The sequence below is a fragment of the Pan paniscus genome, chromosome 1 (genome assembly GCF_029289425.2).
Source record: "Pan paniscus chromosome 1, NHGRI_mPanPan1-v2.0_pri, whole genome shotgun sequence".
NCBI classification, from domain to species: Eukaryota; Metazoa; Chordata; class Mammalia; order Primates; family Hominidae; genus Pan; species Pan paniscus.
In genome coordinates, this window is record NC_073249.2 from 31,216,593 (window position 1) to 31,288,681 (window position 72,089).

General features: G+C 36.5%; 1 long non-coding RNA gene and 1 other non-coding gene across 2 annotated transcripts; both read right to left on the reverse strand.

Moving 5' to 3' along the window:
* Positions 1-10,069: 10,069 nt before the first annotated feature.
* Positions 10,070-23,292, reverse strand: LOC103785342 (uncharacterized). The gene is made up of 3 exons (XR_008624387.2): positions 23,038-23,292; positions 21,545-21,652; positions 10,070-19,942 (listed from the first exon to the last, which is right to left on the reverse strand). It is a non-coding gene; the product is annotated as an uncharacterized LOC103785342 (long non-coding RNA).
* Positions 23,293-58,291: 34,999 nt separating this feature from the next.
* Positions 58,292-58,449, reverse strand: LOC112438754 (U1 spliceosomal RNA). The gene has a single exon (XR_003027115.2). It is a non-coding gene; the product is annotated as a U1 spliceosomal RNA (small nuclear RNA).
* Between the last annotated feature and the right edge of the window lie 13,640 nt (positions 58,450-72,089).

The following is a 72,089-nucleotide window of genomic DNA, read 5'->3' on the forward strand; positions in this document are numbered from 1 at the left end:
CAACCACATAGATATCTTAATAACTATAAAATCACAGAATTCTGCCAATATTTAATTTCATTTTAGAATACTGTATATTAATTCTTATATAAAAGAATAATGTTCCATAGTATCAACTTGTCTAAATCTGTGTACAAAAGAAAACATTCAATAAGAACTATGGTTTTTGCATAAAAAGTATTGCAAGGGTTAAATCAATAGCACAGAAGCTTCAAATCCTTGCTTAAAATATGCCCCTTCATAGAAAAAAAAGAAAAATGATGGATATTCACATGATTGACAACCTTTCCAAATAGAAGTGTTGCTGTAATTAAGCAATAATGTATGAGTGAGTGTACATTATGACAAATTGGAAGCTTAGTTGATTAGATTGAGCATATAAGCTGTCAGTATAATTATCATATTTTAATCATTTTTCTCCATTTTTTACAACAGCATTGTCTTCAGCCTCATTTGGTGCTTATTAGATTGATATTCTAAGAGGAATTGTACAACATAAAACATGTCCTTAAACAGGATGAACTTTAGATAAGGCTTTAGTTATGTCTATAAACATTTATAATGATTGCTGTTATGTTTCTACTTTCTTCTATCTACTGTTTCACTTTATGTAATAATGAAAATTTCTTTTTCAAGACAAAATGAATAACCTTCAGCATATACATCCCCACAAAACACTATTTTTAATAGAAACAAGTAAAATATTTACTATAAATGCCTTCAAATATACAGTATTTCCCCTCCATTGCCTGCTCTATCAGTAGACAGATAATTCAGATAGATAGTTCAATCCTTCAAGCTGAATGCTTTGGTTCTATTCCTTGGTTTGGCTCTCTTCAATCACAAATGTTGAATCTTCTAGCCACACAGGAAGGGAATTTGAGGGGAGTGGGTGTTGGGGGCAGTGGTAATGGTCCAGCTTCTACTTAATAAGGGCCACTCAAGTAACCAATGAAGAGACAGTACTAAGAAAAAGGCAAGATGCTACTTAATATTCAAGTTATAAATACAAAGCCTGTACACAGATTATTCTGATTTTATGATGTAGAAATTTAGGAAAGACTTTAAGAGACTTGAATGTTAATGTTCATCTCTGCCGTAAATCAGAATGCTAGCCAGCAGCCTCAGTAATCCATCCTCCTACCATGGAAAGAAAATTCTAACGAGGCTCTCAGGTCTACATTTTGTCTTAGTGAGCTGCAACACAGTAGTATGAACCATAGGGTTTACAGTGATTCAGAACGTGCATACCTAGAACCTAGCAAAGTTTCCATTTCCTTCAGTTTTCAGTGTACTGAGATAGATGCCAGAGCTTTCAGTATGTCCTTCTAACTCGGATGCCCTTAACTCAAAGGCTTGTAAGCTACAACATTTTCCCATTTATTCATTAAGTTTTGCTGAGGGCCAAAAAAAAGGAACTGTGTTAAAGTCATCTGTTGTATGGCAGTAAATTATATGATGGTAAATACCAACACTACCTTGTATTAAGAGCAGTTCAAGCCATTAAGCCATCATTCAGCACACTCATGAATTCAGCAGGCTCAAGCAATAATTGGAGAAAAGATCATTCTTCAAGATGCCCAAATAGCTGTACTCCCAAGCTGTCTTTCTGTTCTACACAAACCCATTTTAAAAAATATTTAGAAACTGTACTGAAAGATTTTATATATGTTGATCACAGCCTAAAGCTCTGGTATAGTCTTGGGTAAGTAAACAACTATGGTATGTTATCTAGCTTGTACAGATTACACTAATGATTAGCTATATCCAGGTGGGAATTCCACAGGATACATGGGTTACTATGTGGAATTGGTAATATTTTTACAATGGCATGGGTAAATTTAAAATCATGACCACTCGACTGCTAAGGAGAGAACAGAAGTTTAACTCAGAAGAAGGACGTACAAAGGACAGAGGATGGACACTCGGAATTATTATTATTATTATTTTTGAGACAGGGTCTGGCTCTGTAGCCCAGGCCGGAGTGCAGTGATACGATCTTGGCTCACTGCAACCTCCGCCTCCTGATTTCAAGCCATCCTCCCCCCTTAGCCTCCCATGTAGCTGGGACTCATGCCACCACACACAGCTAATTTTTGTATTTTTTATAGAGGTGAGGTTTCACCATATTGTCTAGGCTGATCTTGAACTCCTGAGCTCAAGGAATCCACCCACCTCAGCCAAAAGTGCTGGGATTACAGGTGTGAGCCACTGTGCACGGCCAGAATTATCATCATGAAGACTTCATGTTTGATTAGTGCTTAAGGGAGCACTAAAGGTTAAGGAGGGGCTGGGGTCAGAGGAACATGGATGTGGCTTTTCAAGGGATAATATTAGGGATTCATGTGGTGATGAAGTGTTCTGTGTCTTGACTGTATCAATGTCAGCACACTTATGATATTGTACTATAGTTTTGTAAAATATTACCACTGAAGAACACTGGAAAGAGAAAGTGTTCATGAGATCCTCGTATATTGATTCTTACAACAGCATGTGAATCTAAAATTATCTCAAAATTAAAAGTTTAATTTGAAAAAGAGACTTGAGGCCAGGTGCAGTGGCTCGTGCCTATAATCCTAGCACTTTGAGAGACCAAGGCAGGAGGATCACTTGAGCCAGGAGCTAGAAACCAGCCTGGGCAATATAGCGAGACCTCATGTTTACCAAAAAAAAAAAAAAAAAAAAAAAAAGCTTTAAAATATTAACTCCCAATACGATGGTTTTGATTTGAATACGAAAATCATCCTGCATTTTCTCTAGATTTATGAAACAAATTAAATTCAGAAGCAACTTCTGATTTACTTTTTTTAAAAAAACTATCTGAATAAGTTTGATTTCTTTAGCAAAAAATTTTCAATTGTCATTTTTATTTTTTCAGATCTAAGCCCAGGATCTTAAAATATCAACATGTCTAGAAATCATGTAACTCCTCTTTTAATATAAGACTAGCTTTTATCATCTCTAAAATGGGGATACCCTTATCTATCTCATAGTTATTCTGAGTATTAGATTAATGATTACCTATATCCAGGTGGGAATTCCACATGATACATGGGATACTCCTCTTTTAATATAAGACTAATTTTTATCATCTCTAAAATGGGGATACCCTTATCTATCTCATAGTTATTCTGAGTATTAAACTATAATTTATGTAAAGTATCTAACACAGTGCATAAGCATTCAAGAAATATTAGTAGCTCTCCCTGTCATGTTGCATATAAGCCCCCAGTAAATATTGAGCTTTGTGACAATCTGCTAAGTGCCTGGCTCTATGATAGTCACTGAAGACACAGAAATAAGTCATCATTTCTGCTCTCCAGCAGCCAATCATGTTAACTCCTGGAGAGTAACCAAAACAACATGTACAATGCACTGCAGAGAGTGTGATAACAGAGGACGGGGTGCCCAGGAGGACCACACAAAGTGGCTTGGGACTCAGGCCAGACAATCAGGGAAAGCCTCTGAGAAATAGCAATAACTGTGCTGAGTCTCGAGGGACCAAGACACTTGAGTAGAGAGAAAGCAGAATAGATAAGGACAGGAGGCCTGGGAGAACAGGAGAAGGTGGATGGTTTGCTAAGACCCTAGCTGAGATTCCAAGAGGCTAGATGTGAAAAATGTCACTGAATTATGTTGTCCTGGTATTTCAGGTCAAGGAGGTATTTTTTATTTTTTATTTTATTTTTTATTTTTATTTTTTATTTTACCTTGGGAGCAACAGCTTTGAAGGGTGTTAAGCAGGATCATTGATTAGATTTCAGTTTTAGGGAAATTATTCTGGTGGCAGACTGAAGAAGGTTTGCAGAGGGATGAAACTGAAGGCAGAAAATCACCAGAGGTAAATTAACATTGCAGATTTATAAGGCTGTCTTTTAGACGGTGTCTCACTCTGTTGACCAGGCTGGATCGCCCAGTGGCACGATCTCGGCCCACTGCGACATCCGCCTCGTGGGTTCAAATGATACTCCTGCCTCAGCCTACCAAGTAGCTGGGATTACAGGCATGTGCCATCAGGCCTGACTAATTCTTGTATTTTTAGTAGAGACAGGGTTTTGCCATGTTGGCCAGGCTGGTCTCAAACTCCTGACCTCAAGGGATCTGACCACCTTGGCCTCCCAAAGTGTTGGTATTACATGCATGAGCCACCATGTCTCGCTTATGAGGCCTCTTTTAAAGTACTAATACATATATGAGTTTGATTATAAGATTAAGATTCATTTTGCTAAATGCTTAATAATAAATGAATTAATTCATTAGGTCATATAATGAACATATAGTATGTGTTAAGCATGCTAGATGTTTGGGCTACAAAGAGAAATAAGTCCCTGCCCTCAACAATCTCTCTATTTATTTACCTAGGGAGGCAGACTTGCAAGACAAATGACTTCTCTACTAAACAAACAAATTAATCTACACATCCAGTTAACACAAATGCCAAGAAGGTTATTTGAGTCTGAAATAATTTAGTTTTGCAATCTGAAAGGTGTTAGTCACCTACCTATATCTTCTTTCCTATGTATTTAGGCTTGAGTGGTTTAATGTCTAATAGTCCTTTTTCATCTTTACCCAATGTATGTTTATGGTAGAAACAATCTGGTTATGTTATATACATCCTGCTGGACCTGCCTAAGATGTGGACTAGGTAGATGTTAAAATGGATTGGATAAACTAAAGAAGACCACTAAATCCTTGAATACTTAGACAAAGATCAAACTGAAACATTTAGAAAGCTCATCTGTTGATATTAAACAAAGCTTGGTCTCACAATCATATTAGCTTTAAATAGGAGCCCAAATTACAGGAAAGAAAATTAATGATTTTTCTGTTAGCAGTTTGTGCTTTCCCGGTAACATCTTCCAAATCCGTAGGTGTTGCATCTACCAGCGTTAGGGCAGACAAGGCTGACTTTAAACCACAGTCAAAAGGGTTGCTTAAACATTCTTTCTCCATGACATGGTTGTATCTGTGTCCCTGCCTGAATCTCACGTCAAATTGTAATCCTTAGTGCTGAAGGTGGGGTCTAGTGGGGGGTGATTGGATCATGAGGGCAGTTTCTCATGAATGGTTATCACTATCCCCTTTGGTGCTGTTCTCATGAGAGTGAGTGAGTTCTCAAGAGATCTGGTTGTTTATAAGTATGTGGCACCTCCCCTATCTCTCTCTTCCTCCTGCTCCAGCCATGTGAGATGTGCCTGCTCCCGTTTTGCTTTCCTCCATGAGCAAAAGCTCCCTGAGGCCTCTCCAGAAGCAGATGCTGCCATACTTCCTGTACAGCCTGCAGACCGTGAACCAATCAAACCTTTTCTCTTTATGAATCACCCAGTATCAGGTATTTCTTTATAGAGTGTGAGAACAGACTAGTGCACTCCATTTTCTACATTACAGAAAGAATTATAAACACATTTGTATATTAAAAAAAAAAAGATTTTGTGCACATTCTAGTATTCCATAAGCTTTCTCTGTGGTTGTGACAACTAGTGTGACACTCCTCTAGTACTATTTTTTTCACATTCTAGTGTATTTGAAGCTTCTGGGGAACTTCTTACAAATACTGGTTGCTGGATCCTAGCAAGTGGAATTGATTCAATTGGCCTACATAGAAGTCCAGAAATCTGTGTTTTTAAAAGGTCCCAAATGAATCTGATTCCAAGTTTGGTAACCACTGCTATATTTTACATACAAAAATACCTCTGTAAAGTACCTTGTCAAATGACAAATACAGTTATAATGAGTCAGACCATGCCCTCAGAGCTCATGTTAATGTAAGTTGGGCCTTTGTCAGTCTAACAAAAAAGGATTGTAACGGTTTCCTTGGCCCCTGACAATAGCATTGTTGGTACAGTTGATCAGTTGGTAGTAAATTACTAGCCTAGTGCATGCTAAGGGAGAAGAGAAGGGAACATTATCATGAAATGAAATGGTTCATTATTAGAGCTCTGAAATATTTTTCTTTCTTTAAAGAGTTCAAACAATTACACGATTAAATTTTAAATTGAATAACTTCCCAATAGTAAGCATTTCAAACCTCGCAGTAACCATGAGGTAGAAAAACAGAATTTATTACTGAACATCTACTATGTGCTGTATGCAGCTCTAGATGCTTGACATTCAGCTCCAATCCTCACAACACTGTAGGAGAGGCCTCATAATCCATGTTTTGAATATATAGAAACAAGGCATGTTTAAGTGGCTGGCCCTAGGCCACACAACTGGTAATTGAGAGAAATAACTAGTATTCAAACCAGGTCTACCTGATGCTCAAGTCCATACGATCTTTTCCATTCATAAGCAGGTGGGAATGAAATGAAGTTTTGCTGGGAAAGAAAGTTAATAGTCATTTCATCTGCCTAATCATCACTCCCTAATAATAATAATAACAGTTATTATTATGAAAATAATAGAAATGGAAAGTAATTGATTATAACATCTCAAAACAATATGCAAACTGAAAATGATGGATATATTCATTAACTTGATTGGGGTGATGATTCAGGAAGTATATATATGTATATGCTTATTCATATGCATATATATGTGTGTTTGTGTCAAAACCTATCAAATTATACACTTTAAATATGCACAACTTATTGTAGTCAATTATACCTCAGTACATCTGTTAAAAACAACCTATAGCTACATACCAGTTAAGTCGGCTGGTTAGATAGTAAGGTCACAGTTATGATCTAATTCCTGAATAGTCCAGTGGACTTCTGAGTTTTCTATTCCTTGCGTTTGGACAAATCTGCCTTCTCTTTAATGAAGGTCATGGGTCCAAGGAGGAACAGGTGAGCATATGAACATACAAGTAGATCAGAAAATAATTCAGGGGCTTACCTGTGCCTGGTTGCACATCGCTCAGCCCACCTGACTTCACAGTGGCTGAAGTGATCATTCCCCACACATGACCCCCGTCTCTGCTGCAGGCTCCCTCCTCTTTTCTGCTCTAGAGTTTTCTTCTTCAAAATCTGCTGAAAGTATGTGCAAGCACAGCTTAGAAGTGCAGAAGAGTTATCACTTCCCAGGAAACCTTGCAACTTTGGGTGGACAAGAGGCTCTGGACAAATGCCCCAGATTTCCATCTTTGGGAGGCAAAATTGTGGGGCACAATTCTGAGGCATATTTTGCGTGGTTCCTTAGAGGGTCCTCCGTGGGATGGAGTGAGCCCCAGTTGCCCACAGGGATTGCTAATGATGGTGCTTGATTGGCTTTTCCACTTCTCCTGACCTGCTCTCCTTGCTCCCTCGCTCATGCTTCCTAGGATCACTTCCTGCCTAAACTACCTACAACCAAGTCCTTGCCTCAGGAAAACCAAAGGCAGCACACAACTCTGATTTTTCATAACTATAAAAGTACCTATCAATTTTGTCAAACAATAGCTTATGTTTATTTACACAGTGTAATGGCCAATGGCCAAAAATGGCCAATACCAACGGCTTTTTATATAGGAAGCATGTATCCTGTATTGTATGCGATTACCAACAGTACTCGATTGACATTGGTTTATGATCATATAGATAATTGTGCATGTAGTTGGTCTGTTGGCTTGCAAGCTCCTTAAGAGAAGAATTGTACCACCAACTCCCTTTACATGTTATTTCTTATGGTGTCCCCTGTTCTGTCTTTGTTGAATTCACTATTTCTTAATTTTCTATTTACATTTAAAATTTTACTTCTAGTTTTATAAACCAGTAGTATTATGCTAAAATAGGAAGGTTTACATTATTTAATTTTATGGTACTAAGGTGTGGAATCAGTATTTCTAATTTGATGAACAACTTCAGATGTTCACAGAAAGATGGAGATTGCAACTAACTCCTGACAGTTCTTCACATTAAGTGACCAGAATCTAGCCTCTTTTTGCTATTAAAATGGCACCCCAATTTTCTTGACTGAAGATACCACATGGTAAGGAGTCCAGTTTTGTGCTTATACACTTGAAAAAGTCATCTCTTTCCTACCTAGGTTCCCCACTCCGATTTTCCAGAATTTGGATACAGGTTCTCTTTTTGAGTAATTTCCTGTGTCCTCCTATAACATTATTCCACGGATTTGCTAGTGAAATGAAATACTGCAGTGACCTTTTTAACTCCCCTGACTTTTTACAGTCTTGGAAATTTAGCACAACAGCGGGAGTTTAATCATATTCAGTGGTGTAAAAGACAAAATAAGGCACCTTTAAATTCAGAAGGAGATGTGACCTCCAAGGTGTCGGAGCCTTCAGAGACTCCCCTGCTGTCCCTATGGACTGCTGAAACTATGTTACTCGTGTTTCTCAGGCCACGTCACTACATCTCTGGCTGACACATCCATCCCTCCCCCCTGCTTACATTTTATTTTGAACCAATAGGCTACAAACTCCTGCATCTGTACCACATTAGAAAACTTACTTGCCATGCTGTTTACATTCTGTATTCACTTCTTTTTTAAGAATGTAATTTTTGGTTTATTCACCATAGTATTTATTTAAAGGTTTCAAAGACTTTCATTTCATTGTTAAAACCTATCCTGTGACACTGGATATTTGAAGTCTCTTTAATATCAAACTGTAATTCCATGATGCACGATGCCAAATACCCATTTGTTTACATGAGTATCTAACCACTGGTGGGCTGATTCTTTAAAACAAATTGAATGGTTAGTCCGATTCCTTGTGGATTTAGCAGTGCCCAATAATTTAACCAAGTGTCATTATATGTGTTTTTTAGTTTTAGGTCTCAATTGTTGTGTAGTTTGGTTGATGGATGAGATGGCCTAAAGAAAAGAAAGAAAAAAAGAACAATGTTCTTCACATAGCCCAAAGTGACAGAGTAGATCAGCTCTCTTAAATCCCCTGTCCATATAGCCATTGTGATCAAGGTGATTGATGAAGAATCCTATCAGCTCTGAGCTGCTGAGGTGTCAAACTGATAGGAAAAAGCAGTACTCACAGTATGCCTGCAAACAGTTTGAGAGGCCAACAGCTAACACATCTCTACAATTGGATATGGCTTCCCCTGCCCTTTAGATGCACACAAGTGATTATCAATTAACATTTGCCATGAGATTTTCCTCTCTGCAGCTTTGTAGGTATTCACCCTTAAAAAGCAAATCACTTGAATGTTTCTTCTTCCGTAACTACTTTTTCAAAGTCTTAAATTGAGCCCAGCTAATGAGTATAGGTGTGTTAGTGCAGCTGGAAAAGTATGCTATGTGTTTTGTTTAGGCTTTTTTTTCTTTAAAGCATTTTTACCCTTCCCACTGAGTGTACTTTGTGGATTATCTTGATTACAGTGGTAGACAGTAGGCTTTCTGCTTTTCAGCTTCATAGTTTTTCTTCCCAAAAGAACATCTGTCTCCCAATGACCTGTATGGTCACAATTAGCCCCTCAAACACAAGTCCCCATGAAAACTGAAACCAAAGAGTAATGAGAAAGAGAGACAAACTATATACCACTTATTTTCAGGCCTGAACTTACTAGGCTCCAGGCATATCAAAATATTGATGCTGGGACTATTCTCTATATACCATAAAACAGATTTTCTGGTAAATTATAATTAATTCAAAGATAAGAGAGTTTGGTTAATGCTTACATTAACCAAAATCAAATATAGCTGTAAGAATATATCTAGTAAATTTATCATCATCATAATGTTTGATACATATTTGAACTATAAAATATCATATATTCCTGATCATTGATCTAAAGATTCTTGGCAACGGGGTTCTTCTTTATTTAAAATTGCTTGTCTCTTGATTGAGCTGGAAGTGCTAAAAAAAAAAAAAACATAAAGATGTCATTGCTCTGATCTGAGACTGGGGAACTTCAGGCTCCATAAATTTGTTTTATTTGATTTGAATTAGGCAGTAGATAATGTATCTGGACACAGTTGACAAGAACTTATTTTTTATTTAAAGAATTGTTTAAGAAAAGCAAGCTCATTAAAGAAAATTTAGGGGGAAAGGAGAAAAATAGAACATGCAAATACACAAATGGTACTATTACCTAAATTATAAGCAATACATTGCTGGCATTTTGGTATTGCTGTTTTGTATTTTTGAATATGAAAAGATTTTTTAAAATATAGTTTTGATCATTTTACATAAATTTATTTTAAAATCCTGGTTATTTAACCTAGCATTATGTACCAAGACACTACTACATTATTATTAATACATACTTTTCACAAATTAAATCTTATAAGTTCTATTTGCAGACAGTGTTGATTGCCTATTGAATACCTTTCCCCATTGAATCCTTGCTAGAAAAGCCCTAGTTTGTTCAAGGGACTATCCCTCCTCTACATAACTTAGCGGGGGATTTTTAATTTTTTTAATTTTTTTTAAGATCTTGGATTGGGTGTCAGTCAATCATAGTGGTCCCAGTCCTATTTCCACTGGTTGGCTATAGGGTGCCGTGTGACCCATTTATTCGAGTGAGTTGTAACAGGGAGGTCTGTCATTTTGCTCATAGCTGCATTTCAAGCTTTAGATTACTGCCTTACACTTATCAGGTGCTCAATAAATAACTGTTGAATGAGTGAATTCTAAATGCTAAAGAGTTTTCCATTCAAAGTAAGAATTTATTACAAAAGACAGTTCTTTCTGGATATTGCTGTGCCTGTATGTAATGGCTGGAAATGCTACAGTCATCTTGCTATCAGTATAAGGATGAAGCTAACCCAAAAATGAGGTGGACCCAGAGACTAAAGGAAGCAAAGCCCAAACCGTCCCTGCAGATCCATTTTAGATTTTTTTTTTTTTTCCAGAGGGAGTCTCGCTTTGTCACCCAGGCTGGATGGAGTGCAGTGGCACCATCTAGGCTCACTGCAACCTCTGCCCCCGGGTTCAAGAGATTCTCCTGCCTCAGCCTCCCAAGTAGCTGGGATTACAGGCACCTGCCACCATGCCTGGCTAATTTTTTTTTTTTTTTTGAGATGGAGTCTCACTCTTGTCGCCCAGGCTGGAGTGCAATGGTGGGATCTTGGCTCACTGACACCTCCGCCTCCCAGGTTCAAGCAATTCTCCTGCCACAGCCTCTTGAGTAGCTGGGATTACAGGCGCCCACCACCACGCCCAGCTAATTTTGCCATGTTGGCCAAGCTGGTCTCGAACTCCTGACCTCGGGTGATCTGCCCACCTTGGCCTCACAAAGTGCTGGGATCATAGGCATGAGCCACCATGCCCAGCCTCCCTTTTAGATTTTTTGAGATGATGTTTTCTTGTTTAAACCGATTTGACTTACGGGTTTCTGTCACTTGCTACTGAAGTAATCTTAACTGATGCACACTGTTTTATATCCAGAGTTTACAAATCCTCCATTTGATGATCTACTATTACAAGACATACTAATACAATCTCTTGCTAAATTTAATGAAAAGATGGATGTTGATTTTTAAGAGATTTTATGAATGTGATATATATTGTATAAAATTCAGCAATACTTAACAAAACATGGTAAATGTACATACAGATACTGCCATAATACAAATATCAACACCTGGTGGACCTTTGGAGAAGACTAGATAATTCTGTAACTCAGCCTACACTGCTTTTAAAGCTGGGATGATCCTTCACTGCTTTCACTTCAGCACCAAATTTCTGAAAGTCATTGTTCTGGTCATCTATTGCTGCATAACAAATGTCTGCAAAATTTAGTGATTTAAAATAATATTCATTGTATTATTTCCCGTGGCTTCTCTGGGTCAGGAATTGGGGAAGGGCTCAGCTACGTGGTTCTGCCTATGGAACTCTGACTGCAGTCAAATGGGGGCTGGAGCATGATCGAGGTTGGAGCCGCAATCAGCTGGAGACTGAGTGGGCATCTCACTCACGTCATGCGGTCTCAGGACTTTCCACGTGTTCTCTGCTCATGGGCTAGTTTAGATTTCCTCAATACATGGTGGTCTCAGCATAGTTTAGACATAGGTTGTTCACAGGGCAGCTGGAGGCTTCTAGAGGGATGCAAGCCAGATAGAAGCTACAGTGACTTTTGTGACCTAGCCCAGAAAACATGCAGCATCACTACTGCTTCATTTTATTGGTTGCCAGTGAGCCACAGGCCTTCCCAGAATCAAGGGGAAGGGAATTATATTCTGCTTCTTGATGAAGGAGGAGCAAGGTTGTAGAAGAGCTTATGGGTAAAGGGATATCGTGGTGGCCATCTTTGGAAAATACAATCCACCACAAATAACGAAGACCTATATGTGTGGTTTGTCACTCCATGTCTCTTTCTTTTATGTTAATTTGGCTGTTTTCCCTCTATGTCTAAAATCTGTGGAATGACCAAAGCTTTCAGTTACTCAGGATTAAAGAAGTCATTATTTCTTTCCATGCAATTCCAGAACCACTCAGATCCCATAAAGAGAATCAAATTAAGTTCAGAAAGTGAAAGAACTAAAGACAATAATGATGTGTGAGAGCATGAGTTTGTGTTGAGAGAATATAAAGAGAATGATGTGTTTTAGTATAAGTGACAAGTAGTGGTGGGCATGTCTTTAAAAAATAGTAATATTGAAGCTAAGTAACAAATTTGGGGGAAAAATGTGTTCAGAAAGTGAATGCCTATAACCATAGTTAATTTTCACCCTGCAAACTGATTGTCCAGTCAGAAGTAGATATATAGCATCTAAGCATCTCCATTAAAAATTTTATGATCAATGACTTTGTGTGATATGGCTAATGACATGCATTATTTAGTACAAGAACGTACCCATTTGGTTAATAATCTAAATATATATAAGGGAAAACTTTTGCAATGGAAAATGAAATGTACATTTTAGACATAAGCAGCTTCCAAAAACACACAGGTTTCCTTGTAAGAATCACACATTATTTTATAAGGAAAAGTAGAAAACCAGATTTAGAAAGTCAATCCAATCTTTCAAGAGACCACACAAAAATTAGAACAAAATGAAATTCTAGCAGCTGATGGTAACATCCAATCTTTTATATAAAAGTAAACAAAACGTAAAGTGCTCTTTTTGCTTAAACTCTCTTCTTGCCTTGTGATTCTGTTGAGGCCAGACTTACTATGTTATTACATCTAGAAAAAAAAAAACCCACAAATCCAATTTCAGAAGTGTTTTTCAGAAATGTACATCATGGAGCAGGGTAGTGGTGTGGAGGGATGCAGAAGGATGTTACATTGTACATCTGTTTTCCAGTCAGCACAACTTGGAGCTGTCTCCCTTTCTGGACCAAATTTTACTTTGGTTCTTTTTGATCTTGTACTTCTTATTCATGCATTGTGCTTAACATGTGTTACAAACATAATGTGTTTAATTATCTGTCTCTCCCATTTGACTGTGTGGACATGAAAGTGGGGATTGTTTCTGTCTGGCACACCTAGCAGAATGAACGAACAATGTCAGTAATGTTTTATTCAAAGAGGAAAATGTGTGTGTGTGTGTGTGTGTGTAAACATATTGGAAGAGTACACAGAAATTCACTTGTTTCTATAGTTCCATAGGGTAAAACTAAGGCTTGCAGTAAATGAATCAGCAAGATAGGTTTCAAATCCTTACAAAAAAAGGAAACATAAGCTGTACATGATAAAAAACACACAACATTGTCTGCTAACTTTTCAACAAAAGACCTTTCCAATCACAACAGCTTTCCGACAATGGCTCAGGTTGCCTCAATATGCGATGAACCTACCGACATGAGAATATAAGCAGAGGCCACAGGAGTGTCTCTCCAAGATACTACAGTAGATTCTTGTTCTGGGTGGACAGTGAGATTAAATGAACTCTCAATGCCCTTCTAACACTATGAAGCTAATCTTAATACAATACCAACTCTAAACGGAGTGGATAAGGGAAAATTGGCATTTTCAAAGCACCTCCTATAGACAGACATAGTTCTAGTCATTGGGGATACAGCCATGAATAATGCAGAAAAGTCCCTGTCCTCACGGAGCTTAGATTCTAGTGAAGGAGATAGGTGATAATCAAGTTAAATAATAAATAATTTTAAATAACAATTAGCACTATGAAAAAATAATGCACTGACAGTGACTAGTGTCGGGACCAGACAACATTAGATAAACTGGCAAGAAGAAAACATTTTATGTTCCATATAATCTGCTTTTATATTTTAGTAGCATTTCTATAGAAACATCCAGGACATATTCAGTACTGGCACTTCAAAAATTAACATTATCTCTGAAAACCCTGATTCAGTGTATTATGTGAATGCCAAAGAGGGGAGACACACCCCCTGATTTGGAGACATTACAACAATTTGGGAAAGACAATTATGTCATTTGAAAATAGTTATATAGTAAAACAGAGCTGTTGACAGCAAATGAGAGGATGGGGTAAATATTGTAGTATATCATCAAAGGGGAAAAAGTAACATGATCAGGAGTGACCAGGGAAGATATGAAAATGAAGAGGAGTCTAAAAATATGTAATTTTGTAGTAAAATCATTGGAAAACCAAATGTTCAGATTATAGCTAATGTGATAATGGAATGCCTATTACAGGCCCACATATTTGATGTTACAAATTTCTGACATGCTTCTGCATGTAAGATATATCATTGCAAGCTCAGGGCCCATTAATATGTGCAAATGTTCATGCAGCAGATGGCATCTCACTGTATAAACATTATCAATGCAGATATTAGTAGCTAAAACGTTACCTATTTCATGTACTCAATTCTATAACATGGACCCCAAGGATTGCTTAATTGTGAAGGTTTGTGATGTATGATTCTCATTTTTTTTTTCTGTCCAAAGAAAAGATCCTTTAAAGCCCTTACACATAAAGTGTCTGTGTGTGCATGTTGTAATCATTTGTCTTACTATTTTCTCTCAAATGTGGAGAGATGTACAATGCAATTTTATGCTTTCTTTTAGGAAGAAGTTACTGATATTGGAGGGGGAAAAGGAAAGAATTTTTGCATTCATTCATTAATTTATTCGTTCAAAAAATAATTTTTGAAACTCTATTGTGTGCCAGGCACTGAGAAATCAAAGGTGAGGAAAAACTGATACCGTCCTTTTTTCACAGACCTGTGTAAACAAGGTGCTCACATCAGGATCAGCAGGGTGTTATGAGGAAAGAATGTAGGCTCCCCATCTAAAGAGGCCTTAAAAAGTATATTCTAGAATGAAAAATATATTAATGTTTATAAGAAAGAAAAGTTGGCAATTTTGATGAGGCAAATAAACTCTAACATTTGTTAATGGATATATGGAGTTCGTTTTATTCTAAAATGCTTTGAAATTACTTTGCATTACTTATAAGTCTCTGCTAAGAAAGAATTCCTATCTTCAAAGCACTTGGAGAGACAGTTTTTAAAATAGAGTAATCACGTCAATAATTATGTAATATATAAGAATTTTAAACATCTCTAAAGGGAAAGCTACAGTCCTTATTATTTGATAAGCACTCCTAAAATAACCTGGGCTGTAAGAATAGGGCAATGTAAGACTCTCTTCAATTTGTGGAAATAATCAACTTTGCATGAATAAATTAATAGAAACAGTTTTATGTCTTTGATTGCAGTTGAACACTACTGAGTGTTCCTGAGCATCTGAAATGCCTTTCTGAAAGTTCATTCAGCAAATTCACAATAAATTGTGAATTCAATCTCTGGCACTGTACAAATGGCATCAATGTGGAACACCAAAAACCAACCCAGTATGACCATCCACCCTATACACTAATTCTATTTAAAACTATAAGGAAACCAGGAACAACCAGATGTTGATCTTAAGATACTACTGCACATCTGCCACTGCAGAAGGATTTATGAAACTCTGCAATGACAGGAACCTTTTCATATATCAGCAGTATTCTTTATTCTGAGTGTTGGATGAAGACATCAAAGAGCCACAACCAGCAACAACAAATTTAGCACTAAGACTGCCTACATACACCAAGCAAAATGGGAATTTGAGGCAATAACCAGAATACGCTTTTAAAATTCCCAAAAATTTTCACACTGTTTGGTCAAATCTTTTAGGGAACTTAAATTATGCGAAAGCTTCCCCCTCTGGTAGCTTCATTTCACCTTGAATATGCAGAAGAGGATACCCAATTCTGTATTAATTCCTAGTTTTGTATTTTGAAACTTAACGGTAAACAAAAAGCATCTAGTCATTCTTGTATAATGATATTTTTAAAAATTATTTGAGGAACATGTTAAAATAACATGATGAAACACCTTAGAAAAGTCTACCTTATGAAATATTAATTTTATTTAGAAATTGTTATTGGAATTTACTTACTGCATAATTTAAGCAAGATTAATTTCACTTAATATAAACAGATTCCATTGTAGTAGGCTGTCAGCCTTAGGACAGTTTGCTGTATTAACTCTACAATTCTTTTGAACTATTTTAATACAAAATAGTATGATGGGTTGAGGGTAATTACTTATCAATAGTTTGGTTCTATGAATTATCTTTTTAATATTTATCAGGAAGTAGGATTGCCTTTCAATTTGAAGGTTTAGAACCTTTTTGTTGCTATTCTTGCTCTTTGCTAAAGATGACTTTAAATTTCTTTGTGAATTTTTAACTCTTTCATTTGTTTATTGGGAAGATACAGAGAAGGTTCATTTTGATTCCAAGAGTATAACATAAAATGAATTTTCTCTGGATAAATTTGATTCATATTAAACTCTTTTAAAATGTATATCCATTATTATTTGAAAAATATCTGTTGACCAATAGTTTGATCCTTTTGAAAATATACCTTTAACGCAAACAATATTTAGGAAATGTAAATTTGAAAGAAGACTCATGATTAAATCATTAGAAGAAGATGTAAATGTTATATAAAGTGTCTTTTAACAGGGAAGAATTTCTTGTACGTTTTAATTTGGTTTTTATTTTATGAAAGCCAACAGAAATTTTACAATAGCCTCCTCTTCTGATGCTCCTCTTTCTGACCACCAGATGTCAGACTTTCACTGCAAATTTAAAATTCTTCATTGCATAGTAGACACATTTTTATTTGCAAATGTTCACTATTCTGAAATCATTTCTTTTTCACCTCCAGAGCACAATTCGAAAACTTGCCTTTGAATATGAATACACAGACATGGATGTTAGCTGTTTCAGGCATACATTTACAGCTCCTATTTACAGTATGCCAATTTTCAATTCACTAATGAGTTTCATATTTTGAGATATCTCTTTACATTTATACATGTACATCAATAATAGAGCTCCTTCTAAAATAAAAATGCCATACATACACGCCAAAACATGGCTATATTTGAAAAAACATATAATTTAAGAATACCAAAATACATTTTATTTTTGATTCTGGCAAAAACAAACAAAAAAACAGGTGAGAAAATATTTTAAGTATTTTTGTTTTTCACATAAAATCTAACTGTTACATAGGTGTTGTTTTTGCACAAATATCTACAACATCTATGCCAGAATTCATAATCTTCTTGAGACATAAGCATAATTTAACATATTTACCTAATTTTAAATGGAAAACAGTAAACATCAGAGTATTATACTTTTTAAAATTTTGTATATGCTACACCCCAAATGCACAAAACTTATTATAATACAAATTCATCTTTTCACTTAGTTATATATAATGTATTATAAGACTTTAGTTCATGTTTTTAAAGAATTATACTTTTTATCTGTGTATAATCCCTGAAACGCATTAATAGAAATATAAGAAACAATATGTAAAAGTTATTGAAGAACTTTGGTGTTAAAGTTTTTATGTGTATTAAGATTTTAAGTTTTAAAAAAAGATTGTAAGTTTAATATTTACTAGTTTAATTAATATCTGATTCTAGGTAGTACAGAACCTAAATAATTTCCAGAAGTATGTAATTGGAACAGGAAAAGCCAGGAAAAAGTATATTCTGTTTGCATCACTCAACATGTTTTTTAAAAAACCACATACACCCTATCATAAGCATTAAAGTTTTAGTAAATTGGCAACAACTGGTAAACATGCTACTATTATTTACATTTCTGACTTGGCATTAACAACGGTAAATTGTAAAGCTACTAAACAACTAGTTACAGCAAATTAATGTGATACAGTTATCTCAAAGGAAAGGAAAAGAAAGAGGCAAGGAGACTGCTGGAATGTGTGCAGGAGGGAACTAACTGATTTAAGCCAAATCTCCCAAGCCTTTTAGAATCTGTCTGCCTTACAGCAGTACATCAAAAATAATACAATTGACATTTTCCTGTCTTCACTTCTGTTAAAAGTTTACATTCTATTATTCTTCCCAGTTGAGAGACATCAAATTCCAAGAATTGCTAAGACTGACTGTGGTAGTCCTGATTTCTTTTATAATAATCTTTTGATTGTTGTTGATGTTTAAAAAGTTTTATTAAAATAAAAATATAAAGAACTACTTCATTATTTTTCCGTTAACATAGTTATGTCTCACTCATTTCATTCAATGTGCTTTTGGCATCTTTCTCTTTTTAATGTAAACTATACATATTTATCATAGATTTCTATCTTTAATGCTGCTTAGATACCCTTTTTAAAAAGCTTCATTCAATCTGGCCTCTTTTAATAGATATGCATGTATTCCTTAGTAAGTGAATAAAATTTTGCTTTCACTTAATAGTAGGTACTTCATTCTCATTATTGAGACTATGTGGAAACCTTGAATACTTGTCACAGATTCATTTTATAATCCTGAGGTTGGTTTGGCATTCCATGATTTACGCAGGGGCTTTGCTTACAATAATTGATTCATTCCATACTTGAAACCCACTGATCTCATTACAGTTATAGGAAGGCATTTTAGCTGTTGCAATTTAGACTTACCTCAAAGGAAAAAAAAAGGCACGCTCTACCCACTTCGGATTTCTGCAACATGTGAAATAATTAGGTCATATCATGTATCAAAATAAAATCCTGTTACTGACCTTTCTAGACTCAAAAGGCTGCCCTGGAAATATACAATAAAACGTATTTCATTTTGAGCAATATTTGCATGGTTGAGAATGACACTGTTGTCAACTATTAACTTCATGCACCTATTTTTCCATTAATAATTTTACTGTATTAAAATAACCAAAACACAGGTTTGAACTATAAATTCTAATATTTAAGTCAGCTTCTACAAAGAAGCTCTCAGTTCTAAGAACCCAAAATATGAAATGTAGTATATTAAGGATACCTACTAAATATTATTGAAATCCTGACTCATCTTCAAAGGTATATGCCATATTTCTTTATTTCATATACTGTTCCATAAAAATTAAAGAATACATTTTTAAAACCAACTGATCATATTAAACTATGTCTTAGAACACTGCATTTTTTTGAAGGCTTTGATAAAAATGCAGTGGGTCTTAAAGAACACATAGAGAGAATTATTTTTATATGCTAATATTTTGAACATTTAAGAACGCAGAAAATATTTGGTGAAATACTGGTTATTTAAGGCAAACTGAGCTAGCATTTTTATTTCGTAAATCATTTAAAGGCTATTTAAAAAGAAAGGGGTGTTGCACATCACTTCTAGTTATGTTCTTTTCATTGAACTTTCATTATTGCTGCAAAGACTTTAAAAAAAAACTACAGTTTATCACATAGTAATTTTATCCACAGCAGAAAACAAGCTTTATAAAGTTAAAAAGGACATTTTTGCAAGAAGTATTTTCAAGCACTTATGAAAAACTACATGAAATAAATAAAATAAAAACTAGGTTGTGTGCACTTAAAGTTTACTGCTTAGGAAACATTCTCTTTAAGCTAATGTAATCATTTCTATGACTTACCACTGTTTAGCTATGGTGGTGGGAGACATTTCTCTGGTGGGGAAAAAGAAACTTTGAGTTTTCCTGTCAATTGTGAATATTCTTGATTTGGCTGATGGGAGTCTTGATCTCCCAATCCTAATATCTTCAAGTGCAGGGAAATCTAATTCATTAACTTTTCCAAGCATTTTAAAAGTTTCTTTTCATCAGAGACCATTTTGACCTTCTTTATCCATACCACTCTAGAGATCAGAAATACAAATGACAATAACAGATACCCATTAGTTAGTAGCTCAGAAGCCCACGCTGTATGACTGTACACTCTAAAGGCAAATTATCTTTGTACAAAAATATCCATATTTTAAATGAACCGTTAGACACTGGATACCACAGTGACAAGTATCCTAAGATCAGCATAGGATCATTTTTAAATGTTCTAATCTTAAAAATGTGAGATATGAAATATTTTTAAATGTATTTACAGCAAAATGTATTTTTAAAATACCCTCAGATAATTTACTCATCTCTATTCTCCCATTTATATGTTTAAATTAAATATTAAAAGTAAAGCCAAGTCCTGAGAAACGACTGATTTCAGCACAAAGGATAACTGTTGTTCTTCAAGTTACTTCAAAATTATAGGAAGAACTGTTCTTTTCAAAACTTGTATTGCTTGAACAAAAATGTATTTAATTTACATATGTGTTCCTTTTACTGAATAACCCTTTAATAGTTAGTTTAGTGAAAAATGTGTTCTAATAATCCAAGGAATAGTATCAGATGCACGTATCAAGAATTGTTCATCCTTACCAATAACTATATTTTAGATGATTTTTTATTTCCAATATTAAAATAAAAATGTTTACAGTTCCTTTGTTTAAAATAATCATTTTATAATTAGTACCTAATATTTGTAGAAACAAAAGGGAATTTGTGTTTCAAATTTAGAATGTATTGAAGTTTTTAGGAGATAATAAATAAAGAATTTTAAAGATTAAGACAAATGACTATTTTTCAAGGTTATCTATGTTTGTAAGTGGTGGTGTTAGGTTTTCTAGACTTTAAATTTACAATTTTTTTAGTTTCACAAAGTTGTATTATACCCACACCAAAGGGGAGTAATGTATAAATTTGAAAGTTTTTTCGAACCTTTAAAATAGAAATATTAATATGAATGATTACTGTGACTTTCTTTAGCCAACTATAAGTAACTTCATTCAGTGAAGATAAATTAGTAAATCTCAATGCTTTAAGTTTTTTTAAATAAAAAATTTAAAATTAACTAGAAAATCAATTTTGAAGTACAATATTAGTGAGAATAACTATAAAAATCTATAAAATACTTTAAAACCGAATCCATTAGAGGTGCCTATTATGAGATAAATTTTCTTTAAAATTACCTAATTTTCTATTAGCTATGCCGCTGTCTTTTGTCTCATAGAGTTTCTATTTCATATACTCTATTTTATATATCTTACTGAAATTATAAAACATACACTGTCCTGAAACAAATATTAGACAGACATTTCAAACTCCACTGATATCTAAAATGTCCTTAGAAAAAATAATAGAAAAGACTTAAAAATAAATCTGGAAAGACTGGCATTACAATAAGCTTTTCGTTAACTAAAATAATTTATTCACTACGTTTTTATTTTCAATATTTTGTTGAAACAGAATGCATTTACATATATACTCTTGTTACTCTTGTAGAAAAGAGATCCCCCCCTTTTTCAAGCATAATTAATGTACTGAAATCACTCTCCCGTCACTTATATAATTGCAACCATTAATAAACATTTGTGTGGCAATATTACCAAGCAGCACCTAAAGTAAATACCTACTTTACAAATTCTGGATTATGTTCTCAATTTGCACTCCATTTCCTTTTTCCACTTGGTTATATTTCCCTCACTTCCCTTGTTTATTTTCATAATCACACCTTCCCCGACCTGTCCAAAGAACCATAGTGGTTATAGTAAAAAACACTGTACAGAAACATTTTCTACAGCCAGTTTATGAGAGTATTGATTCATTTTGGATACTTTTTCTTGCCACTCTACTGCTTTTCTGCCATTCTCACACGTGCTCCTTATCCAGGGCACTTACATGAACTCCCCTCCTCTCTCTGCTGATTTCATCGTCTCCCCCACCCACCATCAAACATTAAACCCCTTGAAGGACTACTCCCAAATCTCATTCTGTAACTGGATACATTAACTTTAATTTTAAAAACTGGGTTTCTCGTGAAAGTTGGCTTTGTGATTAGGTGTCTTAGAAAATTCTTTGCACTGGGAAACGGACTATATGGGAATTTCCTTATGTTTTCTTTTTCTCTCCCCACAATGCCACATAAGGTGCGATTCAATATTTTTGATAACTTTAAGGGCAAATAATATTTCATGTTAATTCCTATTTCCTGAACAGAATTTTAAAGCAAAATAATATGCAGACAGTAACCCCCCAAAGATGGTTTAAATTTTTTTCTCATTTGCATAGCAAGATTTAATTTCCATCCCTTAAATATGACGAATTGCTGAGATTTTCTCCAGTTAATGCTTTTAACAGCTCCCAATAAACTTCATTAATCAGGCAAGCTCGAGGCCCAATGTGTAGCCTGGAAGCAGCTAATTTGCTTGATGAGACCGCGACTTCAGTGAATAAACAGGTGTATAATCTGAGGGCTTTATGGCCTTAATTACAGTCTAATCAGTTCAGCGGTTGGCGGGCAAAAGAGAAAGAAAAAATGGTGGGGGGGGCGGGGGGAACTCAAAGCCACTTTTCCTAAAATAGGCGACATGTCCTCTTTCTTAATACACCTCAACGACTAATCTTCAGTTTCTTCTCCCCGTCTATTTCCTCCTTCCCGTCCTCTGGCTGTTTCTCCTCGGCCTTCCCTCCGCTTAACCTCTGCGTTCCCGCTCCTCCTTTCTCGCCGTCTTGGCGTCTCCCCGTGAAGCGCTCCGCTCCTGGGCTCGGGCTCGCACCTCCGCGATCCCGGTTTCTGCCGTTTCTCGGGCGGCGGGGTCACTTTGCTCCCCCTCTTGTTGGCGTCCCCCCTTCCTCCCCTCTCTTCTAGCCCTCTCCGCTCCCCCCGGCATCTCCCGCCCCCGCTCCCCGCTGCACATCCTCCCTGTCACCCGTGGGCCGCCTGACAAATCACTTCAAGGGCAGCCGAACTTTGAAGGACAAGACAAAGCTCCGGCATATGGTCCGATCCCCAGATGTTTGTCTTTCTTCCGCCGCAGCCCCCCACCTCCCCCTGCCCGGGGTTCGTCGGCAACCCAGCTCAGCACTTCCTTCTCCTTGCGCCCCGCGCCGCTCCCCGCTCCCCCACCTCCAAGTTCCCCGCCGAGGGGGAAGTCGCTTAATTTTCCTCTACGGCTTTTGTTTCGCCGGCCTCCCTCTCCAGCCGATTAGTGGGGGGCAAGGCGAGGTTCCTTTAACCTAACGAGGTCTGTGGAACTCCGCCGTGAGAGTCTCCCGGTCGGCTCCCGGGACGTGGGGTGCGGAGAGGCCGCGACGCGGCGGGACAGGGCAGGGCCCCGGCGAGGTGCCGTCCCGAGACGCCGTTCGCTTCGCCGCTGGGGCCGCTCTGGGTCCCGGCGCCGCCCGGGACTGGAGGGCGCGAAGCGGGTCGGCGGCTCCTCGCCTTCCCTACCCGCTCACTCGGGGGCGCACTGGCACCCCCAGGCCCCGGCCGCGGAGGAGCGAGCCTCCCTCGCCCCGCAGCGCGACTCCGACTGGGAAGCCGCGGCAGGGGTGATGGAGGAGACACCCCCCCGTTTGGGGGGAGGGAAGCCGCCGCACCCCGGGCAGCGGGGAGGGGTCCGGCGCTGCGCGCGCGGGGTGGGCCCTGCTCGACCTGGGACCCCTGCTGGGTAAAGTGCGGGACCGGACCGGACGGGACCGGACGGGACCGGACGGGACGGGACGGGGAGGAGGGAGCGACCCGCGCCGGGCCAGGCGAGGGCGGACTGGAAGCAGCGGGGCTCACGCGGGAGCGCCTCAAGGCTCTAGACCATGAGCCGAGCCCCACCGCCTCGGTGATGAGCCAGCACCTCTTCCCTATTTCGGACAGGCCAGACCTCCCACCCCGTCTTCTCGGTCCTGCTGATGACCCGTTGCTGACTAAAACTGTTTTGGGTCTAGAGGGTCGCGCACGTCTGGCCACCACAGCTTTGGGGCGAAGGAATTGGGTTTCACTTAGTCAAACTGCCCCGCGATTTACTTTCTTCCTTCCCCTCAACCTGCATCCCCTTAGCGGTGATTGATCCGTAAGAGCCCAGAGAAAGTCACTCCCCCCGCTTCTTAATCAGCTGCCTCTATCTATTTATAACCACACAACTTTGCTGGCGGTAGGTCAACAAAGGCGTGGATGGCGGCGGAGACTCTCCGCAGTGCAAACAATGAAATAAACGGGACGTGTCTGTTTGCATATACGTTACCCGGTGAAATCCGATTGTCCTAGGACAAACCAGCGCTCAAAGGCTGCAGTCATTTTATTTCTCCGTAATTTTATTTGCCTACATTTAAGGAAGTAGAAGGTACTAATCCTGCACGGCAAAAATAAAAGGGCATCCGGTAAACAGTCTACTCTCTTCCACGAAATGTTTTAGAAGTCTGAGCATGTGATGATGTCCTGTACAGCGAATTCTGGTTCTGACAAAAATGCAAATTCTAACCCGAGAAACTGAGTTTACATATTCAGATGTTGTTTTTATTGTTACCGTTCCCTCCCCCGACCCCACACCCTAGGTGGGGAGAGTTTTGGAGTTTTTACTTTTTGTTTAGTCCCTACTGTCACCATTCTTTAATAGATAATGTTATTTTTTAAATAAAAGTAATTAGTCATTTTAGAAACGCAGACTCGAATTATGTGAACAAAGTGCACAATAAAATATGTTATCAATATTTTTACTGGTGTAATGGAAAAATATATCCTACGCAGAAGGATTAACTCGAATAAAATATTGACTACTGTAAAATAGAAACTTCATGGTTTCACCACATATATTTTCGGTAAGTGGCTGAATCAGCAGAAAATTATTTAAAACTACACTACAGTTACAATGTCTTAAAAACAGATTATGGCACTACCTCAAACCATGTAAATAACTAGATCGTCATAGTAAAACAGAGGTTTCCAAAAAACATCAGGAAGAACTTAAAAAATTAAAAAGTTTTTTTTTTTTCGCTGCTGTCCTCAAATAAGTTAGGTAGGTTCTACAGTCTTTGTGGACAATAGGTGAGCCTGGACCTTTTGTTGTTTGTGTGTGTGTGATCATAAAGGAACAAATGTCTGTTTTGCGACTAGAGAATCAGGCATCTCCAAAAGAATAGCCATGCTCAGCATCCTCTGCTTATCTAAACTAAATTACAGCTTAATAATATTGCATCCTGTGCTACCCGGGTGCTCTCACACACCTGAGTGGACCAGGGCATTTTACTGCCTAATTTCTCTTTTGTGTTATGTCTTGATAATTAAAATGCATTATTACTTCTTTTTCAAAATACAATAGGAATGCCTCATCTCCTGCCCCCAAGTTCTGAAAATTCTCAGACCGGCCCTGGAGAAATACAAATGCACAAAGCGACAGGCGAAGCAGGCCCTGTGTTCAGCACTCAATCATTTCCTGTCACAGGTGCAGCCTCTATGCATTATCCTGCCATGATTGATAGAGTGGGTTTGTGCAGACTAGGGGAGCTGGGGAGGCTCAGATGGGGTCCTGTCATTTGGGCTCCATTTCATACTACCTGTAGGGAAAAGGAAATGCTTTGCAGGGATTGGCTGTTTAGTGAGTTTTAAATTTTAGTTTCTCATATATAATAGAAAGGTCATATTTTCTAAAAGTTAACTATATCTTTAAGCTTTATCTTAGAGACAACTTCATTCTGGGAAAAACAAAAGAGCCAATGGTAACACAATAGATTTCATTTCATTTAGAGTTGATACGTTACAGAAGTACACCCACAACCTAATTTCCCATAATTACATTAAGTATGTAGAGTTATTTCCTTAAATCTTAGTCTTTAAACAGAAGAAACCCAAAACATTTTTGGTTTATACCCATGTTGAGATTGATTTCTATATAACAAGGCTAAAAAAATGCACTTACATCATTGCAAAGCACTTTACTACACAACAAATTTTGTTTTGTTATTGTCATTCAATAATACACTAAACATACAGAATACAATACAAAATAAAGCAGAAATATTTATCGTGTTAGATTGTGACTATTTTTCATTTTAGCTGAGGACCAGATTTTTGAGTTAGCTGTTGCTATGATCAGTCAAGATCTTAACTAATTAATGTAAGATCAAAGTTGGCAACCATCTCACCAGTGTTATGTAAAACTGTAAAATCCTCTAGGTCCTTCATTTCTTTTTGAAATGGCTAAAGGCAAAATGATTTGCATAAGGAGGTCTCAGATTTTAAGATGTAAAACTTCTTTCATTGGGATTATTAAGTGGCTTTCAACGATATCCACAGATGTTCATGCACCCACTGCAATGCTTTAATATTTTTCCATGTGGTTTTTACATTCAGCCTGATAGATTGTTTAAAATGATAGGAGTGGGAAATGAAATGGCCTTTAAAATGTTCCCAATTTTTTTTGACACCAGAGCATTCTATCAACACATCTCCATTTTATAATTGCAGCAAACGCTACTACATTTCTCTGAGAAATTTGCCAACTAAATTGTTACCAAACATTGAATTATCCTTTATTTTTCTTAAACTGACAAATTACACCCAAAGAAAAGAAGGATTAAACATTTTAGCTTCCTAGAAAACAGACCTACAATCTACAAGGCATTTTTGGTTTTTCGTATCTTCCCTATTACAGCAATGATCTGGAAAATACAACAATTTAAAATTCTGAGGGTCCACATAATCATTTGGAGTAAATGTTTATATAAGTAGAATTTATAAAGAAACATTAATAAAAGGTAATTCATATTGCCATTTTCTCTTTTTTATAAGAATTAGAATGAAAAGAGACAAAATATTAAAAGTTTTATATTAATAATAAGCTTTCAATGGCTAAAAAATTAATAGACATTATTTAAATGAGCATAATGCTGAGTAAATGTGTGGATTGCTGTATTTAGGTACATATAGTAAATACAAATAATTTGACCATTATCTTAAAAAATGCACATTTGTTTTATTTAGAGCAATGTTTTAGAAAATCAGCATTTTATTATTTGGAGAGCTTTTAATTATTTTAGCTATTATGACAGTATATTTTAAGACACTAAAATAAAAAGACAACTTTAAAATACCTATCATTTTATTGTGATTAGCATTAGACTACTAGATTCATAGTTAACTCTTGTCCATTTTGTTTTATGTTAACCATCAAGCAAGAACTGTGGTTATAAAGTGTTCATGATACAGAATGTTCCTTTAGTGTGCCATTTATTATTATTAGATGAAAAACGTCCTCTACCTTATAACGCCATTGCATTAAGGTTCTTAATCAAGAAGAAATAACTTTTGTGTATACATAGAGAGAAACTTGCAGTGTTTTTTTTAAATACGAGTCAGTTTCAGGTTTGCGTTGAATTGCATTTATGACTTACGAATAAAATGGATACTGGATGAAAGATGATTATGGTTAAGTGAAACAAACTTTGTGAGTGGGAGAAAAAAAGCTTTGGCATTGGGTATATGTATGTGTTTGTCCTTTTCATGATGGGCTTTTTACAATCTTATTTAAATATTGATATAGACCCCCCAAATTGAGAGAGAAGCCAAATGAGATATCGTCACACAAGGGCAAGTTCATCTTTTTTGCCTATACGAGGAATACCCTAAAAAGCAGACCCAAAGCTGCCAATGTGGCCAGTAGGTAAGTCAACCAAAGAGCCAGATGCTGCAGCAGGGGAAGCATTTTCTCTGTCCTTTCAGCTCTTGCTTTGAAACAACTCAGAAGGAAGAGAAGTGGAGAGGTTTTACCTCTAAATAATAGGTGGTATCCTTCAGTGAATAAAAATGACATTTCTACCTTTTTCTCAAACACACATCCACATATGATGGCATTCTTGAAAGAATATTATAATGTTATGCTGGTAGGAGTGAAGGATGAACAACAATATAATAAAACTTGAAAAGTTGAAGCTTGAAAATGTTTTTGGTTAGCTTGAATTATGAAACTCCACGTTTCTATTTGTTTCAAGTTTTGTGTTTTGAGGGCTGCGGACACTGATTATCAGGTTCAATGCTCCTGAAGGACCTTTTGGTTGAAATCTAGAACAATACCTTTACAAATAGATCTCTAAGTGAACAGAGTAAGCCAATGAGACAGCTACCTAAGGAAACAACACGATTGAGCTCTCTATTGGAAAGTCACAATTCTCACCTTTCTACATCCCTTTCCCCCCTCCCCCAGTAGATCTCAGTGCTGTTATTTTTCAATGTCTTGTAGCTTTTGATTCTTCATGGCTTATAAGGCGGGCATTTTTATTTCCCCCTGAAAGGTATCGTGCACATAGCTTGCTAATGAAACTTTTTGAAGTAGACTGGCATAGTGATTTATTAGTAGTAGCATTACTAATAATATACATAGTAGTATTTCTCAAGTGACAGCAATGTAATTAGTAATATCAAGAATATGAAAAAGACAGAACTCAAGTGCCTGTCTGAGAAAAAGACAAATAACATATAACCAAATCAGGATACAAGTACCCATTCAACCCAGTTCATGAACCTGGAATTTTAGACTTACTGCTTTCTTTTTAGCTAAAGGATAATTTTAAAAAATTACTAGAGCTACAATGCTAAATCATGTAAACAAGTTGAATAAAATAAAAAGCATTTAGCTAGAAACTTGATTTTCCAATTCTATACTTACAACTTACTTGCCTTAGTGATAATCTCGTTTGGCAGAAAAGCTGAAAAAATGTAAACTTGCCACTATTGTGAGAGAATTTGGGCAGGGTAGCATTCAGAACAGTGCTACTAAAATGGACCCTGGGTTAGCCGTATTAGCAGCATCTCGTTACCTGGGGCTCTGTCCCAACCTATGGAATCAGATTCATTGTGAGTGGCACCCAGGGTTCTGTATTACAAGCTCAAAGACAATTCTTATGCATAATGAAGATTGATAACTTCTATCTTAGAGTGTAGCAAGATGTTTTAGTCTTTCTCAGAAATGTATTTTCCTGAAATAGCTTCTATTTTAAGTAGGTTTCTATCAGAAAATATTTCTTATATAAGAAACGAAATTGACTAGAAAGTCTCAGAGCTTTGGACCTCTGTCTAAATTACATTTATAACTCTCTGTAACTTGCTTAAGATGAAGTCTCTAAAGTTGAGATAATGTACAAACATTTCCTATATTCGTTTAAATAACATAAACCATGAGTGTGTTAAGTAGTTATGTCTACATGCAGTAGTTGTTTGGTATTTTGGTTTTAGTGACTAGTGTATATGTGTAGCCCTAAAGGCTCTGACAAACCAGCCTTGTTTTTGAGGGTTGATTACAAGCCTGTTTTTCTTGTGTATATCACTTCCTACCCTGGATCGCAAAGGAGGTGGCAGAACAGCAGGAACAGTGGAGAAATAAAAAAATAGTCTGGACAGTAGTTGGTATTTGACAAAATGACATGTATCATTTTTTGGAAATACGTTAGCCAATCAGTCAAGATTGAGATGCCCGTAATAGAAAAGGCAATGCAACACAGAGTTCATCAACAGATATTAGTTGAATGATTAATAAAATATGTAAAAATCTGCTTAGAGAATTCTTAATCACTTCTTTTGTCTGTAAATCTCCTTCTTGATACAGGAGATGAAAATGACTTCTGTACTGCATTACAGTAGAGAAGGGGTGTCCAATCTTTTGGCTTCCCTGGACCACACCGGAAGAATTGTCTTGGACCACACATAAAATACAATAATGATAACTGATGAGCTTAAAAAAATCGCAAAAAAAATGTTTTAAGAAAGTTTACGAATTTGTGTTGGGCTGCATGCAAAGCTACTCTGGACTGCATGCGGCCTATGGACCGCGGGTTGAACAAACTTGCAATAGATCATGCCCGATCAATGGAGCTAGCAGGTCATAAAACATGTGGTGCTACTGCCTGAAGAGATGATGTCTTTGTCAAGGAGGACAAAGCATAAGTCAAAGCAAGGAGTCAAACCCTGAATGTGTATTGACTGTCTACTCTGTACCAGCACAGTGGTCAAGGAAGAAAACAGAAGAACCAATGGATATTGTTGTACCCTCAAGAAACTTTGTTGGAGAGAAAATAATTGCTTGTTCAAAAACATAGAAAAGCCAAAATGAGTGGTGTCTATTTATTGCAAATGCAAATTTGTTCAAAGAATATGATGGCGGTTTTTGTTGCAAGGAGCAGAAACTGGCCAAAACCTAAAGAGAATACTTAGCTTACAAAACTGAGTTGTCTTTAGACTGGCATTGGAAACGACCTAATTGAGAATGTTAGTGATTCATCGCATGTCTCATATGTTTCCTTCTTTCTACCTTACCTACAGCAGTGTCGGTTTCATCCTAAGTCTAACTTGTTCATAGTTCCAAGATGTTTTCCAACAGCTCCTAGACCTGCATGCTTGTTTGTGCAGTTGGAAAAGAAAGTGCATCTTTGTCTCAGCATTTTAGCCAAACCCTAGTAAATTTCATATGTCTATCCCTGAACCAAATATACCATCAAGGGAATTCAGTCCCTGGGTTTAGCTCAAGTCTCAAGTCCTGCTTTTAGAGCTGAGGATGGAGTGAGCATCCTTGGAACCAGAACCTTGTCAAACACATCTTGGGACTGGTTGGAAGGAGGGAATGGAGGAAAAGGAGGCAAACAAGCGGCCAACATAAAGGGTAAGTGAAGGCCAGAATAATGAAGGAGTACTTCTTATAAGCAGTGGTACTAGGCTGGCACTAGAAGAGCCGGTAAATAGAGGGAAAGAGGAGAGGAGAACACTCGGTAGCAGAAAAGAAAAAAGAAGCCCAAAGTCGAGAATTGGCATGGATGATGGGAACAATGAAATAGTCCTGACTAAGCCAAAGAAAAAATCATATTGGAGAGTACAGGCATCAAGTTTGGTGCTTGGGGCTGTATTTTGCAGGGTAGGCCAGTTTAGATTTAATAGGGTAAGCAATAGGGAATCATAGATAGATGGAGTCGCACGGTAAAAAGTATTCTCTTACACTGTTTTGTTGTTTCTCAAACCAATTGAATGTGCCTTCACTTCATTTTTGTTTTGTTTTTTAGCAAACAATTAGGTATGAGGTGCTGGATATAAAGATAAAAGGCGCAGAGCTGACACTTAGAGAATTTCCAACCTAGTAATGTAGATCCATGTAACCGACTTCATTATGCAAACTGTGCCAAACAAATTTTACCCCACTAATTCATTTATCAAAACTAGGAAAAACACCGTAAAATATGATTTTATATTTTGCTTCAAAATAATTATATCCCCTTCCTCCTTACATCTTTAGGTTTTATATTCAGACTCAGGGCCTTGTTTGGTCTTCTGTTTGGCCACAGTGAAAGAAGCCTTCATGAGCTCTGTGGGTGTGAGAAAGGAATTGAGAAGTCTAGCTGTGAAGGGACTCAAGTTATTTTGGAAAAAAGTCATAAACAAAAACTCAAAAGAAATGCCCTACACAAGAAGGTTCAGGACACACACACAGAGAGAGAGAGAGAGAGAGAGAGAGATTGAGAAAGCGCTCCTGTGTGCTCTCTTTGGAGGAACCTTCCTGTCTCCCAATGGGCCGGGCAGCCTGGCTGCTCCGTTCAGCGGGGACGAGTGTCAGGTTGCTGCAGGTGTCGCTGACGGCCGGTGAGTGATTGCACCATCAGCTTCCTACCGCGATCCATCATGCGGCCCCAGCCGGTGAAGAATCACAGCCTCAGCAAGGTGCTGAGCCCAGCAACGTATCATTAAACAAGGTTACCACCGGCAGATTTGTTCCCATGATCAATCTGGTCAATAACCGTTCCACCTCGCTGTACAATTTCTCCCCCACCGCCCCCCCACCTTAAAACATAAACAAGTATTATGAAAGCACTTGCAGAACAATGTAAAGCTTTCAGAAGTCTTCATTTCTCCTGTGGCATTCCGCAAGCTTCTTTAAAAACCCTTACAAATCATGAAAAATAACCTTTACTACAGGATATATCCTCAGGCAAATGCTCTACCCTAATTCCATATTTTATTACCTGATACTGACGGATTTTTTTTTCTCCAATTGATTACTGAATAGCATTGGGACAATTTCTTTTTTTATTTCCCCTCAAGTCTGCATAGCTCACTAGTTTGTTCCCTTGGGAGGTCCCAAATGAGATAGAAGTAAAACACTTATTGCTTTTACGGCTCCACTTTAATTCTCGTGTTTTGCATTTAACTCTTCACGTGCCTTGGCAGACAAATTACTAAGTGGTGTTGGATACTTGCTTGACAGAAAGTATCTTGACTTCATTACAGTGTAATTGAGATCGGTAAATGTTATAACCATTAGAATTGAGCAAATTGAACAAGAATCTCACAAGAAAAACCAGTTCAGTACTCTCCATTGGGTGGTTTAAAACAAAAGATCCCAGTAGATATGGGAATTAAACAAACAAAAATGAAAAAGCCCATATATATGAACACTTATTTCAAAAAAGAATATTTTTCAAACATAAACTCTCTTTTCTGACTAAGCCCCTTGACTATTTCAGAAACTTTAAATTTTTATCTGATAAAATATCTTATACTTTCAATATGAAATCATCCTTCAACTGTGGATTATGCCTGTAATCCCAGCACTTTGGGAGGCTGAGGTGGGAGGATCACTTGAGCACAAGATTTCAAGACCAGCATGGGCAACATAGGGAGACCCCCATCTCTACAAAAAGTAAAAAAAAATTAGCTGGGCATGGTGGCATGAACACCTAGCTACTTGGTGTTCTAGCTACTTGGGAGGCTAAGGAGGGAGGCCTGAGCATGGGAGGTCAAGGCTGCAGTGAGCCATGATTGCACCACTGCAGTCCAACCTGGGCAACAGAGTGAGACCTTGTTTCAAAAAATATATACGTTAATCTTGTTCAAGTGGGATCTCCTCTTATTCTAAAATTAAATTATTGATCTAGTTGCTCCTTATGCCTGAGTCACTTATGGTTGTAAGTTTATATTCATATGATTAAAAATATATATAATTTGTGGTTAAAAACAGACACATTGGTGATCTTGGCCTTCTTAAAAATCATTAGAATTTGAAACTTAATCACCAATATGAATTCAAACTCTATACCAACTTCCAAATACTTCATTAATACATTAATACAAAAATAAAGTTTGTTCTCACTCCTAACATTAGGGAAGGCCCTCTTGAGATGGTCCCAGGGAGAGAAAACAGATTTCATTTTTAAATCCTTCCAAAAAAAAAAAAAAAAAAGGTTTCTACAAAGTCTCTTTAAGTAATTGCATTGAGTAGAAAATCCATATAGAAACTCAAGTTGCCTAGCCTATTTTTCTTTATTCTTTTATTTAAATCCATTTCCTCCATTTCCTTATCTTCTTAGTAGAGATAAATTGCAGCTGGGGATTTATCTCTGTGTAGAACACCATGTATTCTAAGTTAAGCATTCATGGATACAAGATTAAATGCTTTAAATGCCCATGGTACAAAGCATACCACTGGCTTGATAAGCCTGAGACTTCTTCCCAAGTAAAAATTTAGTTATTTGGGGAAAGTAGAACTCATTGCTTAGACTTCAAAAATATATAATCGCTGCTTCTTTTAAAAGTATGATATGTTTCCTGTTTATTAATGGAATTCACTCTTTATATTATTTTTAATGTCTATTTTTAGCTTATTTTTGAATATTCTTGTAGTAATCCTTGCCAGGGAAGCCAATTTTAAGAAGCGTATCTAACCTATATTGATACTACCACTAGAAAATTGATTGCATACTGGTGTAGATTAAAAGAATGCATTGTTCTTTCAGAAGATGTGTGTTAGTCTATTCTGTTCTGGCTAATGTGAGTTCCAGATTCTCCCAGGAATATCATTTCATATATCAATGTTGATGACATGATGAAAATGTTATAGATTGGTAACTCTTAATTCATTTTTAGAAGAAAAATAGGAAAGATTTGTAGTAGATCCAGGTCATATTTTTAGTTCAACTAATATTTATTGTATGCCCATTGTTTGTAAGGCACTAGGTTTTAGTTTTCTCTTATAATAATTGCATGGCTGCAGATTACATTGCTATGTTCAGAAGATACTAAATCTGAGTCATGTAGTAGAGACTTAATTTGGTTAAAACCAAGATGACTTATAGTCTAGACACAACATTCATGGCAGCTTCGTAATGGGCTTAGGTGGCTCTTATAGTACAATAATGCAAAAGATTAAAGGAAGCTATTGCTTCCATAATATACTATAATTTGACTTAGGCTCTGCGTAGATACAGTCATCAATAACTCAGTAAAAACAATTTCACATCTAAGCATCGGCTCTAACGACAAAAATGCCTGGACTCTTGAAGGGAAGGTGATAGAAATACAAGGCATTTTTCTTATTATCCATTATCTTTCTTTTGTTGCTGATTTAACTAATGACATAAGCTCAAATTTAGAAGGGCATAAATGAAAAAGATACATATGAAAATATATTAGTTATAGGTGGCTTTAGAGAGTATTTTCATAGCATTTTTAGTATTCTTCGTAAAAGTGTTTTCAAGCATTAATAAATAACCAAATACTGTTAAATGATAGCATTTAATTTTTAATTCAATAAAATTTTCATTTTAATCACCCAGAACTAGTGATATTTGTCCCTATTTAAGGGTCAGTTAAAGCTTTCCCATTTATGTGTATTTGTATGTGTGTGTGGTTGTGCGTGCATTTTTTATGTTTTTCTGGGTCCCTATGGTAAGCCCCAGTTGTGTGCCTCTCACAAATTAATTTTCAAAGTCCCTCCAACTCCATCTTACATAAATTTTATTCTCAGTGGAAATATTGTAGGAGAGTCAATCAAATACTTTAAAGATGCTATCACCACATTTACTGTTTGTTCTACATTTAATTATTAATTTACAAATCCTTCCTAGAAATTCCACTCACCTCAAATCGAATGTGTTCCCATATTTGTTTTCCTCTGGATCATTCTCTTTAGACCACGTATGGTCAGCACAACATATCAAGCAAGGCTTGAAGCTTTGCCTTAACTGAGGTTGCCTCTCTCTCTCACATCTGGTGCATTACCAGGTGGCATGATGCAACTGGCACGAGACTCAATGCCAACTGTTATGTATTCTAGTCCATTCTGTTCTGTTCATTTTGTATTCCAATTTCTTTTCGGTAACAAAATTTCACATATGTCCTTAGGTATAACAAAAGAAGCTCCCTTTCTTTTGAAAGAAAGAGAAATGTGTTTTGCTAAGCAAGGATGAGGTACAGGGCTGGGGAGTAGGAGTGGTATGGAAGGTAAGATTTTTGTTTGTGTTCAATTTCATTCAAGGCTGGAAGTTAGCTTACCAAGGCATTGCAAGTGGATAACTTGGCATTGTAGAGAACAGGATTTTCTAAGTTTTTTGGGCGATGCTAGCAAAGATGGGAGCCTAGTTATTTCTGAAGGACTTTATATTTTGTATTTTCCATTCTGGCTTTTTAACTTGTGGCCATCATTGCTTGGATACCCCTTCCTAGTTTCGCCTGATTAAAGCACAATCACAAGTAGTCAGCACAATGGAGGCCTCAGCCCCTCCAATGGTACTTGTTGGTCCCTGGTATTATGCCAGGTTTAGGGTCCTTTGAATGGCAACAGTCTTGCACATTTCGAGACTATAGGGCCAGATATAGTGCCTTCTATAGGGCCAGATATAGTCTCCTACTAATATCAGGCAGCTGTATGGTGTTTTTGTTATCACTTCTGGACACAGCTGTATGCGTCATGGCAAAACAAGACTAATTGAGAGTTTTTGTGTGTCCAATCAGCCATGATGCATTAAGATGGCTAAACACGAACAGCAGGAACCTGTAAGTTCAGGCTCTTGCAATTCATCTCACTGGAGTAGACAAGTTTCAGGGAATCACATCTACTAAAACACGAAATACACTTGAATTTGCCTTTTTCTTGATGCTTTGCTTGCTTGCTTCATTCAACAAACACAACAGGGGCCTTCTTTAGGCTCTGTGAGAAATGGGATTTAAAAACACAGCTCCAGAAGCTCAGGGTCTAAAGCAATAACCTAGAGAAGCAATGAGATCATGCCAGGGTTATGTGATAAGTGCAATGGCATGGGTATGCACAGGGTGTGCTGAGAGCAGGTGACAAGCAACTACACTGTCACCCCACATCGAGAAAGTCTTTGTGAAGGAGTTAATGCTTAAAAGCAGAAGACTGCTGTCTGGACAAGCAGGCAAAACGAGCAGCATGGTAAAAGTTCCCCAAGCCCAGGGGCTTGCAATGAGGCAGGTGTGGTGGTTGGATCACTGATTTCCTATAAAGTACAGGTGAAAGACGAGGCTATCTCAATTGGCAGGACCCACCTCCTAAAGGGATATGCTGAGAAGTCTAGATTTCATGAAGGAAGAGAGCAAAGTAACTCAGCAGTAACCTTGGAAAATGATTTTCCATCTTGTGTGGAACACTTCAACTCAGAGTACTAACAAATGTTTTAAAAATGTATTTTTAATAATAAATATCATAATTGTAAAAGCAATTAACTGTCATTTTCAGTATAAGGCACACCATCTGTTTTATAGAGGTTTATCATGGCTGTGCCCATTGAAAGAGAGATTAATTCATTATGTCTGAAAGTCATCAATAGAAAGAGAATAAAATTATTATAGAAATAGAAAATCAAGGGGGCCTATGCACTTAGTGAAATTATACCAATGAGGAAAATTGCATAACATTCTTTCTTGAAGAAGCATTGTTGTCAAAAGGATTTTAAAAGACAAAGAAATGGCAAGTAGAGAGCAGGCTCTAAATTTCTAAAGGGGGAGATGTTGTCAAGAACTGTGACTAGGTGGATTGCTGGTGATGGAGAACTAGTATGATTCTCTCAGTTTGTCAGCTTTTCCTCCAAGATTGCCATGAGGGATAGGACTCTTCAATTCTTGTTTTTCCACTCTGACAGCAGTAGCAGTTCTGCTGAGGAGCCTTCAGTGAGTGGCTGAGCTGGATACAGGTACAGTATTCAGTGGTTCACAGGATAGACATGCATTTGGGGGAAGACGGTCACCAAGTCAACAACAGCAAAGAACTCTACCTAATGTTTATTGCATCCATTGACGGGGAGGTCATCTAAAGAGAAAATATTGGAGTCATATATGAAAGATCAAGTATTTCCATAAGGAGTACTATTTTGAAATAAATGAAATGTTAAAACTCTTTGGCCTTAGACACTAAACCCAAAGTGGAAACACAAACATGCAAACGGTTAAATAGAGGATACACAAGAGCTGACTTCTTGTTTACATTTCAATATCATGGATAATATTTTGTTAGGCCAATTTCTATGCCTTTATCCATGTATAAACATTTGAAGGGATCAGAACAGAATCAATTCAAAATGTAAGCTTATTTGTATTCTTAGCATCATATTTTGTTTTTATGAACTTTATATAAAATAGAATCATATAGTATATAGTTTTCACATATTACTTATTTTGTTTAATATTATGTTTGTGAGATTCACCCATGGATTATGCGAGCAGCCTTTCTTTCATTTTTATTGGTGTACAATATTCCATTATATACTGTAATGTACTTATTCGCGCCGTTATTGATGGGCATTTAGGTGATTTCCATTTTGGGGTTATTATGAATATTGCTGCTGTGAGTATGTCTTTGGTGAACACATGTACATATCTCTAAAGGGTGTACAGTTAAAAGTGCATCGGTCATTGGGTATGTTCAACTTTAGTGAATACTGCCAAACAGTCTTGCTAAGTTGTATCAATTTATAGTCTTTTCAGCAGTGTCTGAGAGCTTGTTCCTCCACATTATTGCTAAATATTTAACACTTGATACTACTTTTTTAAAATTAATCATTTTGGAGAGTGTTAAATAGTATCTCATTGTGGGTTTAATTTGCATTTTCTGGTGCATGATATTGAATGCCTTTTCATTTCTTTATTGGGTAATGAATATACTCTTTGAAATGCCTTGTTTAAATTTTTTGTTATTGGATATCTTTATTTTTATTAATGATTTGTGGGGGTTCATTTATAGTCTGGATTTCAATTATTTGTTGGATATACGTATGATATGCATGTCTCATTCTGTGGCTTTCTCATTCACTAGCTTAAGAGTGTCTTGATGAATAGAAGTTCTTAAAGTCAATAAGGTCTAATTCGTCCATTTTCTTCTTTAGAATTATTGCTTTTTCTATCCTATTTAAGAAATCATTGCTCATCCTCACAACCTACAGACACTTTTCTATATTAAACTTTAAAAAATTTATTGTTTTACTTCTTACATTTAGGAAATAGATCTGAAGTTGATTTTTGTGTTTTGTGTGAGGTGATAGTCAAGAATTATTATCTTTTTCCCATGCTGATACCTATCTGGGCCCCCTCCCCATTGCACTGGAATGTCACACGTCTACATAAGTGGGAGTCTGTTCTTGGACTATGACATGGTTTGGCTCTGGGTCCCCACCCAAATCTCATCTCAAATTGTAAACCTCACCTATCAAAGGAGGGACCTGGTGGGTGGTGATTAGATTATGGGTGTGGCTTCCCCCAGGATGTTCTCATAATAGTGAGTGAGTTCTCACAAGATCTGATGGTTTAAAAGTGTGGCACTTCCCCTTTGCTCATGTTCTCTTGCCTGCTGCCGTGTAAGACATGACTTGCTTCCCCTTTGCCTTCTGCTGTGATTATAAGTTTCCTGAAGTCTCCCCAGCTATCTGGAACTGAGTCAATTAAAGCTCTTTTAAAAAAAAAATTACCCAGTCTCAAGTATTTCTTTATAGCAGTGTGAAAACAGACTAATGAAGACTCTATTCTGTTCCATTGCTCAGTTCATCTGTTCTGGCACTGATAGCATACTGTCTTAATTACTGTAGATTTGTAAGTCTGGTGGTTTTAGTTCTCTAATCTTGTTCTTCTTCAAAGTTGTCATGGCTGATATTGATCCTTTGTGTTTTCTTGTTAATTAAATTTCTTTCATTTCCACAAAATATGCTTTTTTATTGGAGTTAGATTTTTCTATGAAGTATTTGAAAGGAGAATTTACATCTTTACAATATTACTTTTTTAAGCAATAAGCATTATACATCCTATCATTTATATGATTTTATTTAATTTCAGTAATGTTTTGTGTTTTCTGTAAGATACTGCACATGTTCATTAAGTTTGTTTCTAGGTATTTAATTTGTGATATTATTATAAATGTGTTTTTGAAATTTTATTTTTCTAATTATTTGTTGCTAGAACATAGAATACATTGATTTTAATTTACTGATATTTTATCTAAGAACCTTGCTAAATGCATTTAATAAGTCTGATAATGTATATGTTAATTTCTTTTTAAGATTTTCTCTGTATACAGTCAAATCATCTATAAAATATGTTAATTTTTTCAACTTTTTACCATTTATTTTTTTCTTGACTTATTGCCCTCTCAATAACCTCCAATTTAATGTTGATTGTGGCAAGCATTCTTGTCATTTTTTTCTACTTTAAAAGGGAAATGAAAGCTTTCAATATTTTACATTTAATATGTATGACATTCATTGTAATTTTTTTGTAGATATTCTACACCAGATTAAGTTTTGTTTTCTACTATTTGTCTATCTTTTTATTTTTTATTTTATTTGTTTATTTATTTTAGAGACAGGGTCCCACTCTGTCACCCAGGCTGGAGTGCAATGGCATTGTCATAGCTCACTGCAGTCTTGAATTCCTGGGCTCAAGCTAGGACGACAGGTGCATGCCACCATGCCCAGCTAATTTATAAATTTTATGTAGAGACAGGGATCTAGCACGTTGCCCAGACTGGTCTCAGACTCCTGGACACAAGTGAACCTTCTGCCTCAGCCTCCCAAAATGCTGGAATTATAGGCATGAGCCACTGTGCCTGGCCTATGTGTGCATGTGTTTTTTTAATCATTAATCAGTGTTAAGTTTTATTAAATGCTTTTTGTAAGTCATGTTTTTTCTCTATTATGTTAAAGTGGCTAATTACTTTGATTTTCAAATTTTAAACAATTTTATAATTCTGAAATAAATACAACTTTGTGATAATTTATTATCTTTTTTAAAAATATAATTTAAAAGGTTATTTTATATATAATCCAAAGAGTTGAAACCAAAGGGCTTCAAATTGATAATGCAAGACTTGGACAAATATTACATTCCATTTTTACTACAGAAAGTTTCAAATTGTTGACATAAAAAACAAGCCAAAATAGGTTAATGCTTATTTATGAAATACTAAGATATTGTTATGATTTAAGTTTGTCTCCACCAAAACTCATGGTCTCATGTTGAAAATTGATCCCTAGTCCAATATTGAAGGGTACAGCCTACTGGGAGGTGTTTGGGTCATGGGGGCAGATCCCTCATGAATGGCTTGGTGCCGTTCCAGTGGTATTGAGTGAGTTCTTGCTCTTATGAGACTGGTTAGTTCTCTTGGGAATGGATCAGTTCCCACAGAGTGAGTTGTTACAGATTCAGTTTTCTTCTGTTTGGTCCTCTCTTTGCACAGGCCTTCTTCCCCTTTGACCTTCTCTGTCATGTTATGATGCAGCATGAAAACCCTCACCAAAAGCCAGGGTCATGCCCTTGAACTACTCAGCCTGCAGAATCATGAGCTAAATAAACCTCTTCTCTTTATAAATTATCCAGCCTCAGGTATTTTGTTATAGCAACACTAAGTGGACTAAAACAGACATATTCACAGTGCTCACAAGTGCAAAATTAAATTAGAATTAGAGAGGCAGCCTTCCCTAGGGGAAAGCACCCTCTTTGGAGTCAGATGGCCCTGATTGAAACCTGGGCCTCACAATTTACTTAGATGACTTTGATAAGTGACTGTAAGCTCAGATTGTTTATTTTATCTTATTCTTAGGTTTATTGTATGGTTTAAATAAAATCATGTATTTAAAATCTAGTTTCTCCTACAGGATTTACTTATTTTAATCAATATGGACTTTTAATTAATTTTAACTGACATTTGTCAATTTTGCTCTTAAAAATGTGTCAGTATGCATTACTGGAACATACCAATGCAATTTCCTTACATTCTGGGGGGATAATTTCCATTATTTCTATGAATAACAAGCAAATTAAATAATAACAACAACAACAAAAAAAACCCAAGGAGCTAAATTTTTACTATTACTGCAAGTTTTGGCCAACCTTTCTCTAGCACCTTTATTAAATAAAGCAAAGTTGGCTGGGTAGAGAAGATGGGGAGAGCCATATTCTGAGAAAATTCTCCCACATGTATCATGCTTAGAATATTTTGTTGCTCTTAGATTCTTAGTGGTTGCTGTAGGGATTATAATCGGTACTTTATTACGATGTACTTCTGGTTAATGCTGATTTATTTGCAGTTAAATATGGCAACTTTGCTCCAATAGAGCAACATTTCTTTTCCTCTTTTCATATGTTCTAATAGAGCAACATTTTTCTACATTCTTACTTTGTGCTATTACACTCATATATTTCATGTTATGTGATAAATTCAACAATGCAGAGTAATTATTGTTTTATAAAATTTTGTATGTCTTTTAAAGAACATAAGAGAAGAAAACAAAAAAGTACAAAGTCTATGGTATTGACCCACATATTTACCATTTCCACTGCTCTTTATGCTCTTTCTTTTTCTTTTCTTTTCTTTTTGAGATGGAGTTTTGCTTTTGTCGCCCAGGCTGGAGTGCAGTGGCACAATCTTGGCTCACTACAACCTCCACCTCCCAGATTCAAGTGATTCTCCTGCCTCAGCCTCCTGAGTAGCTGGGATTACAGGCGTCCATCACCACGCCCAGCTAATTTTTTGTATTTTCATTACAGGTGGGGTTTCACCATGTTGACCAGGCTGGTCTTGAACTCCTGACTTTCAGGTGATCTACCCACCTCGGCCTCCCAAAGTGCTGGGATTACAGGCATGAGCTACTGCATCTGGCCTATTTTTCTATAAATTCAATTTACCATATGGTGTCATTTCCTAACAGCATGAAGGACTTCCTTTTAAGTCAGATGTGCTAGCAATAAATTTTCTCAGTCTCTTTATCTAGAAATGTCTCTTCTTTTCCTTACCTTTAGAATGATAGTTTTGCTGCATATGGAATTCTTGACTGACAGTTATTTTTGTCACAGTACTTTGTAGCATTCCACTTCCATTTGGGCCCTGATGTTTATGAAGAGAAGTCAGCTGTTAATAATATTATTATTCCCCCTTACAAGATGAGTCTGTTTTCCCTCTCTGTTTTGTGTTCATTTTTTAACATTTTGACTATGATATGTGTAAGTGTGGATTTTTTTGTTTTGATCATATGTGATATTACATTGACTTTCTTGGGTCTATAGCTTAGTGTATTTTTTTTTTGTCAAATGTGGAAAGATTTTAGCCTTTGTTTGTTTTTTCACTTTTTGTTCCTCTCTCTCTCTCTCTCTTTCTCTCCACTATTTATTAGACTTCCATTACATGTATTTTTTTAATTTTTACTTTTTATTTCAATAGGTTTTTGGGAAACAGGTGGTATTTGGTTTCATGGGTAAGTTCTTTAGTGGTGATTTTTCAGATTTTGGTGCACCCATTACCCAAGCAGTGTACAACTGTATCAATGTGTAGTCTTTTATCCCTCACCCCCTCCTACCCTTTCCCCCAAGTCCCCAAAGTCCATTGTATGATTCTTATTCAGTCCTCATAGCTTAGCTTCCACTTAGAAGTGAGAACATATGATGTTTGGTTTTCTATTCTTGAGTTACTTTACTTAGAATAATGGTCTCCAATTCCATACACGTTGTTGCAAAGGCCATTATTTTGCTCCTTTTTATGGCTGAATAGTATTCCATGGTGTGTTTTTGTGTGTGTGTGTGTGTGTGGCTGTGTATATGTGTATATATATATATATATGTGTTTGTGTATATATGTATATACATGTATATATGTGTTTATATGTGTGTGTGTGTATATATATATACACCATATTTTCTTTATTCACTCATTAATTGATGGGCATTTGGGATGGTTCCATATTTTTGCAATTGCAAATTGTGCTGCTATAAACATGCATGTGCAAGTGTCTTTTTCATATAATGACTTCTTTTCTTCTGGGCAGATACCAAGTACTGAGATTGATGGATCAAATAGTAGATCTACTTTTACTTCTTTAAGGAATCTCCACACTGTTTCCCACAGTGGTTATACTAGTTTACATTCTCACCAGCAATGTAAAAATGTTCCCTTTTCACCATATCCACAGCAACATCTATTATTTTTTGATGTTTAAATTATGGCCATTCTTGCAGGAGCGACATGGTATCACATTGTGGTTTTGATTTTCATTTCTCTTATCATTAGCGATGTTGAGCATTTTTCATATGTTTATTGGCCATTTGTGTATCTTCTTTTGAGAATTGTCTATTCATGTCCTTAGCCCACTTTTTGATGGAATTGTTTTTTTTTTTGTTGATCTGTGTTCCTTGTGGATTCTGGATGTTGGTCTTTTGTTGGATGCATAGTTTATGGAGATTTTCTCCCACTCTATGGGTTTCTGTTTACTCTGCTGATTATTTCCTTTGGTGTGCAGAAGCTTTTTAGTTTAATTAAGTCCCATCTACTTGTTTTCGGGTTCTTGGTCATGAAGTCTTTGCCTAGGCAAATGTCTAGAATGGTTTTTCCAACGTTATCTTCCAGAATTTTTGTGATTTCAGGTCTTAGGTTTAAGTCTTTGATCCATCTTGAGTTGATTTGTGAATAAGATGAGAGATGAGGATCCAGTTTCATTCTTCTACATGTGGCTTGCCAATTATCCCAGCACCATTTGTTGAATAAGATATCCTTTCTCCACTTTATGTTTTTGTTTGCTTTGTTGAAGATCAGTTAGCTGTAAGTATTTAACTTTATTTCTGGGTTCTCAATTCTGTTTCACTGATCTATGTGCCTCTTTTTATACCAGTACCATGCTGTTTTGGTGACTACAGCCTTATAGTTTGAAGTCGGGTAATGTGATGCCTCCAGATTTGTTTTTTGCTTAGTCTTGCTTTGACTGTATGGCCTCTTTTTTTGTCCCATATGTATTTTAGGATTTTTTTTTTCTGATTCTGTGAAGAATAATAGTAGTATTTTGATGGAAGTTGCATGGAATTTGTTGATTGCTTTTGGCAGTATGGTCATTTTCACAATATTGATTCTACCCATCCATGAGCATGGGATGTGTTTCCATTTGTTCGTGTCATCCATACTTTCTTTCAGTAGTGTTTTGTAGTTTTCCTTGCAGAGGTCTTTTACCCCTTTGATTAGGTATTTTCCTAATTATTTTATTTATTTAATTTTTTGCAGCTATTTTAAAAGGGGTTGAGTCTTAATTTGATTCTCAGCTTGGTTGCTGTTGGTGTCTAGCAGTGCTACTGATTTGTGTACATTAATTTTGTATCCTGAAACTTGACTGAATTTATTTATCAGTTTTGGAGCTTTCTGGATGAGTCTTTAGGGTTTTCTAGTTATACAGTCATATCTTTGGTGAACAGCAACAGTTTGACTTCCTCTTTACTGATTTGGATGCCCTTTATTTCTCTCTTGTTTGGTTGCTCTGGCCAGGACTTCTAGTACTATGTTGAATAAAAGTGGTGAAAGTGGGCATCCTTGTCTTGTTCCGGTTCTCAGAGGGAATGCTTTAAGCTTTTCCCCATTCAGTATAATGTTGGCTGTGGGTTTGTCATAGATGGCTTTTATTACCTTAAGGTATGTCCCTTGTATGGCAATTTTGCTGAGGGTTTTAATCATAAATGAATGATCGATATTGTCAAATGCTTTTTATGGCATCTGTTGAGATGATGATGTGATTTTTGTTTTTAACTCTGTTTATGTGGTATATCGCATTTATTGGCTTGAGTGTGTTTCATCTCTGTATTCCTGGTATAAAATCCAATTGATCATAGTGGATTATCTGTTTGATACAGTGTTGGATTCAGTTAGGTAGTATTTTTTTGAGGATTTTTGCATCTATGTTCATCAGGGATATTGGTCTGTAGTTTTCTTTTTTTGTTAAGTCCTTTCCTGGTTTTGGTATTAGATGATACTGGCTTCATAGAATGATTTAGGGAGGATTCCTTTTTTCTCTATCTTTTGGAATAGTTTCAATAGGATTGGTACCAATTCTTCTTTGAATGCCTGATACAATTCAGCTGTGAATCCATCTTGTCCCGGACTATTTTTTGTTGGCATTTTAAAAAAATTGTCATTCCAATCTCACTGCCCGTTATTGGTCAGTTCAGATTTTTTATTTCTTCCTGGTTTAATCTAGGAGGGTTGTATATTTTCAGGAATTTATCCATCTCCTCTAGATTTTCTAGTTTGTCCACATAAAGGTGTTCATATTAGCCTCTAATGATCTTTTATATTTCTGTATATCTATTGGTTGTAATATCTCCATTTTGTTTTTATTTGAGCTTATTTGGATCTTCTTTTCTCTTTTCTTGGTTAATCTCACTAATGATCTATCAATTTTGTTTATTTTTTCAAAGAACCAGCTTTTTGTTTCATTTATCTTTTGTAATTTTTTGTTTCAATTTCATTTAGTTCTGCTATGATCTTTATTTCTTTTCTTCTGTTGGGTTTGAGTTTGGTTTGTTTTTGTTTCTTTAGTTCCTTGAGGTGTGACCTTAGATTGTCTACTTGTGCTCTTTCAGACTTTTTGATGTAGGCATTCAGTGCTATGAACTTTCCTTTCACCACTGCTTTTGCTGTATCCCAGAGGTTTTGATAGGTTTTGTCACTATTATTGCTAAGTTTAAAGAATTTTTTAATTTCCATCTTGATTTTATTGTTGACCCAGCGATCATTCAGGACTAGGTTACTTAATGTATTTGCATTGTTTTGAGGGTTCCTTTTGGAGTTGATTTCCAGTTCTTTCCACTGTGGTCTGAGAGAGTACTTGATATAATTTCAATTTTCTTAAATTTATCGAGACTTGTTTTGTAGCCTATCATATGGTCTATCTTGGAGACTGTTCCATGTATGAATGAATAGAATGTATATTCTGCAGTTGCTGGATAGAATGTTCTGTAAATATCTCTTGGGTCCATTTGTTGTAGGGTATAGTTTAAGTCCATTGTTTCTTGGCTGATTTTCTCTTTTGATTACCTGTCTAGTGTTGTCAGTGGAGTATTGAAGTTCCCCAGTATTATTGTGTTGCCATCTCTCTCATTTCTTAGGTCTAGTAGTAATTGCTTTATAAATTTGGGACCTCTAGTATTAGGTGCATATATATTTAGGATTGTCATATTTTTCTATTGGATTAGTCCTTTTATCATTATATAATGTCCCTTTTGGTCTTTTTTTAACTGTTGTTGCTTTAAAGTCTGTTTTGTCTGATATAAGAATAACTTCTGCTCACTTTGGGTGTCCATTTGCATGAAATGTCTTTTTCCACCATTTACCTGAAGTTTATGTGAGTACTTGTGTGTTAGGTGAGAAGAGAGCAGATACTTGGTTGGTGAATTCTTTTCCATTCTGCCATTCTGTATCTTTTAATTGGAATATTTAGGCCATTTACATTCAACATTTGTATTCAGAAGTGAGTACTATTCTATTCACCATGTTACCTGAATAACTTGTTGTGTTTTTCCTTGTGCTATTGTATAGGTCCTGTGAAATTTATGCTTTAAGGAGGTTTTATTTGGTATAGTTCAAGGATTTGTTTTAAGATTAGAGCTCCTTTTAGCAGTTCTTATAGTGCTGGCTTGGTAGTAGCGAATTCTCTCAGCATTTGTTTGTCTGAAAAATACTGTATCTTCTCTTCATTTATGAAGCTTTGTTTTGCTGGATACAAAATTCTTGGCTGAAAACTGTTTTCTTTTAAGGAGGCTAAAGATAGTACCCGAATCCCTTCCAGTTTGCATTTATCTGGTAACTAGGAATTTGAACAATTTATCAGATATTTATTTACTGTTTGTATTTCTTCAACCATAAAATAAATGTCCAGTTGAATTTTTTGTTTGTATGATACGAGTTCTTTGAAATTGCATTGGGACTTGACTCATGGTATAGGTATGGTTAATTTTTACAAATGTGACATGTATGTCACAGAATGTATTCTCTACTAGATTAATGCACTTTCTAAATCTACTAAATAGTTCCTGTTAATTGTGTTATTCAAATAGTCAATATCATTCCTATTGCTTTTGTTTATTTGCCATGTATATTAGTTTCCAGGTTTACCATAACAAAGTATCACAAACTGAGTGGCTTCAAACAACAGAAATGTATTAATTATCTCATAGTTGTAGAACCTACAAGTCCCAAATCAAGGTGTCAGCAAGACCATGCCTCTCTAAAGGCTCCAGGAAAAAAATCCTTTCTGCTGTTTTCTAGCATCTGGTGGCTGCTGTCAATTATTGGCATTTTTTGGCTTGTAGCTGGCTGCATCACTCCTATTTCTGCCTCCATATTCACAGGGCCATCTTCCTTCTGGGAGTGTCTGTGTCTGTGTGTCCAAATCTTCCTCTTTTTCTTTTCCTTTTTCCTTTTTTTTTTTTTTTTTGTGACAGTCTCACTCTGTCACTCAGGCAGGATTGCAGTGGCGCAATCTCAGCTCACTGCAACCCCTGCCTCCTGGGTTCAAGCACTTCTCCTTTCTCAGCCTCCCGAGTAGCTGGGACTACAGGCGCACACCACCACACCTGGCTAATTTTTGTATTTTTACTAGGGATGGGGGTTTCACCATGTTGGCCAGGCTGGTCTCAAATTCCTGACCTCAAGTGATCTGCCTGCCTCGGCCTCCCAAAGTGCTGGGATTGTAGTCGTGAGCCACCGCGCTCAGCCCAAATCCTCCTCTGTTTCTTATAAAGACACCAGTTACTGGCATAGGGTCCACTTAAATTCAATATGACCTCATCTTTACATGATTACAACTGCAAAGACCATATTCAAATAAGGTCATATTTACAGGTACCAGAGTTTAGAACTTCAATATATCTTATATTCTGGGGAAGAAGCACAATTCAACCCACAATCCTCAAACAAAAATTGAGAACTTTTACAATATTTATCTTGGAAAAAAACTGAGAGTTTAACTGAAATTTTCTTCAGTGAGGAAGTCATTCTGGTGATGGCGAACTGAAGCAATTGATAAATTCTCTTCCCCAAAAAACAATTATAAAACTGGACAAAGTTGCAAAAAATAAAACCCTACCACTTCAGGGATCTGGAAATTGACCAAAAGCAAACAACAAATTTAGAAGCATTGTTCATGAAAAATGCCAAACTTTAGGTAGGAACAGTGAGAGTGTGGGGGAATTCTTGCCAGAGGCTGCTCCCCAGGTCAGTTAGTACAATAATGCTACCAGGGCAGGGATGGCTGTGAAAACCAACAGCTTTGCTGACTGAGGTGGGTAATTCTTTGAAGCAGAGGAAGAAGAGCTCACACAGTAGCGCTGCCAATAAAAACACTGAATTCAATGAGAAACAAAGGACTGCAGCTTTGCTAGGCTAAAGTTACCATCCCATTGGGGTGAGCAAAACACTGGTGGACCGTCCATAAGTTTGACAGGAAAAGCCTTGAAGTGAAGAGAGCCATAGAGAGGCTCTATATGCTCTCCACACATCCCCGGCTGAATAAAAGGCTGTACACCTTCATGGGGAAAACCTGAGAAGGCATAATCACTCCACATTTATCTGGCTGACTGGGAGCCTATGTACGCATGCACAGCAGACCCAACAGGGCCTGGCAGGAAGTTACGGCTGGGGAAGACTTGAAAGCTTCTTGAACCTTGACTATGTTCCCCAGCCCCCACACAAAGCAGTCAGTCAAAGAGGAAGCCTTTCTGGAGAGATGTACTTGAACACAACCTCTGATTAAATATTTACTGATCACTATGCTATACAAACACATGCCTGGCTGGTTTTTTTTTTTTTTTTTGTATTTTTTGTAGAGATGAGGTTTCACCATGTTGCCTTGGCTGGTCTCAAACTCCTGGGCTCAAGTGATCCACTTACCTCGGCCTCCCAAAGTGCTGGGATTACAGGTGTGAGCCACTGTGCTCAGCCTTAAATTACTTACGTTTGAGTAAAATTAATGCCCCCACAATATATGCCATACTCATTCAGTGCCACCCGTTTCCCAGTTTGGGAGGTTGTGGCACTCAGTTCAATCTTCAGTGGTAATAACATTTTATCAGTTTAGATTTTAAGATGTGCTTATAGTTGTATAAAGATTGGAGAATGCATCATTCCTTATGAGAAGTGTTAAACCATGAGAACTTGTGATATTTTTGAAGTGACAGAGGTCTGTACTAGTGTGGTGGCAAAAGGAATAGCAGTCAAGCAAGCACTCAATTCCTTATTTCTAAGGTACAAAATAATAATTTTAAAAAATTAACTTTATTAAGGAATAATTTTCATTTAGTAAAGTGTACTAGTTTTAAGTGAGTCGTTTGACTAGTTTTGACAAAAGTAGACATCGTGCCCCCGGATCAGGCTTGCATCTGTGTGCAGTTAGTCTCCCATCCAGCCCTGATCCCAGGCAACCACTAATCTACTTTCTGCCATTACACAGTAATTTTCCTTTTCTACAACTTTACATAAATAAAATTACACAGTATATACTCTTGTGTTCAAGCTAGATACTCTTCATGTATATACTCTTTATCTGTACTCTTTTGTGTGTCAATAATTCATATCTGTTATTATCGAGTAATATTTTATTGCATGGATATTCTGTACAGACTGTCCCTGACTTACGATCATTTTGAGGTAGGAGGTGGGACTTGACTCCAGAGATGGGGCTTGGACACTGGACCAAATTCAGGGCTAGCTAAAACAGGGATGGGGCAGAAGCAGCTTTTTCCATAGGACACGCCCACCAGTGTGCCATGTCAGTTTACCATTGCCATGGCAGCACCCAGGACTTACTGTTCCTTTCCACGGCAATAACCTGATAACCCAAAAGTTACCCCCCTTTCCCCAGCAATTTCCCTAGCAATAAACCACCCTTGATCTACATGTAATTAAAGTAGGTAGAAATATGACTGCAAAACCACCCTAAGCTGCTACTCTCTGCCTATAGGGTAGTCCTGCAGTCACGGAGCTGTAACACTGCAGGAGCTGTAATGCTGCCTCTTCAATAAAGCTGTTGTCTTCCACCCTCCACCATCCGGCCCTTGAATTCTTTCCTGGATGAAGCAAAGAACCCTTGTGGGCTAAGCCCCACTTTGGGGGTCACCTGCCTTGCATCAGTTTGACTTATGAGTTTTCATCTTTATGATGGTGTGAAAGTGATATGCATTCAGTAAAAACTGTACTTCGAGTTTTTAATTTTAATCTTTTCCTGGGCTGGTGATATGAAGTATGATACTGTCTCATGATGCTGTGAGCCACAGCTCCCAGTTAGCCACGTGACCATGAAGGTAAACAACCAATACTCTACAGTGTACTGTGTTGCCGGATGATTTTGCCCAATTAAAGTATAATGAAAGTGTTCTGAGCACATTTAAGGTAAGGTGTGATGTTCAGTAGATTAGGTGTATTAAATGCATTTTAGACTTACAATATTTTCCATTTACAACGGGTTTATTGGTACATAATCCCATCGTAAGTTAAGGAGCATCTGTAATCTGTTTCTACATTTATGTGTTGGTGGGTATTTGGGTTATTTTCAGTTTTTAGCTAGTATAAATTAAACTGCTTGAACATTTTTAATGACTAATGAAGACTAATAATATTGAGAATCTTTTTATTTGATAGTTGGCAATTCGCATATAATCTTTTGTGAAGAATCTTTTGAAGTTTTTTGTTCATTTTTAAAAACTAGATTTTATCTTATTATTGGTTGTAAGAGTTCTTTACAAATTCTGGATATTAGTAATTTCTCAGCTGTAGGTTCAATATAAAATATGGATTCAAATCTTCTGTCAGAATGTTTTCTTCCAGTTAGAGGTTTTTCTTTTTTTCTTTTCTTTTTTTGTTTGAGACCGGGTCTCGCTCTGCTGCTCAGGCTGGAGTGCAGTGACATGATCGACCTTGACCTCCTGGGCTCAAGCAATCCTCCCACCTTAGCTTCTAAAAGTAGTTGGGGCTACAGGCATGCACCACCACGCCCGGCCAATTTTTAAAACATTTTAATTTTTGGTAGAGATGAGATATCACCCAAATTGGTCTCAAACTATTATGCACAAGCAACCCTCCTGCCTCAGCCTGCTAAAGTGCTGGGATTGTAAATATGAATCACCATGCCTTGCCATTTTTCGTTGTTTTTTTTAATGGTGTATTTGAAAAGCATAAGTTTTACATTTTGATGAAGTACATATATTATCTTTTTCTTTTATGGCTTTTGCTTTTTTGTATCCTAAAAATCTGGACAACTACTACAAGGCTAAAAAGTGTTTTCTCTTATGTTTTTTTCTGGATGTTTTATCATTTTGACTTCTATGTTTAGGTATGTGACCTCAGTGTATGGTGTGAAGTAAAGATGGATGTCAATTTTTTTCATATCGATAGACAGCGCCATTTGTTGAAAAGACTATCCCTTTCTCATTGAAGTACCTTGTTACTCCTGTCATATACCAATCACCCATATATGTGTGGATCTTTTTCTATCCCATTGATTCTTACATGAATACCCACTGCCTTGATTACTGCGGCTTTATATTTTGTTTTGAAATCAGAGTAGTATATAAGTCCTCCAACTATTTTGTTTCAAAATTACCATGACTATTTTAGGTCCTGTGCATTTTCATCATAAATTTTTGAACCAGCTTGTTGATTTTTACTACATCCAACTTAGATTTTGAGTGATTGAGATCTCTATAGATCAATTGAGGGAGAATTAATAGCTTCACATTATTGAGTCTTCTAATTCTTGAACCTAGGAAGTCTTTCCACTTTCTTAGATTATCTTTGGCTTATCTCCACAAAGTTTGAGAGAATTTTCAGTATATAAATCTTACACACAACTTATTAAATTTATACCTATATATTTTATGTTTTGAAGCTACTCTGCAATTGATTTTTGCTTAGTGATCTTACATTCTGCAAACTTGCCACATCTACTTATTAGTTCTAGGATCTGTTTTGCAGATTTCATATGATATTGATTCACATGATCATGTCATCTATGAATCAAAACTCTTTTACTTCTTCCCTTTCCAATTTATATGATTTTAAAAATCTTTCTCTTGCTTTATTACACTGGCCAGGACCTCCAGTATAATGTTAAATAAAAGTCATGGAACTGGACATCCTTTATTCCTTCCTGATAGGAGGAAAGTATTGAATCTTTCACCATTATGTTATTAGCTATGAGTTTTATAGACAACCTTTTATCAGGTTGAAGAAGTTTCTTTTTATAACTAGTGTGCTGATCATTTATGTCACACATAGCTGTTGCAGTTTAAATTTTTTCACACATCTTTTCTGTACCTGTTGAGATAATCACAGAGTTTTCACATTCGTCTATTAATATAGTGAATTACATTGATATATTTTTAAATGTTAAACAAATCTTACATTCCTAGAATAAATTTCACATAGTCATGATGTATTATTGTATCAAATAGGTTTTGATTAGAAGAAAAGAACCACTATACTCAATATAGACTACGGAATTTGTATATTACAAGGATTTGACTTTATGTAATTGTGGGAGCTAGCAAAACATTTTATGTACTACTATCACTTCTATCTTTGGTGCTGGGACTGGCCCAAGTGTTAGAAAACCTGGCAGAAGAGATTCCTCCAGGAGCTGGAAGAGTTGTGGGCTTGGCCGCTGCCCCAGGAGTTGCACATGCTGGCCAACGATTCAAAGAACCTGAAGGAAGAGATCTGGCGGGAGCTGGAGAAGCTGCAAGCTCAGCTGCTGCTTCCGGAGCTGTACACTCTGGCACTGGATTCAGAAAAGCTGAAGGAGGTGATCCAGTGGGAGTAAAGCAACTGAAAGCCCAGCTACTGTGCAGTGCCAACAAGGTAAGCCAGCAGATCAGCAACAATGTGTGTGCACTGTAACGGCACCAGCTGCCCACATCAACCTTCCATGCATGAAAGTAATATGGTGGTAGCTTCACTTCCACCTTTCATATCTTAAGCAAAATGTGTCTTCATGCCCATGCTAACTTAAAATTATGGATGGAGGCCAGGCTCAGTGGCTCACGCCTGTAGTCCCAGATACTCGGGAGGCTGAGACAGGAGAACGGCGTGAACCCGGGAGGTGGAGCTTGCAGTGAGCCGAGATCGCGCCACTGCACTCCAGCCTGGGCGACAGAGTGAGACACTGTCTCAAAAATAAATAAATAAATAAATAAAAGAAAAATAAAATATAGATGGATAAGAATTCTGGAAAATGCAGTTTCAGCTTAGCTAAGTTCATGCAATACAAATCAACCATAATTATCCTTTTTACATATTGTTTAATTTAATTGAATCCTTTTTCTGTTTTTTTGAGACAGGATCTCATTCTGTCACCCAGGCTGGAGTGCAGTGGCATGATCACAGTTCACTACAGCCTTGACCTCCTAGGTGCAAGTGATACTCCTGCCTCAGCCTCCCGAGTAGCTGGGACTATAGGCACGTGCCACCACACCTGGCTAATTTTTGTATTTTTAGTAGACACCGGGTTTCACCATGTTGCCCAGGCTAGTCTTGAACTCCTGAGCTCAAGCGATCTGCCCACCTTGGCTTCACAAAGTGCTGAGATTACAGGCATGAGCCACTGCACCCAGCCAATACTATTTTGTTAAGAATTTTTGCATCTGTATTTACGAGGGATTTGACCTGTAGCTCTTTTTTTGTGGTTTGGTTTTGGTATTAGACTAAAACTATCTTACAAAATAATTTAGAAGGAGTCTCTTTTTATTTTTTGAATAGTTTATTGATTGATTTAGCACAACACTAGTTTATCTTGTTGCTCATATTGTTCTCCTCTGTCCCTTTGACATACTTCCATCACTGAGGGGCTTGGTTTGTTTATTTGTTTTGAATACCTCTTTACTTTCTGGCACGGCAAGAGGCTCCAGGCTCACCTGTATATTTCTTGCTCCAGTCCTAGAATCATCCATTTCTCCAAAGAGCCCTGGTTCTTTTCACTGGAGAGTGATATTAGAAACGAAGTTCTGGGTACTAAGTGTGCTTGTTGCTACTAGAATGTCACTGCTTCTAGGCCCTCAGCTGACAGAAGGGAAACATGCATGTGTATACTAACTCCTTTTTTGTAAACTCACACTCCAAGAGTGAGAAATTCAAATTCTACCATTCACCATCCATTTACTAGTGTTTAATTCCATTATCCAGAAGTGTCAGAATTATTAATTCATATTTCTGTCAGGTACAACTTTATCAGCTAGAGTACAGTGCTTATGTACAGTTGTTTCTTTTTTGCTTTAAAAACTCTGCTCATTGACTTAGTAAGGCCATATTAAAAACAAACAAACAAAAATCCATTTCTAAAGTTACTTAGGTCAGCATCTTTTCTTCTAGCCCCCTCAGTGAGATTTTTAAAATACATTTATAATACAGCCAGATTATTTTGTCATATTTAGGATTCTATCCTGATATTCTCCCAACCTTCTAAACTGCCTAAATGACCTTTTCTCTCCAAATTTGTGTATGTTATACTAACATTCACTCTTTGGGCTGTAAAATTCAACAAGTTTTGACAAATGCATAATATCATGTTTCCACAATTACAGCATCATACAGAATAGTTTCAGTACTCTAAAAAATATCCCCAGCTTCATCTATTTGACTTCTGTTCCTCTACTGCTAAACCTCTAGCAAGCACTGATTTTTTGTTTGTTTGTTTGTTTTGTTTTGTTTTTGTTTTTATTCAGAGTCTTGCTCTGTTGCCCAGGCTAGAGTGCAGTGGCAGCATCTCAGCTCATTACAACCTCCACCTCCCAGGTTTAAGTGATCCTCCTACCTCAGCCTCTGGAGTAGCTGGGACCATTGGCATGTACCACCATGCAGGTTAACTTTTTTAAAATTTTTATTTTTGGAGAGATGGGGTTTTGCCATGTTGCTCAGGCTGGAAGCACTGATCTTTTAATCGTCTCTGTAGCTTTATCTTTTTTAGAATGTCATATAGTTTTTAGCCTTTTGAGATTAGCTTCTTTAACTAAGAAATGTGCATTTATGATTCATGTGTGTCTTTTTATAACTTCATTGCTTTATAGTAAGTTTTGAAATCAGGTAGTGTAAGTCCTTCAACTTTATTCTTTTTTCTCAGGCTATTTTACATCTTGTGCCTTTTCTTATAGATATTACAATAATTTTATTGATATCTAAAAAATATCTCACTGGGATTTTGATTGGTATTGCATTGGACCTACAGGTCAATTTGGGCAGAGTTGATATCTTAAAAATATTGAGTCTACCAATCTATGAATCATAGAATTGTCTCCTCAGTTATTTGGATCTTCTTTGAGCTCTTTAATCAAAGTTTGTTGTTTTCAGCTTATAGATTTTGTACATATTTTATACATATTTTGTTAGATATATATCTAGATTTTTTTGGTACTATTATAAGTGATATTGTTAACAGATTTCAAATTCCAAATGTTAATTACTGGCATAGATCTTCATTTTTTATAGATGTTTTTTATATATATATATATAAAATTCTAGGTTGACATTTTTTCTTTCAAAATATGGCAGCATAGTTTGAGACTAGAGGCTCACTTTCATTCTTATTTTAGTTGTTTGTGTAATGGGCTTCTTTTCTTTCTTTTCTTTTCTTTTCTTTTTTTTTTTTGGAGATGGAGTCTCACTCTGTCGCCAGGCTAGAGTGCAGTGGTGCCATCTTGGCTCACTGCAACCTCTGCCTCCTGGGTTCAAGCAACTCCCTGCCTCAGCCTCCCAAGTAGCTGGGATTACAGGCACCTGCCACCACGCCTGGCTAATTTTTGTATTTTTAGTAGAGACGGGGTTTCACCATCCTGGCCAGGCTGGTCTTGAACTCCTGACCTCGTGACCTACCCGCCTTGGCCTCCCAAAGTGATGGGATTACAGGCATGGGCCACTGCGCCTGGCCAGTGGGCTACTTTTCTATGTCAATATTTTTTCTTTACCACAGATTTTTGCTTATGATTTATCTTGGTGTGGTTTCTTTGTGTTTATCCTACTTGGGGCTTATTGAGCTTTCTGAATTAGGGCTTTGTAGTTTTCATCAAACTTGGAATGTTTTGACCATTATTTCTTTTCCAATTTTTTTCCTCTCCATCCTTCTTTTTTGGTAGTCTAATTACTCAGATGTTAATTCATCTTATCCTATAGTCACTGAAACTCTGTTCATTTTTTCATAACTTTTCTCTTCTTCTTTGCTTTAGTTTCAGTAAATATGTCTATTGATATAACTACAAGTTAACGATCTTCTGCAGATTTTTTTTTTCTTTTTGAGACAGAATCTTTCTCTGTTGCCCAGGCTGGAGTGCAGTGGTGCAATCTCAGCTCACTGCAACCTCCTCCACCTCCCAGGCTCAAGCAATTCTGCCACCTCAGTCTCCCAAGTAGCTGGGACCACAGGCTAGTGCCAGCATACCCAGTCAATTTTTGTATCTTTAGTAGAGACGGGGTTTCACTATGTCGACCAGGCTGGTCTCAAACTCCTGACCTCAAGTGACTCACCTGCCTTGGCCTCCCAAAGTGCTGGGATTATAAGTGTGAGCCACTGCACCTGGCCTTCTTCTGCAGAATTAAGTCCCATATAGTAAATTTCTCATTTGGGAGATTGTGTTTTTTAGTCTCTAAAAGCTCAGTTTGTTTCATTTATATATCCTTTATTTCTCTCTTTATTATTTTTATGTTCTCTTTTAAATCCTTGAGCATATTTACAATCTCTGTTTAAAGTCCTTGTCTGTACGTTCCATCACCTGTCATTTCTGAGTTTTCTATTGAGTTATTTTTTTCTGATTATGAATGACATTTTCCTGCTTATTTGTATGTCTAATAATTTTTATTGGGTGCTAGGGATTTTGAATTGTACACTGTTAAGTGCCAGATTTTATTTTATTTATTTAAAGTATTAGACTTTGGGCAGAAAGTCAAATGAACTGAGAATCAGTTTGATTATTTCAAGAATTATTTTTAGACTTTTTAAGGCATGTCAGTAAACTTTTTCTATAAAGAGCCAGGTAGTAAATATTAAGTTAAGCTTTCTAGATAACACCCAATCTTTATTGTGTAACTTCCTCCTCCCCCCGCCTTTTTTTTTAATACAACCTTGTAAAAGTGTGAAGACCGTTCGTTCTGGTGGGTCAAACAAAAACAGGTCATCAACCGGATTTGGCCCATGCACCATGCTTTGCTGATCACTGATCCAGAGCTTCCTTTATTCTAAGGCCAGCTTAGCATCACTATGAAAGTGTAACTACTTGGGGCCTTCAGTGAAGGTATCTTTCAGCCCCTCAAGTCTTGAGTTGTTTTCCTGATCCCATGGACTTTTACCTTATTCATATATAGTTTAATACTCAACAATAGAGTCACGGGATCTGCGGCAATATTTTTGGAACCCTTTCCCTACACAACTGTCTTCTCTCTAGCCACCTCAATCTTCCCAAACTCTGATCTGTGTCTACTCAACTCAGTGAGAGTGCCATGCATTTTGGGGGATCTCCTCACTGCACTGCAATCTGGAAAGTGCTCCCAGACAGAAAGATATGGCAGTTACATGGCTCACTTCATTTACTTCCCTTCTATAATGGATCCTAGTTCTGTGCTATCCAAAAACCACTGCCTCATATATTCTGCCTCCCCATTTCTTAGTTATTTCATTAGGAGGGTATGTTTGATTTCAGGTACTCCAATGTCATGAAATGGAACTTCTCCCCAACAAGTGCTTTAAAACATTTCTCTTTTTTTTGGAAAATTAAATTCAGAAAGAACTATAAATGGTGATTATTGTTGTTTAAAAGCCTGTCCAGGCCAGGTGTGGTGGCTCACGCCTGAAATCCCAACACTATGGGAGGCTGAGGTGGGCAGATCACTTAAGGTCCGGATTTCGAGACCAGCCTGACCAACAGGGAGAAACCCTGTCTCTACTAAAAAAATACAAAATTAGCCTGGTGTGGTGGTACAAGCCTGTAATCCCAGCTACTCGGGAGGCTGAGGCAGGAGAATCACTTGAACCCGGGAGGCGGAGGTTGTGGTGAGCTGAGATCATGCCACTGCACTCCAGCCTGGGTGACAAGAGAGAAATTCTGTCTCAACAAAAAGAAAAAGTCTGTCTGATTTTTCCTTTCTTCTGTGTTTTTCCTGCTATTATATAAGAGCAAGTTGTACAAGCCTTATCCTTAGATTACTGTAACAGCTAGATTATACACATATTTGAATTCAGTGATCATGTACTATATTTGTTATCTTGAACAGGTCCTTGCTATGTCTTCTCAGGTAAGTCTAGACTTATTTTATTTTATTAAAATATTTTTAAACTTTAAAGTAATTTTTTTTTCAGGGGACAACATGAATACGGGCTGTACTACTACAAATCATGCAGTCAAGTTTCCAGCATTTGGGGAAATTGCAAGGGTCAGCATACCTGGAGTGCAGTGGATGAGCTTAGCCTTGGAAAAACCACCTTTGGAATTGTGGTTTGTTCCCTGACAGGTAAGTATTAGATTTTTATTTATTTTTGTTATTTATTTATTTATGTTATTTATTTATTTATTTTTATTTTTTAGAGAAAGGGTCTTGCTCTGTCACCCAGACTGGAGTGTAGTGGCATGATCATAGCTCACTGCAGCCTTGACATCCTGTGCTCAAGCAATCTTCCCGACTCAGCCGCCCGGTTAGCTGGGACTACAGGTATGTGCTACCATATCTGGCTAATTTTTAAACTTTTTTAGTAGAGATGAGGTCTCAGTATGTGGCCCAGGCTGGTCTTGAACTCCTGGGCTCTAGAGATCCTCCCGCCTCAGCCTCCTAAAGTGCTGGGATTACAGGTGTGAGCCCCTGTGCCCAGCCCCTAGACTTTTATTTTTGTCTTCTTTAAGCAGTTCTATAATTAAGAGCATATAGACTTTTATTTTTAATATATACTTTTTTGTTCATATGTTGAGATGTCAAAGAACCAAACATCTGAACTTTGAAAAGAATAGGTGAGATACTATGGAAACAGTATTTATAATAAAATGAAATGTAACACTTATGGAACTAGACAGTATGCTAAACATGTTTTATATCTTATTTAATCCTCACAACATTTCTATGAAATAAAGTATTTTATTTCCCACTATATTGATAAAGGGATTATGAAACCATTCCATTAATTCTCTCCTAAACACTCTGAGTTTGGTAGAGCTCATATTTTTCCAACTTATTATTTCATTAACCAAGGCACAAGAAATCCAACATAGCCTACCCATTGTCATTTTGCAGACAGCATAACTTGATGAGTAACAGCATAAGCTAAATTCTAGCTCCATCGTTTACTATATACATGACCTTGGTAACTTATCCTCTTAGTACCCCAATTTCTGAAGCAAATTAAAAGTAAAAATAGAAATGTTCTTCCCAGTGCTTATGTGCTCAGGTTGGGAAATTTATTTTCTCACCTGGAAAGATCAATTCCAGTGATAGGAACGGAAGCTCTGAGAGGATGTAGAATTATGTAAAACTCTGGCAAGATCTCCTGAAAACAGTCTGGGAAACCAGCCTGCTTGCCTAATGACTTATCCTCTTGGGCATCTGGCCGCCTGGTCTCAATGCCTTTCCAATTGTAAACAAAACAAATTTAGTAAGCTCCACCTATTATTTCTCAAAAACCACCTCCCAATTCAGCCCAACTGCCATGCTCGCGAGAACTGTGCTGTGAAATGTGGAGGCTGTGTAAAGACAGAGGTCCAGCACTTGAGCTCTAGGCTCAAGGAAAGGAAAGGCCATTGACTCAATGCCTATCCACCCTTCGGCTAACTTAAAGTCACTCTGTTAAATGCACAGCCTCTAGGAATATAATAATTCTGCCTACTCTAGCTTTAAAGGTGGATTTTGCAATTTTTGAAAAGGTCCTTAGAATCACATTGCAGAATTAAAGGGTGTATTATAATTATCAATATCAATAGTAATAAAAGTTTATTAAAGGTCATTAAAATGAAAGGGGATGGCTCTAGATCCCATCAATCTGAATTGACTCCCTCCTCTTGTGTTAATTAGAAAACTCAGATAATGGTTCTATGGGGGAGTACAGGGAAAATTTAATTACGAAAGTTTAATGGGCCACTATCTACTTCCTGCCAGATTAAAAACTGATGATTTACACAATTTTAGATACTACGACAGGCTTTTCTAACAAAACATGTTGCAGAGTAATGTAAAAGTTTACTGAGAGCATTCTATTCATTTTTAAACAATGCCAGCAAAAGCCATATTTGCTTGCTTCTTTTAAAAAACCACGCCATATATTTAAAAAACTTATATATTGTTTTATTTAAATAATTATGTATTATTTACTAATATTTAAACAATTGTTTACAATATTTAAACAATTATATATTGTTTACTAATGCTTACAACCCTAAAATAAGTAGCAATCAGAAAATGGAGATTTTTTTTCACATATATATTGGTTAAAAATAAAATTAAATCTTTTATCCTATTGGAACTGGGGAAAGGGAGACATACTGGGGTGGGGTGGGAATAGATTTGAAGCCATCAAGGAAAGGAAAGATGTTTTAATGTTTCTGACTCTTGTTTTTTATTGAGAGCTTTCTACCTGGGATCTCAGCATCTCATCCATTTCCCCTGATCTAGGGTTGCCTGTGCCCAACACAGAGTGATAGGCTCTCTGCAAAACAGAATTTGAAGGATATGGTTGTAGAGAAAAGAAATGACACAGGAGAGAAGTAAAAGAAATAAGAAGCAGCCCATTCTTAACTATGACTTACTTTTTAAATGGTGTAGCATGGGATCATTGAGGAGTCAGTTCTCTAACCTGAGTTGGAAAATATAGGAAATCCAGAACACTTACATAAAACACACAGACACTTTTGAATTTAATGATGAATTTATGATTGCTAGCAAGTCCTCTAGATCTGCACTGTTCAATATGGTAGCCACTAACTGCATGTGGCTACTGAGCACTTACAATATCCCTAGTTCAAATTGAGATGTGCTGCAAGAGTCAAATAAACACCAGATTTTAAGGCTTAGTATTTTAAAAAGGATGTAAAATATCTCATTAATAATGTTTACATTATTACATTTTGAAATGATTGAGCTATTGGATTGAATAAGATCTATTATTAAAATTAATTTTACCAGTTTCTTTGTACTTTTTAAAATGCAGGTACTAGAAAATTCAAAATTAATATGTGGCTTGAATCCTATTTCCATTGAACAGTGCTTCTGTCGATATTTAATACGACACTCAGGGAAGTGACGCATTTTAGGATGGAACTCCGTGGCTTGGAGAATACTTTTAGAGACCACCAGGACTTACTTTTGAGGCCTGAGAGCCTGCGATCCAGCTCAGGAACAGCACAAGAACGCAGGGAAGTGTGATACTGTGAAGTGTCAGCTCGCCTCACAGCTAGAGGGTCTCAACAGGTTTCTGAGAAGATACAGTAGTGTCACATCATACACATCTTCAACTTATGTTAAAGGAACAAGAGAAACAGAGAAACACTTAGACTGAGCTGGAGAGCACATAGGACCTAAGCAGAACTGGTGAATCTGCAGTGTCCTCCATTGCATTCTTTGACCACATGCCCCAGAGTGAACAACTGTGAAAGAGACATAGAAACCTCATGTTTCTTCAATATCAGCTCCCTTGAGCTTCCCATAGTGTGGAACTCTTTTATGTTGGGTATTATACTAGAGCTCAAAAAACACTAACCCGGTCGGGCCCGGTGGCTCATGCCTGTAATCCCAGTACTTCCGGAGGTCGAGGTGGGCGGATCACGAGGTCAGGAGATCGAGACCATCCTGGCTAACACGGTGAAATCCCCGTCTCTATTAAAAATACAAAAAATTAGCCAGGAGTGGTGGCGGGCGCCTGTAGTCCCAGCTACTCAAGAGGCTGAGGCAGGAGAATGGCATGAACCCGGGAGGCGGAGCTTGCAGTGAGCTGAGATCGGGCCACTGCACTCCAGCCTGGGCGACAGAGCGAGACACCGTTTCAAAAAAACAAAAAACAAAAATCAAAAAATGAAACAAACAAACAAAAAACAAAAACAAAAACAAAAACAAAAAACACTAACTCATGCTAACTTGTTCACATCGTGCTGTACATTAAAAAATATCCATTGTTCCAACACTGGAGAAGATGATGGCTGTGTTGAATTTATAGAGAGACTATATATTGCATATTCAGGGTGCTATATAAGAGTTTTTTTTTTTTACTATATATGGTGAAAGCCGTGTATAGTTAAAATTACCCTGGAAAATCCCGTATATATGGGATTTTCACCACGTATTAGTTTCATCACATATAATGACTTCTCTGTATGAAAGAAACATTCTCAAATTTAAAAAGGAAACCTGGGAAGTAGGTTATTTGGAAAAAAGTTAGCCCATCTTCCTACACCGTGCGCTAAAACAACTTCTGCCTAAATTAAATAGTTCAATGTAGACATAAAAGCACTAAAAAACAAAATGAAACAAAAAATAGAAGAACACCTAGTTGAATATTTAACTGGATTAGAAAACAAAACACTTTTTAAAAATGCATACAGACAATAAACAGAGTTTCAAAGGATAGCATGGATAAATGTGACCAAATAAAAATTTAAAAGTTTTGGATGTAGAATAAATGAAAACTAAAGTCAAACAACTCAAATGTGAAAAGTATATGTAATAAATATGACTGATAAGGGATTAATATCTTTAAAATATAAAAAAGCTGTTATAAATAAGAAACATTAATTTCAGTTAGAAAATGAGAGATAGGATATAAACTGGTAATCTATAGTGCAAAAGTACAGTGGAAGCATTTGGAAATTCAAGTTTATTTGTAATAAAATAGCTGCCAATTAAAAAACAATACAATATGATGTTTATGATAACAAAAATTATAACTAGATGTTTAATAAGATGGTAAGATATAAATAAATTATTGTGCATTCAATGCATAGGAAATAATGTAACTATTTTCAAATAGTTGTATTGGAAAGTTATATTTTCAATTTTTTTAAGAATAAGAATAATGCTTTAAATAAAAAGCAGACTTCTAAATTATATGTACTGTATGATCCACTTATGTAAAATACATATAAATTCTCATTGGAATAAGATTTAAACCATAAAAAGTAAAATATTATTAATGGGTAAGACATCTCTCAGTTATGCAATTACAAATGATTTTTATTTATACACTTCTATTTTGACATTTTCCTGATGACCTTAAACTACTTTTATCATACAAAAATTATTGAAGAAAAATATAGAAAAATTATTCAATATAACTAGTGATTAATGAAAACAAATTATATCAGTATCAAGTTACCATTTTTTCTCTTAAATCAGCAGTGAAAAAGAGCAACTAAGCATGAGTTGCTAAGACAGAGGCCCTGGCTGCAATGTTGCATGACCAGGGATTAAGAGCTGTCAGTACAGTACCGCGACATTCAGGAATTAATCTTAAGGGATTAACCTGAAATTTGGGCAACAATTCATTGTATCAAGGTGTTAATTAAAATTAGAATAGAACATTAGAAATAAGCCAAGCATTCAACAGTGGTGATTTAGTTAAACGAGATTCAGCCATACAGTGATCTATTAAATAGTCATCAAAAAGGTATTTGGGGAGTGCTTTCAATGACATGGGAGATATTCATGGCATTCCACTGAAAGCAAAAATTAAAATGCAAAACTGTATATACTATGTAATCCCATTATGCAAAATATTATATTGTATACTGAGAAAAGACTGAAAGGAATCATGGTAAAAGATTAATAGCAATTATCTCTGAATTATAACACGATTAATTATTTTTTTCTTATGGCTAATTTTAATTGTTTCTTTATCATTTTCTATGTTTTCCAAATTTAAAAATCAGGAAAAATGTTTTTAAATGACTTTGATCTTAAAGAGCTGTGTTTAGTGTGCAGCTAAGATGCTCCTCAGAGGTTGCCCTGAATGGTCCAGGGACTGAGGAATCCATAAACTAGAAGAAAGACTGGTTGCCTTAGGAGATGTGGTCAGGAGCTGCTGCCAAGAGGGGAAGCATTCATGGCTGCTGGGGAAGGATGCCCTGGCCAGAGTAGCAGCTTCCAGGAGCAGCTGTCAGGAGACTTCACAGAGAAATGCCTTGGGAGCAATGCATGGTCTTTATGCAGGAAGGCCACCAACCAACCGCCCCATCTGCCTCGCCAGTGGCATCATTCAAATGTAAAGGGCCAGTCATTCTCTTGATCAACTTGCCCGCTTAGGGAAGAGTAAAGACTGTAGACTTTTCATTATAATCCTTCCTGAGGAGAGGAAAAAATTATTTTTCTTTTGGAAATCTGTTGATATGTGATGCCCAATCTGGGTTGGTCCTTACTGATCATGAATAATAATAACTGAGCTTTTTCCTCAGTTTCCAGCCAGAATCATATCGCCAGGGAAAGAGAGTTGGAGGAAAGAGTTACATGTTTTAAATACTTGTTAATTTTAAACACTCTTTATTTTATAAGTCATTTAGATTATATGAATTATATATACATACCAAAAAAGTTTTTGTCCCAGACCTCATCAGCAAAGAAGTATTGGACAACCCCCTTACATAAAAGTTTTTGCCTGAAATTTATATAATACTCTAATATGCTAAGAGTATGTTTACTATAAAACATATATAAACTACATAAAAGTTACATAAAAGTTTTTATCTGAAATTTGTATAATACTCTAATATACTGAGTATGTTTACTATAAAACATACACATATGTATGTGTGTATATATATATAGTATGGACATATAAAACCTACATAAAATAGAAATTTAAAAGGGATAAGACAGATAAGATCAACAATATTAAAATAGTTTTATTTTATTTACTGATGCTATAAAAAATATAATAGGAACTGTGGTTAAATATGCTTCATTAGTTTTGAAAGAAATTTTGTTAATTCTCTGTAACATAATGATTTGAAGATCTGGTTTTTAAGCCTTTATTTTAGCAGAGTTTTAAGGGGATGTCACTGCTGGGAAAGAGGCACCTCACAAAGAAACATAGATCCAAATGGAAGAAGTTCATTCTTGGCTCATCTTACTAAATTATGATGCTCATTTTTCAATCCCAAGCTCCAATAATGCAAAGGTATTTATTGTTGGCAAGGCTGTGGGGAAACAGACACTCTCATACATTGCTGGTGGGAGTGTAAATTGGTACAACATTTATGAAGATAATTTGGCAGTATCTTTCAAAATTATAAATGCACACACTTTTTGATCCAGATATTCGACCTCTTAAGAATGTATCCAACAGCCATACAAGCATGTGTGTAAATGGCACATAAAACATGGCTATCCAATGCAATGCTATGTGCACTAGCAAAAGACTGGAAACAACATAAATATGTATCACTTGGGGACTGCTAAATCAATCATGGCATATCTATAAAAAGGAATATTTCAAATCTTTTGGGTAAATACCCAGAAGTGGGATTGCTGGATCATATGGTAATTCTATTTTTAGTTTTCTAAGGAACCTCCATACAGTTTTCCATAATGGCTGTACAAATTTACATTTCTGCCAACAGTGTACAAACATTCCCTTTCTCCAAATGCTCATCATCACTTGTTATTACACAGTATGGTTAATATAGTTAATAATAGAGTATTGTACATGTCAAAATTACTAAGAGTAAATTTCAAATATTCTAGCCAAAAACATTGTTAAGTATTTGAGGTGATGGATATTTTAACTAGCTTGATTTAATTATTTCATATAATGTTCATAAGTCATAACATTACTTTGTACTACCATAAATTTACATAATTATAAGTTGTTAGTTTACAATAAAAATATTATACAGCCATTAAGAAGAGCACAAAAAGTCTTTACAAATTGATATGGAACTATCTCCATAACATAGCAAACAAAAAAATTAAGATGTAAAATGTTTTGGGATGCAACTATTTTTATTATAAAAGAGAAGGGTAGGCCAGGCAAGGTGGCTTATACCTGTAATCTTAGCATTTTGGGAGGCGAAGGTAGGCAGATTAGTAGAGCCCAGGAGTTCAAGACCAGCCTGGGCAACACAGTGAGACCCCATCTTACAAAAAAAAAAAAAGGAAGAAATTAGCCAGGTGTGGTTGTGCATGCTTTTAGTCCCAGCTACTTGGGAGGCTGAAATAGGAGGATTGCTTAAGCCCAGGAGTTTAAGGTGGCAGTGAGTTATAATTGCGCACTGCACTCCAGCCTGGATGACAGAGTGAGACCCCGTCTCCAAATAAAATAAAATAAAATAAAATAAAATAAAATAAAATAAAAGAGAGTGGGTTGGAAGGCAAATACGGAGAAATGCCAGCTTGTAGTGTACGCATAGTGTATCTCTAGAAGAACCATAAGAAACTAGTACTGCTGATCATCTCCAGGATGTGGATTGAGATGGGCAACCAGAATGGGAGGATGACTTCATACTTTATGCTCTGAAGTGGTTTGGATTTTATACACTATGAAGGTATCATCTTTAAAAAAAATGTTAGGTTACTAAAAATATTTGTTTTTATAAAATTAATCACATTGATAACATCCCGTAGTATGTAAACTGAAATATATTGCAGCTGACAAATGAAGGCCTGAGAAATGTGCTGTCTACCGTCGCATCGTAGAGCTCTTCACCTCTTCCCTCAGGATGTGGCAGATTCTACATGTCATGTAGGAACCAAAAGGGCAAGTGGTATCCATCCCTATATTAAAGGTCAGCAAAGCTTAATTTTTTTTTTTTTTTTTTTTTTTTGGAGATAGGGTCTCTCTACGTTGCCCAGGCAGTTCTTGAAATCCTAGGCTCAAGTAGTGATCCTCCCACTTCAGCATCACAAATAACTGGGACTACAGGCAGGCCACCACACCTGGCGTTTTCCCCTCACAATTTATACATAAAATGAATAAAAATAAAAGTTGTATTGTTATGATTCTTATTTTATTATCTGTAGCTAAGGCAGGGGTGTCCAATTTTTGGTTTCTCTGGGCCACACTGGAAGAAGGAGAATTGTCTTGGGCCACACATCAACTACACTAACACTAACGATAGCTGATGAGCTAAAAAAATAAAAATGGTAAAAATATCTCATAATGTTTTAAGGAAGTTTGCGAATTTGTGTTGGGTTGCATTCAAAGCCGTCCTGGGCCGCACGCAGCCTGCAGGCCATGGGTTCGACAAGCTTGAGTTAAAGGATTCCCACAAATCCTGTGGATGCAGGCACCCTGCTTTGGGGGAACTGGTTCCAGATCTGTCAAAAGTCATAGTACCATTGGTAAAATTGCCAAATATTAGCATAAACTAAGAGATAAGAATTTATTAATGCATCCTACATATTGATAATACTCAACTTTTTCCACAACACAAATTCTATGTAGTAAAAGCTGTACACCAAGTCAGTGAGAGGGTAACATACTTCAGAAGTCTTTGTGCCCTCCTATTTCTGTGGCACATACACTAACCATGTGCTACAGTCAAGTCCCTTTGGACATTAAAATGGAGTAACTACTTTTGATTAATCATTTAACATCAGAAATATTTTCCTTTAAAACAAAGAGACATTTATACAAAGGACAACAAAGGAGGTGCCCCAAAGCAAAACAAACAGAAAAACTCAGTTTGCTCTGTTTCCTTCTCTAGCTAGGTTCCAGCGTTCCATGCTGAAGAATTTCGCCTTATAAATCTGGGGCTGAGTTGTCAGTTCTAATTTAGGTGAATGTAGACAGTTTTCCACAGCAGCTCTCTGGCCTGAAGCTGTCTATTTGGCTTCTAGACACCATTGTGTCAACAGTGTGTCCTTGACCATTTCAGGTGCAGATAGAGTTAGTGGTTTATATCAGAAACTAAGAAACTAAGACACCAAGCAAGTGGAGCCATGTGATAGCAGTAGATATTTGAAAGTCCTCGTAGTCTTGTGTTATAAGATGTCCAATGACTCCAGATGAAATACAGAAAAATATTTATCCTATGGACACTTAGTAAATATATTGCAGAGAGTTTTTCCAAAGCATGTTAATATTTTCTGGGAGGAGGAAGGTGTACCACAAATAGTGAGAGTATAAACTGCAGAAACATTGTCCAGTATGCATCACAAGACAGATGCTGTGCCTTTTCCACATTTTCATTTGCAAGCCTTAAACTCAAAATCAGACTGGCACGTTCTATCTTGCCCATTTGACCAATGCTTAGACACTCAAGATTCATCTGGATTGTAGCCTCCTGACTGTAGTCTTCCTCAAATTTACGAATTTCCACCCCAGTCCCTACGAATGTAGAATTATTTGCTCCCTCTCCCGTCCTAAAGGCACTTTTAAGCAATGTCTATTCTTGCAATTGCGTGTTACCTTCTGGCTTTGTCCACGTCTGCCTTCCTACTAAATAAAGTGAGCTTCTCAGGCAATGACTGTGCCTTACTCACATTTGATTATGTTTTCTAGTGTCTAGTGCTATGCCTGACACTTTTAGATTTTTCATAAAAGTAGATTTTAGAGTAAATAATTACAATTTGATTTTGGTATATACACAGAATTCTTTCCTCTCAAATAATTGTTACATTCCTTTGGTTTTTCTAGTTATATTTTCAACAACATTTTTGTGTAGTCTGTGACCTACTATAATTATTGCAGCTGTACATGCTTCTTTGTGCATCCATAAAGTTGTAGATACATTTTTTGGACTGTAGTTAAGAAAATAGCTGGCACATAATAATGACTACAAAAGAACGGAGTCTGATGTCAGGACCACTTACTTTCTCTAGGCGATCGAATAATTTTTAGTAAGAAAATTTTCTTCCCACCTCCAGGACCTACAGTAAACAAGTTAGAGTAACCAAGGGCAACTGGGTCCAAAATTAAGTTGGCAGACTATTTTCCTTGTAGTTTCCCAATTACCATTTCCCTGTTTCTTACCCTCTACTCTTCAGATTCAATACACCTTTCATTGCATTTTTTTAACTAAGTGCCTATCGTGTTTCATATTCAAAATCATTTTTTGTCCAGAAATCATTTGAAGAAAAAACAAATCTTCAGATATAAACTCATCAGGATTTGAAGTTAATGAGCATTTTCATTTCAATAGAAAAATCTTAAAGGAACAATTTTTTAATATGAAGTTATCTTTGAGAATAAAAAATGTATTGAATGACTAAGATGTGATATTATAAAAAGAGCCTAGAACTAGGAATGAAGAGATGGAGCTCTATCCATCACTAATTTAGCCTTTATATCATAGATTCTAAGACATATGTTTGATGCAAATGAACTGAAAGTTTGTGCCCTCACCCCTCCCAAATTAATATGTTGAAACCCTAATCCAAAAGTGATGGTGTATGGAGTTGAGGTCTTTGGGTGGTAATTAGATCACAAGGGTGGAATCCTCATAAATGGAATTGGTGCCCTTATAAGAAAAGGCCACAGACGAGGTGCTGTGGCTCACGCCTGAATTCCAGCACTTTGGGAGGCTGAGGCGGGCGGATCATGAGGTCAGGAGATTGAGACCATCCTGGCTAACGAGGTGAAACCCTGTCTCTACTAAAAATACAAAAAATTAGCTGGGCATGGTGGAAACGCGCCTGTAGTCCCAGCTACTCAGGAAGCGGAGGCAGGAGAATCATTTGAACCCAGGAGGCAGAGGTTGCAGTGAGCTGAGATTGCGCCACTGCACTCCAGCTTGGCTGACAGAGTGAGATTCCGTCTCAAAAAAAAAAAAAAAGAAAAAAAAAAGAGGCCAGAGAGCTATCTAAGAGCTACCTAGTTCATTTCCTGCCATATGAGGACATAATGAGAAGTTGGCCATCATCTACTTAGAAAATGGCCCCGGGCCAGGTGCGGTGGCTCACGGCTATAATCTCAGCACTTTGGGAGGCTGAGGTGAGTGGATCACCTGAGGTCGGGAGTTTGAGACCAGCCTGACTGACATGGAGAAACACCGTCTCTACTAAAAAAAAAAAAAAAAAAAAAAAAAAAAAAAAAAAATATATATATATATATATATATATATATATATATATATATATATACACACACACACACGCACACACAATTAGCCAGGCATGGTGGCACATGCCTGTAATCCCAGCTAGTCAGGAGGCTAAGTCAGGAGAATCGCTTGAACCTGGGAGGCGGAGATTGCAGTGAGCCAAGATTGCGCCATTGCACTCTACCCTGGGCAACAAGAGCAAAACTCTGTCTCAAAAAAAAGAAAAGAAAAGAGAAGAAAGGTAAGGTAAGCTAAGGGCAGGGTCCTCAGTAGAACTCAACCATGCTGGCACCCTGATCTCTAACTTCCAGCCTCTAGAACTGTAAAACATAAATTTCTATTGTTTGTAAGCCACTCAGTCTATGGTACTTTGCTATAGCAATCTGGGCTGAATAAGATATTTGGTCATTTTTTAATATCCCTGAAATCAGAACGGTTATGATCAATGACATACCATAATTTAACTGACAGTGTTTTTTCTTTATTAATGGTGCATAAAATAATGGCACAATGCATGGCATTTTATTCATTAAAACATAGTAAATATTATGTTTGGCAATTCATAATCACATTTATTCATTCTGGTATTTAATAAATGTTTATCCAGCACCTACTATGATCCACTGTACTTGGCCTTGGAAACTCAGGAACAGTTTTTATCCTAAAGTTTAAAATCTATTAAAAGTATAGGGGGTGGTGATTCTGTGTATCTGTTTTCTCACCAATAAAATGAAGGAGTTGAAATAGATGGCTTCTAACATTGACTTTAACATTTTATAGTCTTTAAAAATTAAATTATATGAAAAGCCTTTTGAACACTTTTTTTTCCTATAAGAACAATCTTTTGTTACATTTTGCATTATTTTATGGTTGGGAAGGACAGTAATATTTATCTTGTACCAAATACTGTAATAGCTGATTCACATGCATTAATTTTTTTAAATTCTTATGCTTTTGTCAGATGAGTATTATCCCCATTTTGCAAAACTACAACAAAAAGCTATAGTAAATATTTTAAAGAATCTACAAAAAAGATGAATTTAATGGATAAAAGAGTGGGAAATCCTAAATGAGATATGAACACTGTAAAATCAGAATAAACTGAAAATCTTGGGACTAAAAATTATAATATTTGATATTAAAAACTGGTTTAATGCAACTAACCAATCATTAGACATAGCAGAAGAAAGGGCCCAGTAGAAATTATCCAAATTGGAAATTTTTTTAAGTTTTAAAAAATGAACAGAGCCCCCCAGTGACCTGTAGGAGAGTATCAAGTGGTCTAAAACATATCAAAGAATTCCAGAAAGGAAAGAGAAAGAGAATGGGACATAAAGATATTAAAAAAATTGGCTAAAAATTTCCTAGTGTATTCGAAAACAGCAATCTACAGATCCAGAAACTGAATAAACCCCAAGCAGAATAAATACTAAGAGAATAACACATTATAGTCAAATTGCAGAAAACCAAGGATAAAATAAAAATTCTAAAATAAGTCAAAAAAAAAAAAGATGCATTATCCGTAGTATGCTGCAGCTGGTTTGTACTGACTCATGAGAGCTGATTGTGTATGCCACAATCTGTGCTCACAATCTAAACTCTGTGCTCTATGATGTGATGTTGGTACCTTGAAATTGGCCATAGTCAGGGCATTTACACCATGGAAATCAGCAAACACTGCAAATCAGGCTGTTTCCCCCCACAGAGAGCCAATTGTTAAACTTCTACCAGCTCACCACTGCACATTACATACAGGAGAACAGCAATAAGAATGATAGATGATTTCTCATCAGAAACAATGGAGGTCAGAAGAAAATAAAGTACATTCTTAGAGTATTAAAGAAATTGTCAATCTAAAATTGTATGTTGAATAAATATATCTTTCATACATGAAGGTAAATTACAGATATTTCCATGTATCAAAGCTAAGAGATTGTCATCGGCTAAACTGTACTGCTGGTAGTTCTTCAAGTTGAAAGAAAAATTTGGATCTGGGACGAGAAGAGCAATGAAAATGGTAACTATAAAACAGTATTTTCTTCCTTATATCAAATTTTAAAAAATTGAGTAGACTTGTTAAAACAAAATAACAAAATTGTAGTGTAAGGTCCAGGACTTGTGTAGGTAAAATACATAATAACATTGCTCAATGG